Source organism: Quercus robur, chromosome 2, assembly GCF_932294415.1.
Source record: "Quercus robur chromosome 2, dhQueRobu3.1, whole genome shotgun sequence".
Taxonomy (NCBI): domain Eukaryota; kingdom Viridiplantae; phylum Streptophyta; class Magnoliopsida; order Fagales; family Fagaceae; genus Quercus; species Quercus robur.
In genome coordinates, this window is record NC_065535.1 from 91,898,521 (window position 1) to 91,961,662 (window position 63,142).

The 63,142-nt window shown below is 33.5% G+C and overlaps 3 protein-coding genes across 5 annotated transcripts; all 3 read left to right on the forward strand.

Annotated features, from left to right (window-relative positions):
• The first annotated feature begins 3,758 nt into the window (after window positions 1-3,758).
• Window positions 3,759-10,317, forward strand: LOC126715822 (replication protein A 32 kDa subunit B-like). Its single transcript, XM_050416625.1, has 10 exons — window positions 3,759-3,956; window positions 4,600-4,710; window positions 4,810-4,907; window positions 5,039-5,080; window positions 5,490-5,567; window positions 7,650-7,728; window positions 7,843-7,935; window positions 8,017-8,099; window positions 9,811-9,879; window positions 9,980-10,317. Exons 1-10 carry the CDS (start codon window positions 3,855-3,857, stop codon window positions 10,062-10,064), a joined length of 840 nt encoding a protein of 279 aa, XP_050272582.1. The 5' UTR covers window positions 3,759-3,854; the 3' UTR covers window positions 10,065-10,317.
• A 12,344-nt stretch (window positions 10,318-22,661) lies between these two features.
• Window positions 22,662-26,783, forward strand: LOC126715823 (AP2-like ethylene-responsive transcription factor AIL5). 2 transcript variants are annotated; one of them, XM_050416626.1, is made up of 9 exons: window positions 22,662-23,057; window positions 23,337-23,724; window positions 23,868-23,950; window positions 24,381-24,389; window positions 24,706-24,794; window positions 24,908-24,981; window positions 25,151-25,201; window positions 25,317-25,393; window positions 25,673-26,783. In XM_050416626.1, exons 1-9 carry the CDS (start codon window positions 22,943-22,945, stop codon window positions 26,371-26,373), a joined length of 1,587 nt encoding a protein of 528 aa, XP_050272583.1. In that variant the 5' UTR covers window positions 22,662-22,942; the 3' UTR covers window positions 26,374-26,783. The 2 variants fall into 2 exon arrangements, with proteins under 2 accessions (XP_050272583.1, XP_050272584.1); XM_050416627.1 differs by lacking the exon at window positions 24,381-24,389.
• Window positions 26,784-50,565: 23,782 nt separating this feature from the next.
• LOC126715824 (VIN3-like protein 2) lies at window positions 50,566-59,972 on the forward strand. Of its 2 annotated transcripts, XM_050416630.1 has the most exons (5): window positions 50,567-50,848; window positions 50,968-51,058; window positions 52,268-52,943; window positions 57,850-58,169; window positions 58,474-59,972. In XM_050416630.1, the coding sequence occupies exons 2-5, from the start codon at window positions 51,034-51,036 to the stop codon at window positions 59,709-59,711; spliced, it is 2,259 nt and encodes a 752-aa protein (XP_050272587.1). In that variant the 5' UTR covers window positions 50,567-50,848; window positions 50,968-51,033; the 3' UTR covers window positions 59,712-59,972. The 2 variants fall into 2 exon arrangements, with proteins under 2 accessions (XP_050272585.1, XP_050272587.1); XM_050416628.1 differs by lacking the exon at window positions 50,968-51,058 and having other exon boundaries at window positions 50,566-50,848.
• The last annotated feature ends 3,170 nt before the right edge of the window (window positions 59,973-63,142 follow it).

Consider the following 63,142-nt stretch of genomic DNA (forward strand, 5'->3'; position numbering starts at 1 on the left):
AGTGACCTTGACATTTTTTTTTCAGAAGCTTATAAGAGTGTATACAGCATATATGATTCAAGGTCTAGCACAATAGTGAAAGACAGTGAGTTGCACCCATACTCCTAAGTAGGTTATTTATTTATAATATTTATATTTATATATATATATATATATTTTACATAATAAAATTGAATGACATATAAATGGATCAAAGATTAGAGCATCCATAACAGTGGAGCTAAAAATTTAGCTTTTTAGTTCTACCAAAAGTTACTTTATCTATTTTACCCACACACATGCTACAACAGTAGATCTATTTTAGTTTTCAGTACAATAAAATAATATATTCCACTATCCAAAAAACATCTATAGCACCAACCACAACCACCTTTACCATCAACCACAGCCACAACCACAGCACAACCACCGCCACCGCCACCGCCACCGCCATTCATCAACTAGAGAAACCCAGCCACCATTCATCAACCATCAACAAACCACATTCATCAACCATCAACAAAATCAAAACCCATTCATCAAAATAAAAATAAAACCCATCATCAACCATCTAATTAGCCAAAAGCCACCATGAAACTAGAGAAACCCAGCCACCATTCATCAACCATCAACAAAATCAAAACCCATTCATCAAAATAAAAATAGAACCCATCAACATAAAACCCAATCATGGCGACAACGTTGTTTTGTCAATCATGGTGACAAAATCAAAACCCAGCACTAGTGATCATGGGTCTTGGTGTTTGAGATGGAGAAAAATTGAGAGAAAGAGTAGAGGAAAAATGAGATAGCAGAGAGATAGGGGCGGAGAATGAAGAGATCAATTAGCATTGTCGGTGCTGGGTAGGGGCTTGGGTTGGCGTTGTCGGCGTTGGGCAGAGGCTTGGGTTGGCATTGTCGGCGCTGGGCAGAGGCTTGGGTCGGCGTTGTCGGCACTGGGCAGGGGTTTGGGTCGGTGGCGAGTGGAGGAATTGAAGCTTGCAACGAGAAGAAATGAAGAGTGTGAGGACCGACTGAGGGGAGAGAGGAGCAACGGGTAGAATGGGGAAGGAGGAGAAAGAAAAAAAAAAAATTCTAATCATAGTGTGAACACAAAATAAAATAATATATATATTTTTACCTTTGAGCTACAGTGCACATCTCTCTTTAGATGCGCACTGTAGTTGAGAAGCAAAAAAAATTGGCTATAGCTCCACTGCTGTAACTTTTCTTTTGTGATCAATGGTGCTAAAAAATAGCAATATAACTATTTAGCATCACTACTGTGAGTACTCTTAAAAGTTGCATCAATTCATTTTGATAGTTGTTAATTTACTGCACTTCTTGATATCTCTCTCATTCTACCTTCACCTTGGGAGCTGGGACTATAGTCAACAGTCCATATGAATGCAATACTTAAAATTTCAACTTCCCAAAAAAAAAAAAAAAAAACGTGATTATTTTCCCTAATTAGGTTTTTTTTTTTTTTTTTTTTTTGAAGTTGATTTCCGCATCACCATATAAACTCTAGCTTTAACATTTGACAGGGTTTACTGTAAATTAAAATAGTAACTTCGTGTTTATAGATAGTTCTAATTATGCTATATATGGTATCTTAAATAGACCTACCAAATTCTATTTGGTTTAGAGCTTATAGAAGCTAATAATTGATGACTGGCTACCTCTACGTACCTTTGGTATGATAGCCACTTTCACAGATATAAGTGTTTGTGGACTGTAGGGGGGCAAGGGTCGGAGTTTAAGTTTCTAAGAAAGAATTTCACACACACACACACACACACACATATATATATATATATATATATTTAAATTAAACTAGAGTAGAATTTCTATCTTGTATATAAAAAAAAAAAAAATTTGATGACTACCCGCAACAATATCGTCTTGAATTCTTGATTTATATTGCAAATAAAGAGAAGAAAAAATATTATTTATCAAGGATGATGCAAGCAATTTTATGGGCTTAAGGTATCAAGGATGAATCCATTCACTTTTGTAGTGGAGATTGAAAATCCAACTTTAAGATAGGGATAGTGAAATGGGCTAAGAGTGAAGCATGTAATGTTTTTTTGGGTGTCATAAATTATTATTTTTGACATGACTCAACGTGTCAACATGATCTTGGATAAAAATTAGGATGTGCCATAATTAAGGAACATATTCATATTTTGGGAATGTAATGAGGACGTTGGCTTTGAGGGTTGATGTAAAAGTACACCATTAGGACAATTATATATCAAACGAGTAGTACATTGATTTGCACTTTAAACATGACCTTGTGTGAAAATACTTAGTAAAGTTTTGATTGAGTGATACATAGCCCGATCAATCTTGTGATGCATATCATATTAACAAGAATACTTAGTATATAATTATTAAAGTTTTGATTGAGTGATATGTACTATGTCGCTCCATTCAATCAAGTGATACGTATCATATTAATAAACCGTAAAATTTCTTACTTCACTTGAATCATTATCTATAAAAGATGTTTCTCAAAAAAAAATTATCTATAAAAGATGATTCTCAAAAAAAAAAAAAAAAAAAAAAAAAAACTATAAAATATTAAAAGGTCATTTATTGACCCGCCAAGCAATGGGAGTCATGTGTCATATAGTGTGAACTAAGAAACTAATCATTATCCTTTTCAATTTCTTCGTTTATGAACCCTTTTCAATTTCTTCGTTTATGAAAAGTAAAATTGTTATAGATAAAATTTAACTAATACCTCATAATTTTTTTTTTTAATGTACTACATCTAGGTAAATAACATCATTCCCCACCCCCCCCCCCCCCCACCCCACCCCCCCTCTCATATTACTATTAGTTCATTTCAAAGTGTATTTAAAAATTATTTTCCTAAAAATAGATATTATTTTAATAAAACCTTCTTTATTTTCCAAAAAACAAAACCCCTTCTTTATCTTGCATTTGAAGAACTAAAGATAGGAGCATTGTATTTTTTATTTTTATTTTTAGAAGATATGACAATTGTAGTTTTTGTGTTTAGAAGTTAGAGTTCTTGATAGTTGATATTGATTACAAATTTACAATTTTCATCTATGATAGAAAAGGGTTTCCTATAGCTTTAATTATTGTTATATTTTTTTTGGATGTTGACTTATATATGATTAGATATGTAAAGTGATTCACAATTCCACATAAAAAAGAAGAAGTAAAGTGATATTTATTACTTAAATGATTTAAATTTAAATTAAGTTTATCACTATCACCTATCAACAAAAAGTTTATCTCTATCATAATTTTTAAATTGATTAGTCTTCCCTAAAGCTTTTATATTATTTAATAAAAAAATATGAAAAAATATATATATATATATATCTGTGTGTGTCGAAAAAAATAGTATGAAATGCAAAAAGATCCATTGTGGTTTGGGTTAGTTGCAAACTGAACTCCTGTACTATTGATTTTGTATGATCTTTGAAGTTTAGGAGAATGACCATGTGTTAAACATATATTGTCTTAAAAATAACATTTTATTTATTTATTTATATATATACCATTAAAATGGTCATGTACACACTATATATTAATTTGGATCATTTATAAAGCTTAACGGTTAATAATACAAAAATTAATTGAACAAGTGTCCATTTAGAACTAACTCAAACTCTTGGGCCTTCTCCAAAAAAAAAAAACTCTTGGGTCTTTTCGCATTTTGGCCCAAAAGAGGAAAAAGATAGCAACAAAAATGAAGGAAAACAATTATGGCGGGAACTCAATTTTTCTTATCTAAATAAAATAAAATCCCCAATATAATATAATTCATCATAACCCAAAATTTCAAATCCCTCTCTCTCACAGTCACAGACACACGCAGAATCATCGGAGCAATGTATGGAAGCGAATTCGACGGTAGCGCTGCCTTCTCCGGCGGCGGATTCATGCCCTCTCAGGCCACCCAGGCTCCCGATCCTTCCTTCTCTACCTCCAAGGTACTTTCCTCCTTCGTTTTCTCTTCCAATTTTAAGCACCTGTTTGGTTCCCGAGAAAATGGATCTAACTACTATAATACTAGTAAGATAAGTTAAACCGAAGCAAATCGTTGTAAATCCCCTTTGCTCTAATTCAACATCTGTTTGTATTTCTAATTATAGCGTAACTGATATTTAGGGTTACGCTTTCTTTGTTGTTTATGATGGATTCTATCAGGATTAGTTTCTGTGATAATTGCGATTTTCTTTCATCTTTCACTGCAATCAAACGCTGCATATTCTTATTTTGAAGGAATCACTATTTTGAATTCTTACTATTTACTTTTCATATGTGTTTGTGTGTTCCGAGAAACGAAAACCTCACCTGAACTAAACAAATGGTTGTATTAGTCTTAATTTAGTTGATGTTTTCTTTTAATGGCGCCAAACAGTGTTTTAGGGTTTTGTGTTAAAATTAATGACTGAATGATTAATCCACAATTTCGTAATTGTTTAAACTTTTGTGACAATCGGTAATTGAGGATGGTATCAAAGTAATTGTTGAGTCCGTTTAGAAATCCCACGTGTTGGACCCACCATTTCCTAACAACATAAGTTTTTGGGACAATCAGTAATTTATTGTTTTGATTTCTTGCTTTTGCAGAATCGTGATTCCCAGTCGTTGCTTCCGCTGACTGTGAAGCAAATTAATGAAGCTCTTCTGACAAGTGATGATAAATCTAATTTTAGTATTGATGGTGTTGAAGTCAACAATGTGTGTTTCTTGAAACTTTCACTTTGCATTATGTGTCTATCCATCCGTTTTGTTTTTACCTTCCATGTCGGGCATTTTGTGAGTTTGAATTATGTTTAGGTTACACTTGTGGGAAGGGTATGCAACAGAACTGGGAGAGTGACTGATGTTACTTTCTTACTTGACGATGGGACTGGAAGGATTGAGTGTAACAAATGGTGAATCATCTTAATTTTTTTTTTTTAATAAAATTTCTAATTAATTTTATTTTGATTGGATTGGTTTATTTTATTTTCTTAATTTTGTGCCAATCATGATTTTTTTGTTGTTGTCTTTTTTCTATGCACAGGGTTCAAGAATTCGTAGACTCAAATGAAGTTGAAGGAATCTTGTATGTTTCAATTTTTTTTGGGTCAATTTATATTTTGGTTTGAATACCTGTGTAACATTAATTTGACCAAAGTAGTAGAGAAATTCTCTCATATTGTTTGTGTAAGTCAATAGATTGATCACCGATTCTCCTTGCCAATGTGATAAATGGTTTGTTGGTGTGACTTTTTGGTAAAAGAAATGAAAACTAGAGAAGTAATAATAGCTCAGAGTTTAAAGGGCGATGTAGGATTCCAAGTTTCTTTTTGTTTCCTTAAATCTCTCTTCAAAGAAGTGGAGCACGAGGAGTTTAAAATTTAGATTACTTGGGAATAATCGTTCAGTTTTAAATCAATAGGTGCACTTAGATTGCACTTTTCCCTTCTAAAAAAGATTTGTAATATATTATAGTGATTATCTTTTTACTTTAGGGAGGGAATGTATGTTCGCATCCATGGACACTTGAAAGGCTTCTTGGGAAAGCGGAGTTTAAATGTTTTCTCTATAAGGTGAAGATTTAATATAACTCTCCACCTCCCCCCCTTAATTTTAGCTATTATATTTACATGTTCATATTGTATTTTTGTCCATTTTTAAATAAAGTATATTATAACTTGTGTATATCTGGCTCTTAGGTGTTTTTTATTTATTATTCATCCCTGTAATACATGCCAAAATATTGGTCATAACTTGCTTAAAAAAAGAAAAGAAAGAAAAGAAAGATGTTTATGAGAGAGAGATTGGTATCCCTTGTCCCAACAGAAAGATGAAAAACTTTGTCACTGTATTTGATCATGTCACAACAAGTTTCAATTAATAATTGTTTGTTCTTTTGTGGGTAATCCATGACCTCTTGATTTTTGAATTCTATTATAGGGAAAATAGGAAATTGCTTGGGCTTGGCAAATTGGAATCAGAGAACATTGTCAAGAATTATAGCCTTATTAAGATTAGTGGCTTAGTGTTGATATTGGCTATAATCTATGTCCCATTGATGTTTAAGACCATATGGTGGAGATTCAAGAAAATTACTTTACTCACTGGAACTAGATATAGCTTCATTTTTTTTGTAAGTAAATTTTATTAGTAAAATAGATTCCTTCATGCTCATGATGGTGAACACTCCATAACCTAAAAGAATTACATAAACTATACACAAAATAAAAGTGATTTTGTGAAATCAATAAGAGTGCTACACACGAGACCAATCAAAACAGAGTTCTAATCAGAAATGTTTCCAACTGAATCTTTGATCTGTTGGAATCTTCAAAAGTGCAGTTATTCCTCTCCTTCCATGATATCCACATCAAACATAATGGAGCCACATTACAAATCTCTGAGGAGTGCCTCCAAATCCAATTCCTCCACCTAAAAAAGAGGTCTGCCACCCTCCTATGTAAGACCCATTGAGTCCCAAAAGTTCTAAAAACCAGGCTCTATAAATCATAAGCTACATCACAATAAATCAACAAATTATCTACTGTTTTGGGGTAAAATATCTTTGTTTCAGTTAGTTATTGCCAACTTTTTGGTCTAACATAGAGCTTTTAAAATATCTTGTTAAGTTTGTTTTCTGGCAATGAGAATTTTTTATTTGATAGAGGTTTCTTTTTTTTGGGGGGGGGGGGGGGGGGGGGTGGTGTTGGTTTAATAAAAAGAGCAATGTTACTTATTGGACATGACTGCTGTGTGGTTTAAGATCTTTTGGTTGGTCTGTGGGAGGTTGTGACTAAGAGCCTATCTCTCTTTGGAGGTTAGTTGTGGAGATGTCCACTTGGAACTTGAAGTTAAATCGTCAATAATGGCATGTAATTTTCTTGTACTGCCTCTATTCCATTTTGTTGGTACCAATAAAAAAATATGATTAAATACCAAATAGCCTTTCTAGATTTTAGAGTAGCATCAACAAGCAAAATGATGAAGACAAACTCAGAAAGTTATAAGTTTTAAAGCGTTAGAGGGATGCTCCATTAAAAAGTTGGAATCCCTCTAGAGAACCAACAAACTGGGATGGAGTCATAATGCTACAGTACATGAAGGCTGTCATTCCTTGTTGACATCTGAACAATAACAGCGAGAATAGTAGTATGATACATGTAGCTTCATCTCTGTGCAAAATATCTGTGCTCAGATATTTTGCTGTCACTGAGATTGATTTCTTTTACTTCTGGGTGCTCACATTTTAGGTATGTTGCCGTTCTGAGTTTGGATGACGATGACATAGACACTTCAGCATCATAAACTAGCTTTAGAAATTCTTCACGACATCATATATTCATATACAAAGTTCTGGATGCTTTTGTGGTCTTCTAGTTTGAATTTATGGTGTCGAGGAAGGATAGGTTCCACACCATGGGGGTGAGGAAGTGCCTATCCTGGATTTAGTTAATTTATGTCATTTTCAAGTTTTAACTGATTCATGTCGAAGTGTGAGCTACCTGACAAAAGTGGAAGCCCTTTTTTTGTTGTCTTGTTGACCTTTTCCCTGTTGTCATGTAATTGATCTCACAAAAACATGTCATTGGTATAACTTTGATTCTGTGAAGGTTCTTTATTGCTTTCTTAACATTGAACTTGGGTGTTGTTTTCAGGCCCATCACTGACTTTAATGAGATTGCAAGCCACTTCATTGATTGTATATATGTCCATCTCTATAATTCCAGGTTACGGGTATTAGTCCACTATTATAAATGTCATCTAAGCTTTACTTGACATATTAATTACATCTATTTATCCATTTATATATTCTTGCTTTTCTGGGGTTACTTGTATTTATGCTTACAGAAACTACAAGGTGTTGGTGTTACCACACAGCCACAGATGCCTACTTCAACTAGTACACCTATGATGGGGCACCAAGCTACCTCAGTAAATCAGGTGAAAGATCTAACTGGGGAATTCATTTTTGCTGAATTCTTGATTGATATGTTCACTATTCAGCTACATTTTTCTTTTCAGCTCTCTAGTCAATACGGTAATGTTGGTGGACAGAAGAATATTGAACAAATGGTCTTAGAATTTTTGCAGCTTCCTGCGTCCAAGTAAGTACTTCTATTCTTGAAAGGATGTGTATCTTTTTTCTTCTTCTCCCCCCCTTAGATCTCCTCAAGTGCTCGTGTGTTGGAGGGGGGGATCAGGGATGGGGAGCTTTTGGCTAGGTAGCTGCATGTGTTAACTCAAATGTTTTTGGGCTTGGGTGTTGGCTTGTAGTTCCAATGTCTAACAAAGTAAAACAAAGTAGCTAAGAGTCTTGTATTTCAGTGGTATTACCTGGTTATAAAATTGGGCTAAAAGGAAACTGGACTATCGACTGAACCTAATATTCAGTTAATTGTTATACCCAATCATTTTTACCCCCCTTTTCTTGGTTGGGATTATATGTGGGATTCATCTAAATCAATTAATTCTCTTTTCTTAATAATAATAATAATAATAATAATATTTATTTCTAAAAAGAACACGAAAAAGGAAAAAAAAAAAAATACTGGGAAGTTTTCCAAAAATATGATAAATTTTGAAGCTAGTATCTAAATTTTTTAGATATTGTTATAAATGTTTTGATGCTTGTTATTTGTTTTTTAAATTTAAAAATAACATAAATTTTTTTTTTTGATAAGTTAAAATATACATATTTATTCCTATTTGTATTAATTAATTTGTTGGCATATGTCTGTCATATGTATCTTTAATTTTAAAAAATTACTGTATCATTCAGCATGTTATTAGACCCTGACACTGTATCATAGATAAAAGCATCTCTACCTCCCTTAAAAAAACTCCTTTCCTTCCAGTCCCTCACCCTGTTTTTGCATTTCTGCAGTTGCTTGCATCATTGCGAATGCAAATGTGCATATATATATATATATATATGAGCCAATATTTTCTGAAGGAGAACCTAAAAAAAAAAAATTCTGAAGGAGAGTCCCTTGGTACTATTCAGGCCAAATTGGTACCTCTGGCTTTCATGGATTGATATTACATTTTAGCATGTGGCAATTCTGCCATATGGCTTGCGTTAAATGACTAAACTCATTGCTTAGCTTATATTTTCTCATTATAAGGAAGCTAATTAATGACATAATATGGTTCCACATGGTTGATTCAGTGGAAAATGTTTGTCATGAGCAATTTTATTATGCCATTTATTGGGTAGACCATCCATTTTGATGCATGCATATTTATTACATACAAGTGTGTCAAGAGCCTTGCAACTTAGTGGCATTGCATAGTCTTATTTATGAGGAGAACTTGGGTTCAAAATTCCCTCTCCCCCACTTTTTTAACAATTGTATTATCAAAAAATATATATTTACATACATGGGGTTTGAGGGATACCCCAGTGGCTCCAACAGCTCTTCTGGTGCTTGGCACTAGTGCTCAAACCCACAAGCCCCCCTCCTATTTACCTATCAAAGAAAAAAAAAAAATACATACATGCATGCATGTGTGTGTGTTCATATATTGTTAAGTAGATGAGCTCTTTTTGATTCAGCATGTTATTCTTTAACATGTCAGGATAGGGAGTGTGGATTAATGTGAAGTGTTAAATTTATTGGTTCCTTTTATTTCTGTTTGGTCTTGGATTTCTAATGGCGAGCCCATTGTCTTACAATTTTTTGTCTCATGTCTTCCCTATGTATTTTCCTTGCCATTACATGATCCTCTATATTTTCATTTCCATGCTTCATTCTCTGCTTATTCCTATCAGTACAGTATGCTAGTTCTGACACTTTTGATCTTCCCATGTTTCAGTGCTGATGAAAAAGGGGTACACCGTGATTTAATTGCCCAACAATTAAGAGTTTCAGTGGATAAGCTCATGTCTCTCTCTCTCTCTCTCTCTCTCTCTCTCTCTCTCACACACACACACACCGGCATTCAAACAGAAATATCTTAACTCTAAATTTCCTTATTTTGACAGGTTAGCTATTCAAAATCTTGTAGAGGAGGGCTTGATTTACTCTACAACCGATGACTTTCATTTTAAGTCAACTATCAATGGTTGACATCTCCTGTTTGCAAGTTTATGCGAGTCTGCCGGAGAGTCTTAGATTCAGTTAGGTCCTGCTGTGATTACTCTCTCATTTTGCATTTGTCATGGTGTGAAGCCCTGCCCGCATACAGGAGATATATCTATATGAGACCAGATTTAATAGTCAAGTGACATTTCTTTTAGTACTAAAAACTTCTTTTTTTTAATGAAAGTAACGCATCTTAAGTAGATTATAACTTGATATTGCTAGTGGTATTTTGTGCAAATGGACGGTTGAGATGGCGGACCTTTCTTTGATTCTGTAGCAGCTCAGTACCCATTGTAATTGGTTGTGGAGAATAATCACTGCCCTAGTGGGAGCTGAGCTCCGATGCTGTTAATATTATAATCATGTAGATTTCTTTGGGTAAGAATGACATGTAGAACTGATCTTCCAATGGTGCGAAATTTCTGAGATCATTATCAAGATTTCAAAATCAGATTCTAGATTAACAACTTGCAATTATCTAAAACCAAGCAGAAAGCCGGACTCCAAAAGTAGCAAGGCTTCACATTTGGAGCTGCCAATCACTTAAACCACTAGTTTGACCAACCTTGCATGATGGTATTTAGTATTCATCACTCTCGCAGCCATAAATTAGAGCTTGCATGAAAAATGTGCCTTCTAGTCAAGGTTAGGCAAATTCAGAATGGCGCTGAGTGCCCGAGCAATGGTTTCATTTCACGTCGACACAGGATAACACTGGCAGCCAACTCGTGTTGTGCGTGCTTAGTTAGCATGCACAAAACATGGAAGACATTGTTGCATTGCAATTTGTTTCAACTTGCTTTAAGTTCATTTGTCTTCTTTTGAATTTTTTTTTCTGATAATATATACAAGGAAGCGGTGTTTAAGCTTTTGGTTAGATTATTTTACTCCTCTGATACTTTATAGATTATCTTTTGGTAAGTGAAATTGGAGATTTCCGGATTTATGACCTGCAAATATGTTGAGCTTGAGCCCACCAGCCCGATGTTATCAAATGTATGGTGACGTTAAAAAGAAAAGAAAAGAAGATTTGGCTTAGTTTCAGTGTATTTGACTGGTTAAAATGATGATACGTGACCAAAAATAAATGTGTCAGTGTGTCACTATTCTAACAGGACTGATTCGACTGAATACTATACGTAAGCTTTAACTAAAGAGAGGGGTAAAAGAATAGGAAACATGCACGTGTAGAATACGGTGGTTGTAGCAAGTTGCGAGGTCAAAGAGTTCAGTGATCAGTCCCACTGCCCATTCCGTCCAGTGGCTCGTGACATGAGCAAGCCGTATATTGAGATGGCACATGCTCTGTCACGTGTCCACATTCAGTGTTTACCAGCTTATCTACCGCAACTTCTAGTTTTATTTTTAATAACCCACTTATTATTAAATATGAAGATGAGCAAATCTTGAATCCAAATACTCGTACCGAAAAGTGCGGACGACCAGTCGTAGATCACATCCACGTGTGTTAGTATATAATATTGTTGTGAGTACATAACACTTTACTTGAAGTAACTTAAAATTAAAGCCAAAATAATTAATTCTTTTGAAAAGTGACTGTAGAATCACTTAACACTAATTACCAACTTGTGCAATTGTTCAGTAGAAAATATTTATATATGATATTTATTTATTAATCATGACTACTCAAAAAAATTTCTTTTGCTCCTTAAAAGAAACAGCTTTAATTCACAAATTTTTTATGAGATAAACTTGGACATAAGTTTGAAGATTCGGCTAAAATATGAAATATAAATCCAGTCAAGATTAGAAAATTTTGACTTTAATTGATTTTTGTTTTGTCTTGCCAACTGAAATATAAATTCAGTTAAGATTGCAAATATTTTCCCCAGGTTGATTGAGGGTCTGTTTAGATACCGCTTATTACTAAAAATTGAAAATTGAAAACAATGTAACAAAATAATTTTTAAATATGTAAATAATGCCGTGGGACCCAGTTTTAAAGTTGTTTTTGCTAAAAAAGTATTTGCAGATCTCGTGAATAGTGCACGGAACCCACTAAAAAAATGCACGGGACAACACATGCTGTCGTTGAGGAAAAAACGCTTTACTCAAACTAACACTGAATATATAAGCAATAATTTCTTGTAAGACTTTCTTACATGGCACCTTCTTGTTATAGATCTAAAATAAAAGTGAAAAAAATAGAATGACATTTGTGTGGATGAGGATCCCTAATCTCATTTTAGTGAATTGCTAAGATGATTTCCTAGAATGCACCTCGGACCCCGGGGACAAGCACTGGATAACCGTGAGACGAGCATTTGTTGATGTTGGGGTCAAGTAGTAACTATAGGAGGCTCATAAAGTTAAAATATCACAAAAGGGAAGAAAGTAGACTTGGCACGGGTTACGAGGAGGGTGAAAGGAGAAGGGTGTTGAAGATATCCCATCCGCATTAAATATAAGACAACTACTCCTTTGGCCGCATTAATGAGGAAAAAACCATGAACAGTAGTGGCACAGCTCAGATTGCAAGGCAGAAGCTTACTAGCATGTTCTGGTTGAGATAGAAGTCCTGGGAATGCAATCTCAACCCTCCAAGTGTAGGATTAAGATAATCTATATGTAAATATAGAAGGAAAACGAAGATCCTTATGAGAGAGATGCACAGAGAGAGAGAGTGGAGGACTTTTTTAAAGAAGAAAAAAAAATACTTGTGAAAAATAAAAAGCAAGACTCATATATAAAAGATCTTCCTCGGGCTGGACCGAGGATCCCTTTTTCTTCATAATTATGTGATCCTAGTCATTTCTTTGGCATTTCTTCTCATTATGATTAACTTTAGCTCATTAAGTAGTCAATATCCTACCCATTTTCTAACAAATTTATTGTGGTGAGCTCATTGGGCCACTATTTGGTCGTTCTTGGGCTATAGGTTTGTTTGTGCCCTTACAACATTTTTTAGGACATAAAATAAAACATTTCACATGTTAAGTTTAACTAATGTGCAAAAGCAGTTCAAAAAGTTCTATTTCAAAGGTTTTTTTTTTTTTTTTTTTTTTTTGGGTTGTAAATGTTGTTTTAGATACATGGTACCTTTATTTTTCTTCTTTCCTAAATAAAAGCAAATAATTAGGGCGATCGGTTATATATGGTGATCCGTGATCATATTAACTTCTTATTCATTAAAAATCCAATGTTTGAGAGACTAGAGTCTTAAATACTAAAGAGTTTGCAATTTGCAAGTGCTCTCTCAAGTGATTGTAGTGGAAGTGAGAAACAATAATTTTGGAGTCGAACTAGCTCATATCAAATAAATTATATTTTGAGGTGAAGACTTTATTTAAAAAAAAAAAATTTAAAAATCAATGACTATGTTTAGAAATCAGATTTGCAGCAAATAATTTTAAACTTTAGCTACCACACAAGAAAAAAAAATCCTCCAATATTATAATTAGAATAAGTTGAAGAAGTTTCAAAATTATTTAATCAGCAGCAACTTTTTTGTTTTTTGGGGATATACCAAATTTGCTACAGTGGAATTTCAATTAGTAGCAGCTGGATCACTGGATCACCATAAACATATATTAATTTATTTATATAAACATAAATTCAAAAGACAACAGCGTTCTTCCGATATTATTGACTCGTCTTGTAGCCCAAAAAAATCAATCCATCGCACGAATGAGAATCATATCAACATTTTGGACCCACATGTCCACACTAAAAGACACATGTCCCAAATCATATATGAGTAAAGTTCAGACAATTAATAGACCTTTCCCAAACACAGAATGTAAAATATAATATTTAAAAAAAAAAAAATTTTGTTTAAACAATAAGAATAAAAATTCGCATCTATCTGCCGAAAAAAAAAATAAAAAATAAAAAAAAGAAGGTCATGTGAGAGGTGATCATGAAGTAATAATAAAATATTTTAGAACGTGAGGAATGATTCGTTTCACTGACCACAAAAACCCACTCCATTACTTTGAACATAGTTTGACCGTGGAAAATTTTTGGCCTTGAATTACGAAAGCCAGCCAATTTATCACTTTATTTTAAGTGTTTTTAAGCTTACATTATTACCTTTTACTGTAAAGAAAAGAATCAAAATCAAATGCAAACACACTCCCGCCGAACTCTCTGCCAATCTGCTTTCACTTCCTTTTTTTTTTTTTTGGGTTAATTTTTTCCTCAACAGTTTCACTTCACTTCCAACTTTTGTATTCTTATGTGTTTTTTGCTTTTTGGTTGCTTAGTCTAAAAGCATTTTTAACTTCTTATCCGGGTTTTGAGGTCCTGCCTGCTGTCCACTACTTGATTAATACCTAATCTACTACTAAATCCCTCATCATATTATTACTATATATTTTCATGTGCCCTTTGCTTGTCCTACAGTTTGGGTCCTGTCTGGTTATTGGTCCTGTTTCTAGTCCACCATATATTAGACACCAGCTATTAATACTTGCAACTAGGGATTCGTGGTGGTCGTAAGATACGTGTATCATTCTTCTCATAGTTTGTGATAAATATCATATTTTTGTGATTACATTTTTAACTTTTTCTGAGACCATGGCTCCAGCTTTGACCCCTTTAATTTATGATTGCTAGATGTTTCTCAGCAAGAGGAATAGATGGTCCGAATGGATGATCCGTCTACATCAAATTTACCGTGAAGCTAATGTAGTTGCAAATTGACTAGGGAATGGAGATGTATTCCTATTGTCCATCTTTTGTTCTATGTAGATATACCTAGGATCTTTTGTATACAGGTATTCCTGAAACTAGACAAGCTGCATGTGTCACATGTCCATACTTGATGTATTTGCACTATATATTTAAATAAATTCTCCCCTTTCTACCAAAAAAGAAAAATCATACAGTTGTGGAACTCATTTGTTATAAAAGAGATAATACATATCTTGGATGTGTATAAAGTAATTATAATCTGAGGGGAGGTGCTAATTGAGTCTTTCATTTTAGCTGACTCTAATCCATTTTTTGATCCTTGGGTTTGCGTTAAGTTTGATCTCATTTAACGATTGAGAAATTATTCAGCACACATCCAAAGTTGACGTAACCTAAGAATAAATAAATATATATATTTATATAACCATTGGAAAATTTAATTGTAGTGGTTGAGTAATATCCCCTGGTGGGTGCATGCATGGGATTGTGTCAGATTCGAATCTAGGGGTGCATTTGTTTTGGCTTCAAACCATTTCAGCAAATCATTTTACATCTCACCGTGTGTTTGGTTGCGTATAGAAAATAGAATTTTCTGGAAAAACATTTCATTTGACCGTAAAATAAAGGCTTTGACCTGGAAATTGTTTTACGTTTCTATTTTCACTTCAAACCATTTCTGGACTCAGACACGCAAAGAGAGAGAGAGAGAGAGAGCCTTCGACTTCGCGCAACCAAACACGCCGATGAGATCGCGCCCTAACCCTAGATGCGCCGGCGAGATCACATCGTCGACTTCGCGCTGTCGAGATTGTCCCGCCTAGATCGCACCACATGAAGCCTGCCGTCGCTTGACTTGTCTCGTCCTCCTTTGGGTCAAATCATCTCCTCCTCTGGGTTGATCTCATCGTCTGCCACTTGCCGATCTATCTCCTCCTCTAGGTCGATCTCGTCGCCGATCTGCTTTCTCTCTTTGATCTCTGATTTTTTTTTTGTTGTTCCTGTGGTGGTGTGGGTGGTGGCGTTTTGGTGGTTTCTATGTTGTGTGGTGGTGGGTTTTGTGTGGATAGTGGTGGATTTTCTGTGGGTGTTGGTGTGTGGGTACTGGTGGATTTTCTGTGGGTGCTGATGTGTGGGTGGTGGTGGATTTTGTGATATAAAATTTGTTTGGAAACTGAGAAAATGGCTGAGAAAATGTGAAAAATTTGTAAGAAAATAGCATTTTCAGAATGTTACCAAATACTGAAAATTGTTTTCTAATATAATTTTTAAAATGCAACCAAACACTAGAAAATATTTTCCTTTCTCGAAAGTATTTTCACTTGAAAATATTTTACATCCGGAAAATATTTTACACTGAAACAAACGCAGTCTAGGTTCAACTTTCAAGTGACAATTAGTGATGGAATAGTCTCAAGTCATTATCACCGTTGTTTTGTTTTTGAGCTGTTCCATCTTATGTTCTGCTCCTTTTTAATTAGAAGATATAAATTTTTAGTTATCTATAATTATTTTGACAAACTTGAGGTGATCATATATATATATATATATATATATACAAGATTTTTTTTAATAAAAAAAATGGTGGAAAATAATAAGAGCTTAGTTTATAAGGACAATGATCAACCTTTGAGATATCATAGAATTTAGAGTTGAGGGTTGTGCCAATCAAAAAAAGGGGTGGAGGAAGGGGTTTTTAATTAATTTCCCTTTATATACCGACAAAGAATATAAAGTAGGTGTTATTTCACCTAATGAACCTTAAGATTTAAAAACAAAAAGTTATAGTGTTATATTATGACTCATTTAAAGGTCTAACATGTCATTTAGTCACATTTTAATTATTCTTTTGTGCCATATGTACATCACTCAGATATGATGCATATTTATAAAACATATTCCTCCACAAATAGATTTGCATTTAAAAAAAAGAAAAAGAAAAAGGAAAAGAAAATCCCTCTTCCAAAGTGTCCAACAACCAAACAGCAGGTTCGACAATTTGGCTTTATGCATGACTAGAAGAAAAAAAAAAAAGGAAGCCTTCTGGGATTTCTTGGTTAGGAACTTGAGACCGATTATGTTTGTCATCCATAAACCACCCCCCCCCCCCCCCAAAAAAAGTGTTATTCCTTATTTATTTATATATATATATATAGGAGATTAAATTCTATAAGGACATTGTGTAAAACTCATGTTTTACTAATCCAATCCTAACATGCCACATCATCTTATCACATATTTAAGAATAAACATAATCACACTCAATCAATTCTAATACCCATATATAAATCCAACCAAATTGGTAATCTATCAAGATGTTATTAGGTGTGGTAGGATGTATTGAATTTTAAGTAAAATGTTGATGTGACAATCATTTATTGGATGGGTAAAACATGGGTTTTACACCACGTACTTATAGAATTTAATCTCTCTCTCTCTCTCTCTCTCTATATATATGTGTGTGTGTGTGTGTGTGTGTGATGTGTTCAAGTTACATATTTTTTAAACCATTGGATTTAAGTAGATCTAACGGTAAAAAAAAAAAAAAAACCCTCATTAATGCTAATATTTTGATTAGGATTTCATTAATTATCCATCATTTATTATATTTTATATCTATCTCTAAACCCAAAAAAGTGTTATATTTAACTCTCTCTACGTTTCTCTCATTGTATATCATAGCAAACCTTGAAGCCTGTCAATCCACAGATTCTTCAATACCCTGTGAAATTTCAGATAGAGATGTAGAGCTCTTGTTACTCACAGGACCACTGACATAGCTTGTAGTCACTCCAAAATCAGCACCAAAACTTCCAAAACTCAACTTGGTTCTTTCAGACTCTCCATGGATGCTAAAGTTGGTTGTTGCTGCTTGTATTCCTTGAATTGTTAAGTCAGTCTGTATGTAGTACAGGGCAGATGATTTTTATTCTTATTTGGGGCATGTGTACTTTTAAATAAGAGTTTGTTGATTTGATTATCCAATCAATTAAAAAAAAAAAAAACAAAGAGTTTGCTGATTTGTAAGCTAAGTTATGGTTGTAATAATTATCTGATGTTTTCTGAACATTGTACATGTGTTTTGCTACTTGAAAACTATAGATTTTTTCATTTTTTGTCTCTATTGCCTAGTTGATTATCTTTTGAATGAATTATTGCCATTGTAGACATGTGTTTCTGTCAATATTCTTGCTGGAGGAGTTACATCTTCCACAACGTCAGCTTGTTATTCTTCCAAACCATATCCATATCCCTGAGTCTGAAAGAACCAAGTTGAGTTTTGGAAGTTTTGGTGTTGATTTTAGAGTGACTACAAGCTATGTCAGTGGTTCTGTGAGTGACAAGAGCTCTACATCTCTATCTGAAATTTCACAAGGTATTGAAGAATCTGCGGATTAACAAGCTTCAAGTTTTGCTATGATAGATAGTGAGAGAAACGTAGAGAGAGAGAGTTTTAAGTAGCACTTTTTTTGGGTTTAAAGATAGGTATAAAATATAATAAATGAAGGATAATTAATGAGATCCTAATCAAAATATTAGCATTTACGAGTGTTTTTTTTTACCGTTAGACCTACTTAAATCCAATGGCTTAAAAAAGGTGTAACTTGAATCCATCTCTCTCTCTCTCTATATATAGGCATGTAAAAATGATATTTATTGTATTTAAATTATTTTAAATTAGTTGACTTTTTATATGTTTTGTAATTCTTAATTAACACCATCAATATTTGGTCATTGGGCAATCACTCATTCATTTAACAAAAAGCTTGGATTTGAGACATTTGAAGAACATTAATTATGATAAAAGAAATTTAAAAGTAGATTATTATTCTTAATAATTAATGTTTTAAGCTATCTATATAATTAATTTATAAAGATTATACTAGTATTTAAGTTTCAGGGTACAAGTTAATCATGGAGAAGTCATCACCTATTAATAAATATTTAAAGAAAAATCGTGCTCAAGAAGTAAAAGTTACTAGAGTCAATCATATAAAAAATGTGTTGGAACTTTATATTCAAATCTCTAGAAATTCTCAAAGATTTGAATCTAAGAAATAGATATAGCTTTCTCATAATGTGAACTTAGATTGCGACCATATATTTTTAGCCATTAAGCTTGTCTAAACAAAGCTTCGACATAAGATGAAAAATAAATTATTGTGTGATTGTTTGATTGTCTATCCAGAAAGAGAGATTGCAAATAAATTGAGTGTAAAGTCAATTACAAATTATTTTAGTGGTATAAAAGAATGTTAAACACAAACTTTATTAAGTTAGAGCTAATTAAAAAAATGTTTTAAGTCATGAAAAAATTATTTTGATGTTAATTTTATTATATATAAAACAATAACATATGTGGAATCATGTTATATATGTATATATAGTCAATAACATTTAAAAAAAAAAAATTAGCTTAGAGTTTTTGGCTATATCAAAGTTTTGGTAAAATGTGATTTGATTGAACTAGACCTTAATTTGGTATAGAATTAGGGTACAGGTTTTGGAACGATATGAGACACTAAAGCTTACTTAATTGAATGGATTAGATTCCACCCACGATATCATACTATTTTCAATCATCGGCTCCTGTATTGTGGGTCCACAATACATACAATAATAATAATATGAATAATACCTTAAACAACTATAGATGGGAAGTAAAACCTCAAGTTAGATGCCATAGAATTAGGATTCATAATGTGGTTGTGTCATGTGTGTGACTATATGATTATGTACACATATTATGACGTGATTTAAATATTAAAATAACCTCACATAAATATAATTTTTGGATTTACAATATTTAATTTGGACCATTAAATGGATAGAGATGATTCTTTTCCAATAATTAAAAACCTCCAAAGTTTCCAATTATGTAGGGCAATAGTTGGACCATCCTCTCTTTCCTTCTTCAGGTACTCCATTGCTCTCCCATGTGCAAATCCGCAATTATCTTTACATTTAGAATAACAAAGAAAAAAACAAAGATTCATACTACTATAATAGTCTCTCTTTTTGGTCATTGAGCTAGATATTAGTCTAGCATGAGTTTAAAAGCATAAATATTATTCTGCATGGATATATGGCCCATGAAGTAGTGTAAAAATATAAGTACTTTAAAAGCAAAATCTTGAAGAGCAACCATGCCCAGCTAGCTCCCTCTGGCATACTCTAGGTACCACATAAATAATACTCTTTTACTATCAGAGATTGCATGCAACATGGCATCTTCAGGTTCAGGGTCCATCTGACACGTGTGGTAGACATTTTAAAATAAAATATTAATGTTGATGCACACGTGTCATGTGCATGACATGCAGGCATGTGGATTGCCATTAGCAAATCTATCCTCTCGCAGAATGCGGAACCCTCCCTCCATGCCTCCTAATTCACTCGCGTTGGTGCTTTGGATGCTATGACTGTCACCACCCCTACTCCTCACTTCTCCACTCGCTTCTTCCTTTCACCTTTACCACGCTCTGTTTTTCACATTGAAGGGAAAAAGAAGAGGCCTTTTTCTTTTGCTACGTTGCCAATTTTCTATTCCTCAACTTATAAAATGGGCAAAGCCATGGTTAAAAATGAAGACATGTCACCGTTTTAATAGGTGCAATGTTTTAGAGTACTGGATCCAAATCAAAGTTTAAAGAAAAATAGATCATTTCTCTCTAATTCTCACCATCTAGACAAAAAAGAAAAGAATGTGAAATTAGAGAGGTAAAGATCTTCTAAAGTACAAAGAAATAGAAGCCTAACAGACAATATCATGAGTCAAAGAATTAGCTTAATCTAGTTCGAATATCTTCAATAATTAAGGTAATCGACGACAGAAGAAGAAAAGGAGAAACATGATTAATAATGTTTAAAGTATATACATCATGTACCAAAATAAAGCTGATAAGTTTCTCTTCAATGTATTTTTACAACAAAACAAAAGTATATTATACTTTGTATAACATTAAAATGATGCTTAAAATCTTCATCGGGATGGATCAATGATCCTTAAATTTTTAGCTTTTGAAAAAGAAAAGAAAAAAAAAAACGCTACTTTATTGAAACAAATCCATTCAAGGTTTAAAACATGTTTTCACTTTTTGTTCATCATGGTTAATTTGAACTAGAATTTCCATGGGATTCAGCAGGTGAAACACACGCACTTGTTGTGAAGTTGGAGTACTTGTTAATTATATATATTATTGGTTTGAATAGAATAGTACAATACCCCCCGTATGGACTGTGGGATCATCGTGGGTATTGCAGGCAAAGGTTACATACACACAAGAGGTCACCGAAATTTAGTCCTACAAATACAAACTCTACTAGAACAAAACGAGGCGAGAGAGGCGCGAGTTGTCTTTTAGTCAAAATGAGGAGGAGCTGTAGCTTTATTTTATTGGGACATAACAAAATTGACACGCGGCAATCTGTAGGGACCAATTGAAATGATTTTTTTTTTTTTTTACACAAAAATGAAAAACCCTTCTCTCTTAAGGGTCACCGTGTCCCCTTTCTTGCCCTCTTGCTTCCCCACAGTCATACACATATTCTTCAATATGACGCGTTAATAGTTTCATATACACATTAAAATAAAACCCAGGCCAAAATGGCCAAATGGTCATAAAATCCTAACTATCTAGTTAGTAGTTCTAGTTATCAAACTATATTTTTTAGTAGCATTTCGAGTCTAAAAGACTCGATTTTGGCTTATAAATCGAGCATCATAGACTCGATTTTCATGCTCTAATTACATCCGATGTGGCATATTTTTCCACGTGGACCACATGGAAAGACTCAATTTCTAACCCCTATAAATAGGACCTACTCAGAGGAAACACTAGAACATCAGAGAAAAACCTAGAGAAAAAAAAGAAAAAAAAAAAGAAAACCAAAAATAGAAAGAGAGAGAAGATCGAGATCGGAGACCCAGGCGCGCGCGGCATGACCAGAAACTGACTAGAGACCCAGGCTCGCGCGAGCCCTAGGCCGCGCGTGACTCGCGCTGGCTTGGGTCGCGCGAGCCCTAGGCCACGCGCGACCCAGGCCTGCGCAAGCCCAGGCCCGTGCGAGCCCCAGGTCGGCGTGAGCCCCAAGTCGCACTGGTGAGGTTCTCTCCCTCTGAGCTCTTTTTCTCCCTCTGATCTGATCTGAGTAGCGGTGAGGTTTCTTAAATTTGTTTTGGGTATTTCGGCATGTACATTAGACTTTTTAAAAAAAAAATTGGGGTAGACTCGATTTCCAGGTACACACCACGTGGAAAAAAATGCCACATCAGATCTGATCAATTCATGAAAATTGAGTTTCAAATACTCGATTTATAGGCCCTAAATCGAGTTTCTTAGACTCGAGATGCTAGTAAAAAATATAGTTTAGTAACTAGAACTACTAACTAGATAGTTAAGATTTTATGGTCATTTGGCCATTTTGGCCTGAAACCCACAATTCCCTCTCTCTCTCTCTCTCTCTCTCTCTCTCTCTTTCTCTCTGTGGAAATATATTTTTTTAATAAAAAATTGGGTCTTTAATGTAGGCTTATCGATTTTACATCATATGACAATAATGAATAATATCATATGTACCACATGGGTTTTATTAGAACTACCGCTCAAATTGTTCTTCTTTAAATACTTAAATACTGAGACAATGACTCTTTATCATTAAGTTATATCCCGTATTGTGAAAATTATTATTTCTTTTGGTCAATAGGGGAAGAGTAAGACAGAGAAAGATAGAAGAAAGAGCTAGAGAATCAGAGATAGAAAAAGAGAGAGAGAGAGAGAGAGAGAGAGAGGACACCGTTTTGTCATCCCATGAAAAGCTTCCACTTGCTTAGCTACATCACAATTCCCCTCTAAGTTAAAATAGTATTAAAATTACTTACATTTGTCCACTATTATATGAACCTCTATATTTTCCTTCAGTGTAATAACCTCGTTTCTTGTGCAACCCCTTAGAGAGACTCTCTCTCTTTCTCTTTCTTGTTTTTCCTTCCTCTATATCTGTGTCATCCTCACCCTCCTCCCTCCTTCATTATATCCCCATTTTACCTTCCTTCACTCTACCACTCTAGAAGAAGTTTTTAAAACAAAAAAAACTCAAATTTCCTTTTTTGCTCTATTTCCAAAGAAACAGAAAAATCAGCAAACCCCAACTCCAAGTAGAGTCCCTCCTCTCTCTCTTTCACACTCATCGACGACGACGACAACAACATGGATTCTTCTCCTCATCAGAACTGGCTCGGCTTCTCTCTTTCCAACCACTCCAACTTGCCCTCTCACACCTCTCCCCTCTCTCTCTTTCACTCCTTTACCTCTTCCTCCTCAGGTACACATCACACTTTTTCCTATACATGCATATTCTTGCTCAAACATAGATAGATAATAGGTTTAGTTAGCTCAACTGTAAATCAAGTTCTGTTTATACTAAAAATTAGTAATTAGTAGTTAGTTTAACTAGAAATATCTCTCGTTACCTGATAAAGTCTCTTATCGTGATGGGACGTAAGTTCAAATCTTTACCTAAAAGCCAATTAGTGTATTATCCTAAGCGATAAGATCAAATAATATCATCACATAAAATTTATTTTTGGGTTTACTTTTACAGGCAGTGTAGTTGATGCAGCTGCTTCAGAAAAAGATGCAACCGACTTATCAATATTCACCGGTGGCCCCAAGCTGGAGGACTTCTTGGGCGGCGGCTCCACCGCCACTGCACCGCTAGCTCAGTTTTCTAACGAGACTTCTGTGACGACTGTCAATCATGTCTCATCAACTCATCCTCATACAGAGCCTGAACATGATAACATGTATGATTCTGAGCTCAAAACCATAGCCGCTAGTTTCCTCCGCGGTTTCTCCACCGAACAACAGCAACAACAACAACAAACCCAAACCCAAACCCAGAACCTCCATGTTGCTACTACCGAACCACCGCCTAAGAAAACTGTTGACACCTTCGGCCAACGCACTTCCATCTACCGTGGCGTGACCCGGTAAATAAAAATCATCTATCTCACTCTCAATGTTCCACTTTGTATAGTCCTATATAGTTTCTTTTTGTTTTTTTGAAACACCCACATAAAATTACAATTTTTTTTTTTTAATTCGTTGAAATATGTGTATGTGAAAATATCAGACATAGGTGGACAGGCAGATATGAAGCACATCTTTGGGACAACAGTTGCAGAAGAGAAGGGCAAAGTAGGAAAGGAAGACAAGGTAAAAATTTGTTTTTTTATTTTTTCTATTTTAAGGTTTTTAGGGTTTCGGGATTGTTTATGTATATGTTTAAGTTTCTAACGTGCGCCTAGGGTGCGTACCATTGAGTCCTGGGTCCACGAGATCTGGGTCTGAGACTGTGGACTCGGAGAGAATTGTCCTGGTCACTGAATGTGAACCGGAATTAATGGGAGTAAAAGAATGTATATAACTGTGTGCGTGTGTGAATGTGAAATGTGAATCCCAAGAATTTATTTTACATGCTAATAATAATAACAATGAAGGGTTCAGATTTTATTGTGGTATAGTATAAGTACACGCATTGATGAAGATTCTGATGTGGCTTTTATTGTTTTTGTTTGTTTGTTTTGATTGGCAATGGCATGGATGCTCTCTCGTATTATCATCATCATCATTATTTGCTGATCAGTTTATTTGGGTGAGTTTTCTATGTCTCTCTTCTCTCTTGTCCCTTCCATGAGTAAATAATTGTTGTACTACTCTTACTTCCTAGTACAGAATCAATGGTCATCATTTTATTTTTTTACTTTCCATTACTATGTGACATTATGTTGTTCTCTATTCTTCTTTCATGATAAAAAATGTGTCACCTAGTCCGATCGAAGTGACATTAGATTTCGTTTTTTACTGTAACGAAGATTCGCTTTTGCATGAATGTGTAAATCCAATTTATAGATTCCCCTATGGATTCTCATTTTGACATGATTTCGTTTTTATTTTAATGTATTTTTTAGGTGGTTATGATAAAGAAGAGAAAGCAGCAAGAGCTTATGATCTGGCTGCTCTTAAGTACTGGGGGCCGACCACCACTACAAACTTTCCGGTAAGTCTCTACTAAATTTGTAGAAGAAGAAAATTTTTATTGTTATTATTATGTTTTTCTATATTGAAGTTTGGATCTGACCCTATGAATTGTTTATTTTTGGGTTTCTAAAGGTTTGTAACTATGAGAAAGAACTGGAAGAGATGAAAAACATGACTAGGCAGGAGTTTGTTGCTTCACTTCGAAGGTAGTAATAATCATTAATTGGATATTTGATTTGCTTTTAGCCACAGTTTTCCATTTTTGTTGTTGTTCCTCCATCTTTTGGAAAATCCTTTAATGTATGAATGTAGTGGATTTAAAAAAGGTGTGGCTGATACTTTTTTTTTTCTCCTTTGTTAATTATATATGTTTAGGAAAAGTAGTGGGTTTTCGAGAGGAGCATCTATCTACAGAGGCGTTACGAGGTATACATCTTCATTTGCATATATTTAGTACATGAGATAATCATTATTTTAAGTGATATAAAATATACTTGGTCTGTACTAATAATATTATAAATAATGTGCACTATTTATTCAGGCACCACCAACATGGTAGATGGCAAGCAAGAATTGGAAGAGTTGCTGGCAACAAAGATCTCTACCTTGGCACCTTCAGTGAGCTTCCTTTCCTGATTGTTCTCACAACAATTTACTAGAATACATTGTTAGATAAAAATGCGGGGTCTTGTTTGTAACACCTTTGTCGATTGGCCTTTTAATTTATTTATTTATGTACAACTTTTTAAAGCGTAGCTTTTTTATAAATAACTATATTTTAAGTAACTTTCAGCAATAAGTAGGCGCACTTTAGAAAAAAAGCTACATCAAATTATCCAAACACACTGCACATTGTTTACTTGAATGATTAAGTTCGAATAATTTTTTTTCAAACAGGCACCCAAGAAGAAGCTGCTGAGGCCTATGACATTGCTGCCATCAAGTTCAGAGGCCTAAATGCTGTAACCAACTTTGACATGAGCCGCTATGACGTAAAGAGCATTGCCAACAGCAACCTTCCCATCGGAGGAATGTCTAGCAAATCAAAGAATTCATCTGATTCTGCAGCTTCTGATAGCAAGAGCATTGACGGGGGAAGCCGATCAGACGAGCGTGATCTTTCCTCAGCATCCTCCATTACCTTTGCATCACAGCCATCGAGCTCTTCCTTAAGCTTTGCAATACCCATCAAACAAGACCCATCAGATTACTGGTCCATCCTTGGATACCAAAACAGTGCTACTTCTTTTGGCAATGCCAAGAACCCTAGCGTTGAACCACACTTAATTCCATCTACCACAAATGTGTCTGCCTATCATAACACCACAACTTTACCCTTTAACATGGACTATTGTGCAAGTTCTAACTCTGCCTGTGAAAGCAACAATGGGTATTTCAATGCAGGCTATAATGTTCATCAACAGAATAATGGTACGTCACATATCCCATTTGCCACACCCATTGCCTTAAGTGGTAACAATAGTTATAATGAGGGTTCCTCTGGTTATGGAAGCAGCTGGATTGGCCCAGCTCTACACACATTCCAAACTCATGCAAAGCCCAATCTTTTTCAGACACCAATTTTTGGAATGGAATGAGCTCACACACTAGGGGAATGAGAATCTGTGCAAAATTATGAAAAAGTGAGGTGGGTATTGTTGTTGTTGTTGGTGTTAACAAAAGCACAAGGGGGGGGGGGGGGGGGGGGCGGTCAACTTTAGTTGAATAGAGATGATGAGTTGGGACTGACATATCATAATTCACAGGTGCAGCAGAGCTGACATGTGTACTAACTGAAGTTCTTTGTTAAGGTCTTGGGTTCTCCTTTTTTTGGCTTTTTCCATTTTTCTTTTGCTTTTCTCTTTTTCTTTTACTGACATGATTTACGTGGGTATAATGGGAGAGAATCCTTCTGTAATGCTTCCATCTTGTTAGTATTTTTCTTTTTGTTTTTGCTGAACATCTTGTTAGTACTTATTAAACTATCAATGTGAAAAATTTCCATACACACATTTTGTCTAAAGCTTCTCTCCCTTGCATCTAATATAATCATAATGGCACTCTAGCCAAGACCACCACAAGAGTCCTGTAGTTCAATTGATATCTTCATGAATGAAAACAATTGATATCTTCATGAATGAAAACGTTAAACGTTAAGATTCAAATCATTAATTTATCAAAAGAAGAATAGTAGCACTCTTATTTAATAATTGTATTCTTAATACAGCTAACTAAAGCTATCTCCAATTAATTAAAGATCCTTAATGATAGTGTGACGTTGCATATGAACAAAGTTTAAATAATTCCATGGTGTTGATCATATAATGACAATGGCAGTGGGAGTAGCACGAGATAAATGCATGTAAGTTAAAAGAGTGGGATACACATATAAATGAGATGTGTTTTTAGAACAATAAAGAATATTTTGACGTGACCACATTAATGTTTTGCTTTAATTAAAAATTTGTCACGTTTGTGCCACTTTAAAAAGGTTCTGAATTTTTTTTTTTTTTTTTTGTCTCAAAAAAAAAAAAAAAAAATTTTGTGAGATTTTGAATCCCCAGCAGCATTGCTCTTTACGAAATGATTGCGTTTTGACTAGAAATCCAACTCGCATACTAAATTGTGGTCATAGAATTATTCATGTTAATGACGATATGTTGATATGATGCTCTCATACAATCATAGACTACTGTTCATGTTAATGGCGAAGAGTTGATATGATGCTCTAATCAATCTTCAAAGAGAGAGATGTTAGTACATTCTAGTGCATTTTTCATAGACAAGGCCTGTTCTCTTTTTAATTGGCTGAGAATGTTCAAGTCTATCTTGATAGGAATGAATCATCCTAATTGCATTCGCATTTATCAATGTTCTACGTAAAAAAAAGTTTCTTATATATCATCTATATTAAAAAGAATATCTTATGTATCATCTATATGTAATATATCTATTACATTATAAAGGATTCAACAACATATAGAACCTATATAATGTGAGATAGATATTATATGTAATTGATACATGAGATCTGCAATATTAATCCATATTTTCATCTGTTTTGATACTTAATTTTCTATTAACTGTGGAAGAGTTTATTTTTATCAGTTTATTCAACTTAAAAACTAAGTTAGATCAAAGTAAACTTCTAAAAAATTGTACTTGAATAAGTATTACGAGCTTAAAAAATTGTTGCAACAAACAAGCACTAAAATTTGTTCCATAATATCAAACTCAGCAATATTTCCTTCAAAATGTCTCACATAATTTTGCATGGGCAAATCATAGTTGGGACCAAAGAATTTATGTCAGGCATCCTAGGCAAAGAAAAGAAAATCAGAATGGAACCTTTTAAGTCCCAAAAACACACTAGCAAGTACAAAGGAATGGGACTTTAAATAAAGATTTAAAAAAACTCACTGTATTTAGCTTTACCAAACAAAAATGAAGTAGTCTTAAATTCTCAATTGTCCCACACAGAAAGGCATTTTTATTACTAGACACTTAATTAAGAGGGCCACAACAAGTCACAACCTTGACCCAAAAAAAAAGTGAGGTTAAGCATACAAAAAAGTTGAGATAACAGACAGACTTTAACTAGAGTTGATAGATAACAATAACAATAATAATAATAATAATAATAATAATTTAGAATAGGGCAGAAACAAAAAACCCATATTGCTGTGTTCTTGTTTGTGAACTTTTTTTCATTAAGAGGGAGTCCCTTTCCCTTTCAGACCTGAAAGAGTTTCAATTCAAAAAAAAAAAAACCCTGTCCTTTCTTGTCTCTTACTAATACTATTAGATCATGGCTGTCCTTTGTACCTTTCGGCGCTTGATATCTTCACCCCACCACTGCTGCCCTCTTCTTTGACCGCTGTTTTGACCGTTTTTATCTAAATAGCAAACCTAAACTACAGGGCTATACCACCCCTATGTCATCAGGACCAAGCTTCCTTATTTAATTAGCCCCACTCTCACAGCCTTTGATCCTAGCTAGTAGTATTTTTAGGGATTCGTGTTCTAAATGAAAATGGAATATTTCAATGCTCTAAAGTCTAGAGACAACTTCTATCAATTTAGAAGAAACCTAATTCTCATGGAAAATGTTAGATTACAATTTTTGTTATTACATTTTGCTCATATAGTTGTAGGTAGGTTCACGTGAGTTCACAACTCAACTACTTACTATGACTTGTCACGTGTATAAATTGTGATAAAAGTTAAAATAAAAGTGGTTGTCCTAGCATTATTCAATTTTGATCTAATTGATTTTGTGTGATGGAAAAAAAAAAAAAAAATAATTCTGGATTGTGTGAAAATGATTGTCCTCCCACTGTTGTAGGATGTGGCTTGGAGGTGGAAATTTTCGTATCTCTTTATAAGATACTTGATAGAAATTTAGTGATTCGAATAATGGTATTTTAATGAATATATTGTCAAAACTCCGATTTTCGTGTGTAATACTGATAAACATAATTATCTCCCACTCACCGTTTATTATTTCAATAAACTGTGGCAAATAGTATAATACAAGAACCGTATAAAGGGAGATTTTATGGTTGGGCTAATTTCTTGCTATTTTTAATTTAATCAGCTAACTCAGATTACGAGGTCCGCTTTTTCAACTATCATGTTCGGATCTATCCAAAACAAAAATCCAAAAACTATCATGTTATTTTAAGCGAATACACATTGGCTCATGTGAGTAGAGTATTGATCACGTACTTTTGTGCAAAGTAAAGAGCACTCTTTTTTATAGGGTGGATTTGGGCGTTTAGTCAAATGGGCTTTATATATTTTTATCATTTCGATTATTATTTACCAAAGAAAAGGAGAGAAAGAGGAAGGGAATATAATCATATATGTATAATAATGTGTTAGTGTTACGTATAGTTCAAGAGGGGAATATTGTAAAGGTTTTTTTAATCGATGGTAATTTATTTAAGTTTTCTTGATGTGGAAGAAACGTTTGTTCATTATAAATAAAACATTTATTATATTTTTTGTCCATAAAGTAATATTAGTGTATAACCCGCGTATATATACAGTACAATTAAAAACAATCATAATTACACACATACATATATGAATTCAAATTATGGCTAGTGTAAGATTACATAGTTTTTAAGCTATAGATATATACAAGAGTTTTACTCATTTTTTTGTTTTTTTTTTTGTTTTTTTATATACACATGAGTTTCTCTCTCTCTCTCTCTCTCTCTCTCTCCTGTTTATTGGTTTTTTGATGGTTTATTTATATTAGACACTTCATCTTTTGCACAACATTAACTCACTTTAAACAAAAATTTAAAAAACATAGATAAAACACATGGTGCAAATTAGACACAATTGGAATCTAATTAAATTTTCTCTCAGTTTTGACTTTAATTATATATGTGTGTATTAAAAACTGACGTATGGATAGCAATGCAAAGGCTCTATGGTGTAGTTTTGGTGTGGTGTGAGTTAGAATACAAAACTTTTTTCTTATTAAAGAGTCAAAGACTAATCCTTTGGATGTATGAGGGATTTAGGTTAATTTGTTAATGTGATAATAACTTTGGGTGTATTGGGGTTTTAGATTAATTTAAATTTGTTAGATTTATGAGAGTTTGTAAGTATGATTGTAGTTGTAAGGACACGATTTATAACGACCCGTAACAGTGTTGGGTTCGTTCGTAAAAAGGCCCAAACAATATCATTTGTAGAGCGTGAGTTTGAAAGGCAGGACCTTGGTCGTTAGACGGCGGTTTAGTCATGATTTTCATGGAAGTTCATACGAAGGTAGGTTTGTATAGAATAGTTAGGCTTTACATCGGTGTAACTCGGTGGATTTGAGTCCTCGAACTTAGTCCGAGAAGCATCACCTTCTCTCCATTCTTCCTTTTTGTAGGATCTTTTTCTCTTTCTCCTTTCTTTTCTTCCGTGGCTCCCTTCCCCTTTTATATCAATGTTTACTTCTCGTTTTCGTCTATGTGTCAGTTTTTCCTTTTTTGGGTAATGACTCGTCCTATCAATCCATACGTCAGAGTGGTTGGAGGTGGTTGGGAAAAGTTAAATAGCATGGTCTGGAGTATGGGCTTGTTAGACGCAGGGCTCCACATTACGGTGTTGGCAGCTTTCCCCCTTGTACTGCTCTTGTACTGAGTTTGTCCTTTTCTTCAAGCGTTTTGTGAGGTGTTGAGCGTGAGATCGTCCTCGGCCACATCCGTGGGCCTTAAAGGGGCTTTCATCGCGCGTCCTCGGCAATAGGGCTCCTCGACCTGGGTTTTGGGCTCTTAACACAGAGTGGGCTGGGACCTCAGATTTTGGGCCCCTCAGTAGTCATTATTATTGATAGTAAATTGTTTTGTTATTGTTGAACATAAAAATAGGTGTAAAATTTATCAAACCACGTTAAATTCCTTGTTTTGTGTTGGTTAACTGTTTCTTTTTTTGGCATGTTTGTGTGTGTGCGTTTTTTTGTTTTTGGTATAAGAGCTTCCATTATCATAACAATATGGGTCGGTGACTTGTACTGCTTTGGAAGTATATGTTCATATATAGCTTGTCTAAGGGCCCTTATATACAAATTATGTAATCGTCAGACCTAGCAATGGATTGGGTTTAGGTTTGAGACTTTGAGTTTGACCCTATCAAGTAGGTTCAAAGTTATCTGAATTTAAGCAAGACGTTACTTTTAGACCCGTATGTAATGGGTTGGCATGGGTTCAGATCAACCCACAACCACAAGTTCTCTCTCTTGATGATTGATTAATATCATTAAAAATAATAAGACATCACATAACTCAATTAGTATGTAGCCTATCATAATACTTGGTAAACAAAAATAGCCTATCATCAGATTAATTCAATTTTGGAAAATTTAAATCAAACAGCTTAAACAAAATAAGAGAAATTTTTAAATATTCACAAAAAAAAATTCCAATTAATAGATGGTCAACCATAATATATATATATATATATATATATATATCAATGCAACTAAAACGACAAGATATATGGTTCTAAATGTACATGAGAGAGAGAGAGAGAGAGAGAGAGAGAGAGAGAGAGCTTTTGCATAGTAGAAATTCATACATGTCTACATACAACCAAGAAAGCAGCATCATCAACAAATTAAAAACAACAATACAAAATGTAGGACTGATTTCATTGGAGAAATGGGTCAAAAGCAACAATATAAAATGAGGTGGAAGACTAGTGTACTCAAGAGTTTAGGACAATAGCTTTTTATCTAGAATAATAATGGTTATAAGTTACCCCTTTTATTCAAGATGTAGGATAATCTTATCAAAAGAAAAAGGTCATCTTCATTTACTTTATAAATCAGATAATCTTCAGTGGGAGGGGTTAAAATTAATCAAACCCGCTACAGAGAAAACATGTGGAAGAAGATATCAATGCTCATGCTTTTGGTGGAATGTGTTATATTGTATGATGAGCATCGCAACACTAAACTTCCCTTAAAAATATATATGTTTCAGTGCATTATTGGACCTGCGGTTGTGCTCCGGGAGTAGTAAATCCAGTTCCATGTGATGCACAATTGATGTAGTTTGAGATTGGTGCATTATAAAAATGATATCAGTAATAGATTTATATTAAAATGATTTTATTTTAATCATAACTTGTCATTTTAACAGATTATAAAAGGATTATGAAAAATGGAGTGATTTTAAGAGCATTTGTATTAGCTTGGGCAAATTTTTTTGTCTATTTTAGAATAAGAATTTACTTTTTCTATTTTACTTACTCACTTTTTAAGAAACCCTATATTAGATTATCTATTTTACATTTCATTTTATTAAAATATCAAACATTTTTAAAATTTTTAAAATTGTTTTTCTTTTTTCACGCACAACAACCATCATCTACTCTCTTTCTCTACCCTTGGGACACATAAAGAAAGAATAAAAAAACTAAATGCAAAACAAAAAATGACAGTATAAATTTACATAATTACTATAACAATAATGTATTTTTATACAATTTTGCATGAATTGACGTGGGTGAATTTTGCACTTAATTAACTAAAATGGAGCTAAAATTGTTCTTTACCTAGTTGTTCCAAGGGATATTCATGTCTAGTCAAAGCCTGTTGGTTCAAGTAAAGGGAGGGTGAAGAATAAATACAGATCAATTATAAGCTACTACTAGGATTCTTCCCTATCTTGTTCTTTCTCTTTTGCGCTTTTCAGGCTTAGGTTGCATGCCAAAGTTGTTTCCTTTTTAAGGCCTCAGTTAATATGATAAAGAAAAGGTAAATAAAAAGCTGAAAGAAGAAACAATGAATGTATTATGTATAAAGAAAAATGTTTTAAAAATTACAAATTTTACAACAAAAAGTTGATAAATTGATGTGACAATAAATTTAATGGTGACATATGAATAAGATAAAATATGGTTATTTTAATTCCTTCCTATAATATATTTGATATATCAATTTGTAAGACCTATGTTGTAAAATTTTTAATATTCTAAACATCAACTTAGTTTGTATGAACCATAAAAAAGAAACATAATTTGAGTTTTTTTATTTTTTTGTTTTTTTTTTAAATCTAATTGTTATAGTATAATATGATCAATAAGTCATGGTACGCACACTTAATTTTATACTTAATAAATGTGTCAAGTTGTTATTGGTGCATAATAAAAATAGTATCAATAATGAACCTAGATGAGAGTGATGTTCAAAAGGGAGTGAAATTGAATATAATATATCCATAGCATTGTTATAATATGATACTTAACTGTAAGGTTTATAATTACTTCTAAAAAAAGGAGATAAAACATCTATGTATAAAGAATAAACTAATAAAAAGAGGACAACTTTACTGTTATCATCCACTTAGATATATGATATATCCACTTCATAATTTTATTAACTTTTTAAATTTGGATTTGGTTTATGGACTATCATAGGCACTCGCATCTCGTGGATCTTACATACCAACTAGTCTTTGGAGTTCATAGGAGTCATGTATTCGTTACTAAAATTTGTGGAAAGATGTTGTGGTTTTTGTCAAAACTAAGTTCTCATTTCTATTCGTGTATTGAATTCCTTCTCTTTTCTTCAGCAAGCGACGTATAGTTTACTAGGTTGGAATTTGAGCATTATGGACCTGGAGTGAGTGGTTCTAGGTTTATTAAAACTAAGGGGAACAAAACCAAAATCCTTTGTAATTCAGACCTAATTAAAAAAATTCCTTCAAAATAATGTCATCAGGTCATGTGATATCCGGAAAAGGCTACGTTTTAGAATGAATTTAGTACTACTTTAATATACTCCTACTAAAAGTGAAGATTCTTTCAGTATTACTCAAATGTAATATACTATAAAAGTATAAATCGATTTGCTCGTACTTCACTTATTATAGTGCCAGAAATTTGAGTGAATAGTGGAGGCCCTAGAGGGACATATGTACGTTGAAATCATAGTTCTTTAAGTAGTGAGATTAGAATGAAACTGACCCATATTTGTTTTACTAATAATAATACATTTTTTCATGCAATCACCCGTAAATCAAGTGCGTAATATAGACAATGTAAGAGAGAGAGCTATATAAGCATTTGAAATATTTGATCTCCTTAAGCAATTATTCTATACATGCAAGTTGATCCCACTAAAAAATTATTATTAATAATGATAACTTGTCATTAAACTAATGGAAGAGTACCAAACACTGATAATTTATTGTACTATCTAATTAATGTCTGTATGTAATAGTAAAATTGTTCTTCAAAACAAGGTCACCAAGCAAGCACATGGCAAATCCTGAAAAGGCTACGTTTAAAATGAAACTGTAGGTATAGTCAAATGTAATACTGCAAAAGACCAACCCTTTTTCCTTTTCTTTATTCCCTTTAAACCTTATAGGGGACCCTTTCTTTATCTTTTGAGTTTAGTCTCAATCCATGTTTCCCTTTGTTTTGCCTACAAACAAGTAATGTCGGCCACATTTTCTCTTAGCTTTTCTTTCTTTCTTTGTTTTATTTTTGGGTTCTTGATGTGTGTTGTTGGCTTTGACTGAAGGGCCTATAAAAATCAGTATCTTAGCGACCAAAGCACTGTTTGTTTTTCTTATTTAATGATGGATGGATTTGGCTTTTGCCTAGTTGAATGAGAACAAGAAATCGTGGATCATAAGGACACATTAATACTTATCTTCTACTTATTGGCTTTTTTTGCTATTTATGCCCTGAGTTGTAATTATTATAATCATTGGTACACATAGTTGCAATTACAATAATCATGCAGTAATGAGGCCACACGTGCTGGCTGACCATGGATGCTCAGCGAAGCATGCGGTTGAATGTTGGATTTGGAATCCTTTGGAGCTTCCTTTGATTTGATATGACTGGTATGGTGTGAACTAGAATTAGCTTCATTCAAAGTAAAAGCATATTGAAGCTAACCTAATGTGAACAAAGACAAAAAAACAAAAAACAAAAAAGTGTATCGAGCGGAAAAGAGTAGCTTTACAACTTGGGCCTTGGCAAGTATAGCAGGCCAGCCCATCAATAGAGTATTGGGGCTTTTTAGATGACATCTTCCACACTAGACACATAAACCATTTTTTCTTAGTTCAACCATGGTCAAAAATAGTGTTCTCTCTGGCTAATTGACTACTTAATCCATGTGGGATATGATCAACAACCCACAGCTCATTTGATCCCATACTCAATAAGTTATATCAAATGTTACAAATCCATGAGTAGAACTCACCCTTAAAAACCAACTTATAAGAAAAAGGTGTCCAAGAGTTTATAAACACATGGTTAAGCTTATACTTAATCCATGTAGGATGCTAGAATCATAACAATATCATATCTAGAAGGAAAAATATTAAAGGTTGTGTTATTAATTATCATCCATTTCACCTTATGTCTTCTTTTTGCTTTTCCAAGTTATTCTCTTTTTGTTTTTTACTTCCAAGTTATTCTTTCACGTTATTGAATAGGAAAGTTATTCTTTTAAGATAAATTACTTTTAAATCGATCCTATATCCTAGGATTGTTTCAAATTAAACCCCATAGTTCTAAAAGTTTCAAACTAAAGCTAAATGCTAAAGACTAGAATAAATTAACCCTTATAGTTTCACTAGTTTTAAATCGAACCTTAGATTTTTAAAACCACACCAATTTAAACACTGGACTTTTTGGGTTTGATTTGGAATTTTTTCTTTGCTTTCATTGGAGCTTTGAATTGATATGATTTTAAAAGCTTTGGGTTTTGTTGAAACCTAACGAAACTACATGGATTAATTTGAAATTTCGAAGTTAAACGGTGTAACAGAGTTTAAAATGTAATATATATTTTTTTAAATGGAAGGAAAAAAAAAAAAAAAAAAATCTTTCTCAAATGGAAGATCTCTTCTCAAGACTCTTGCAACACTTGGTACTACAAATACCTAAGAAAACTGCAAAATAAGCAAAACCCAGATAATTTAAGCCAACTAGTTTTGGGCCCAAAAACAAAATAAACCATTTCATATGTAGTTTCTTCCTTGTTCCAAGCCCATAGCTTAGGGTCAATGATTCCAAAATTGAGAAAATAGGTTGGGCCCGTTAATGAATTGAGGGCATGTGTTTAGCGAAGGCATTTATAATGTGAATGGGCTTTGCACTTTGAAGTGATTTTTTTTCCCTGACTAAACATCTTTATTTCACAAAAGAAAGCCACGTAGGGTACATCACAGAACTTTTGGCTAAGATCAAGTGTAGTATCTGTTCTTATCAATTTAAGTGATAAATGATACCCGAAAATTTTGATGATTTATAAACTATTAGATCTCGTTGACTCATTGATTGATATCACATTAAACAACTAATTAATGTTGAAAATTTGGAATGATTGAGCACATCATTTGGTAAGAAATGGTCAGCTAATCATAGTGTGAGAGAATAATAGTTCACCAAATTGATTAGAAAAGGGTATGGAATTCGGTGTCGGAGGATTTATGCCTAACTCGGCATGACTTTTTTTTGGGTTTGAAACTTTGAATTTGGTTGAACTTTGAACAAAGAATATAAATCCATCTTTAGAGTGCAAGAAGGGTTAGGAAAACAGAGTAAGTTCTTATTAGAAGTTTGATTCCAATTTCATGAGAAACGTGTTTTACTCTTTCTGGGCATTGAAGCACGCTTCATTCCTTTGGACTATAGTGCATTTGTCCCGGTCAATGTGAATGTGTTACCCACGCGTTTGATAATTAGAATCTAATTATCAATACTAGTTTTCCATAGATAAATTTGAATCACCTTCTAGAAATTGTTTTTCTTTCTTCCAAGCCATAATTAGCCTACATAATTTGAAACGCAAAATCCGCATTATTTGACAAGTTCTTATGGGCTTGGGAACAACTTTTTTTAAAAAAAAATGTTTATTAGAAATTGATATAACTTTTGTTTTCGTACTAAAGTAGTGACACATGTCAGACATTGAGCTGTGCCACTTTACCTCAAAATCAATTAGTGATAAGAAAGACACACTCAAATCTTTAATAGCATTTGACATTGCACTTGTTGGGCATGTTTTTAAATTGGTTTTAGAGAGTTGAATTATGATCCCCCACAACATGATATAAATGATATTAAAACATATCATAACAACTTTTTAAGGAGATGAGAAATGGATGAAATAGTAGAGAATGAAATAAATAGGAGGGAATACTCGGTCAATTAATTTTTCTCTTAAGAAACGAGGCTAACCCTCATACTTTTAAATGAAATTGAGGTAAACCAACGAGTTAATCCATATTTTGAGAATAGACAAATAAAAGGTGAAGTATTTAATAGTAAAATTATATATTTATCTTTCATTTCCATTCTTTTTTTTTATTTATTTTACACACTATAGAAAATAGAGATTGAGCCTCCTATCTCATCCTAGATCAATCATCGAGTACATTATTTGGAGTGGGAAAAGGATAAGAGAAAATGTGACAAGTATCTATAGAAAGCAAAAGTTAGATTTGTGAATTCCAAAGAATGAAAGGAAAAGGCAGATGAGGCATGAGGTTGACTCGATTATGAAATAATGAAATTGACAGATTAAGTAACCAAAACCCTATCCAAGGCTCCAAAATTCGTGATATCGCAGTTGGAAGTTGGAAATTAAAAGAACACTTTCTACTTTCTAATTAGTGCCATGGTGTTGTTGACAACTTGACAATGAACTTGTCTAGCACTTGGGCTTGGTTAGGTTAGGTCATCGCCAATGGTTTTCATGGAAGGATATATATAGCCTACTATTATCACTAACGTAGGCCCTTTGTAGTGGACTCTCTGAATAATTGTAACCATTGAATCAAGAAATTAGATATATATATATATATATATATTGGGTAATAAAGTATGCTTATATATATGAGTTTGAACAGTCTCTCAAGGACATACCAAGAGAGTCATAATGCAAAATCTTGCTGCTGTAGAGTTCCTTTCTTCGTGAATTTATCTGCACATTGATTAGCTTCCCGGAAACAATGGCTAATCTTCACCCTAAGTTTTTGCCCTAGTAGATTATTGTAGTCCGAAATAAGAACAGAGTGAGCAATATTGGTGAGAGACTGGATATAGGGCATTAGAGACTTGGCTTTTGGGTGCATTTTATAAAGGGGTCTTGCAATCACTATCCCATGCCATTTAATATAGGTTCAGCACGATAAGATAGCATTTTAGTGTTATACAGAAAGTAGGAATGCATCATTCCCACAAACTAAACTGATATATGTTGTTTGCTTGCTTATTTTCATTTGTTCAGTTTGTTTTAATAGAAAAATCTATAATCCATAAGAGAAAATTTTTTATTCTACAATGAATATAAAATCAAAGTATTTGACTTTTAGATGACATTTTCTAATATTGTGCCATATAAGTTTTTATAACTTAACAATTTTTCACATCGTTATATTTTTTTAATTGATTTTAAATTATAGCCTATATTTATTAAAATCTCAACTATTCACATTTTCTTTAAATAGTATAACAAATGGTTTAATATACATATACAATCAATAATAATTATTCCCAATGTAATCAATAATAATTAGGATAAATTGCAAATTACATCCCTAAAATTTGGAGGTGTTTAGATTTTACCCCCTGAAATTTGCAGGTGTTTAGACTTTACACTCTAATATTTCAGAATTTGGGTTATACCCTCTAAATTTTAAGGGTGTTTGGATTTGAAACTTTAGGGTGTAAAATCCAATTACTCTTAAATTTTACGAGATAAAATCCAAATTCTGAAACGGTAAGATGTAAAATCCAAACACCACAATTTTCAGGAGGTAAATTCCAAATTCTAAAACTTTAGGATGTAAAGTTTAAACACTCTTATACGTTAAGGATGTAATTTACAATTTACCCTAATAATTATTATTTCCAGTGTAATGTACATTTTGGCAAATATCAGTCATTAATTACAAATAGTTAATGTAATAATTTTGGCCAGTTTCTTCTCGTTTGACGAATTACAGTTTACAAATCTCTCTCTCTCTCTCTTTCTCTGTGTGTACTGTGTATGTCTGTATGTCTTTTCCTTTTATTTTTTGATGGGGTGTGTTTGTCTTTAGGGTCAAATGACAAGTAATTTCTTGTAAAAAAAAGACAGGTAATTTGTGTACTCAGTAATCAACGTAAAGAAAGCAAAAAAAAAAAAAAAAAAAAAAAAAACAGTTGCCTTCATATTAGGATGACATGAAGTCAAAAGAGAGAATCTTCCAACAAATTCGAGAGACCATGGTGGCCAACCTATACTCCGAATTCATAGCCAATGACTTCGTTATATAGTGAATCATAATTATCGCCATTGGTAAAAAAGAAAGAATATTTCAATTGAGGGATCCAACTAACCAAATTATAAGCCTCATATACTTTTATAAACAAAAAAAAAAAAAAAAAAAATCAATATTCCATGAATAATGCTTATTCACATAAATTATAAAATCTACCATAGATGTACTATTATGTGGGAAGGGGAAGGATTGCACCCAAGGTACTGAATCAGTACTTGTTGTAAAACCCATTTAACTATTAGGTTTTATATATATATATATATATATATATATTAATAGCCAAAGTTTAGAGAAAATCCAATTTAGTTTTAATTAGATTCTCAATTTTGCACCACGTGTCTAATTTAATTTTTAATTTTGTGCTAAGTGAATTATTGAGTGTAAAAATCAAAGAGTCTAAATTCAATTAAATGAGTCTAATTTTCCGCCACGTGTCCATCTAAGTTTTTATATGATTGTGTTTTTTTAAAATTGTACCTATGCAAATACACGAAACTGCACACTAGTTTATATAACTTCTAAATATTATTTACTAGAAAAGTCAAAGAATCTTCTAATCAATTAACAATAGTGCTCAATTAATTGATGTTTTAATCTAATAATAAAAAATAATCATTATTCATCATAGAATGGACGTTGTATGTTCTAATAATCCTAATCTATTTATCAAGTAAAAAAAGAAGGTGAGGTGTCTTGACTCTTGTGGTCTTACTATTTGCCATAATTTGAATTTAATTTGCCATTCTACTAAGAAATTACGCTTTAATTCGAAGAAAGTACACCCGCTCCACCAATCATTTGTTCTATCACATTCCCCTTTTCTTCGGCTACTTTTTAGTTAAGAACATTAGCTTGTTCAAACTCAAATGCATAAAAATCAACCACAATTGAAATTTCCACGGCCATCTGTCTTTGAACATGCCCAATGTCTTTTTTTTTTTTTGTAAGTTTGCCTACTTTTGGTCTCTGTTGGTTCTTTGAGGGTACTAAGTACTAATTACAACATAAATTTTCTTCTCAAACTAATTAAAAGCGAGCAAAAGTACTAACTACTAAGACCCCAAAACACTACACGCTATGCACTACGCAGATCACTTCCAAATAGAGTTATATCATATATTTATCTTAAGTAGAGAGAAGGATTCAAAATCTGGATATCCTTGTTTAAAAAATCATAGAGTACCAATTAATCTGACGACAAATGGACCCTAAACTCTTTGCTTATTATTATTATTTCCACAAAATTGCTCATTTGCTTTTAAAAATCTTAGGTCCTGACTCTCAACCCAAAAAAAAAAAAAAAAAAAAAACCCTTAGGTACCTTTACTGCTTTCACCCGTAAAGATAAAAAGTACAACTTTGATAAGTTACTTCAATTATTATTGTTGTTTTTTTTGCATATGGAAATGAATGATTTTAATCAGCACCTTCCTAAAGAAGCTTACAAAACTTCAAAGCTCACACATTTATAAACTTTATATTCTTTTGGAAAAAGCTGCCGTGTCTTGCACTCATAAAATTGTTTGCTTGCTACGAGCTATAGCTCTCTCATGGTGCACTTTTTGCCAAAAATCAAATTTCATCCATTCGTTGTGCTTCTTTACACACTCTAGCAGATTAATATATGATTTTATTAGTTTTTTTTTTTTTATGAGCTTATATAGTATTATCTCAATTTACCCATTTAAAATGAGAAGCTTCCTGAAGCGGCCACTACGTGATTGCCATTCATCACTTTCTTTCCTCATTGTGGATTTGTCATTTGTGGCATATCCCAATAATGAGATCTGCATGCTTCTTTTTCTTTTTTTTCACCTTTTAATTTTAGAAATATCCTCATCCTCTTTATGTCACAGAAATTATAAAATATTCTAAATTTGACATGCGTAAAATCTTAAACCTCTTCTTTGGTAAAATATGAGTACAAAGTGTTAGGCTCAAATGTTGGAAAACTTTATCCAAAAGTAACTTAAGAGTGGGTTTTTGCGTTGTTATCCACGTCTGCGTTTCCTTGGGTGGGTCTCGTGCACTGTTCACAGGATCCACAAGTATCTCTTTCAACAAATATAACTTCTAACCTAGGTCCCACAACACTATTTACATATTTAAAAATTATTTTGCTACAATATTTTTAGTTTTCAACAATAAGCGATATCCAAACAGACTTTAAGTTTGAAAGTTTAGAGTTGTGAATTGTAATTAAATATCAAGTAGAACACTACAAAAGACTATTCAAGAATGGATCAAGAACTGTATTGAATCTACAAGACCCAACTGCAAATCGATAATTGATCAAGATTCACTTAATCTAAATATCAACTTTGATACCACTCTACGATCGATCGAGACACTCTAGAACAATAAATTCTAATTACCTAGCTTGACCAAAGGCCTTGGGATTTATGCGCTACTTACTCATAAAGTATATAAGGCATACTTAGTTCATTGTGAACATATATAAGAGAGGTGAGTATTTGCTGCCTTGGTGTGTGCTCTAGGTTTTGTGCTAAGCAAGAACTTTAACACCAACGATTGAAGATCCAAGATTGGTGTTGTTGTGGAAGCTAATGCATACCATTAACTTCTTGTTGTGGTGAAAACCTTCAAGTCGATACTTGAAGTTATGGATAGGAGATAGGGTATTCATGTTGAAAAGATCAATGTTGAAAGAGTTCAACCAGGTTGAAGCTTTGTGTGCATAACTTCAAGTATCAACTTGAAGGTTTTCATAACATACCGTCACGCTTCATAGCCGACATCTATGGTTAAGCTTATAAACACCATTAACCATGTGTTTATAAGCTCTTGAGCACTCTCCCCTTACAAGCTAGTTTTCAAGGATGAGTTCTATCCATGAGTTTGCAACATTTGGTATCAGAGTCAACCACCATCCTGAGTAATCGAGTGTAACTCATTGAGTATGAGATCAAATGAGTTGCAGCTTTATGTTTGGATCCCGGAGGAGGTGACCTAGAGAATAGATTAAAATAATTGATAGGTGAGTGAAGACACAAAACAACTGATCCAATGGTAGCCCTTTCTCACATATCACTCATCTTGCCGAGGACGAGTGGCGAAAGGGCTACCATTGGATCATGTCGCTAGAGTGAGTCGTTATGGACGTCAGCTACGGAGCATGGCGGTATGTTATGATCCTAGTGTTCCATATAGATTAAGTATAAACTTAACCATGTGTTTATATGCTCTTGGGCACCATTCTCTTACAAGCTGGTTTTCAAGGGTGAGTTCTACCCATGAGTTTGTAACAAATTCTAGTGATAAAATTATTTTTTTCGTTTTGACTCTCTTTATATACTTAGATATAAAATAATTTTGAAGATAAGAGGGTAGGTAGTGGTTAGGGACACTACCAATTGGTAATTTTAATGGTAATTAATTTGAGGAAAATATTGTTGGAACAATGTCTTTTGGTACTCTCGCTTGACTAAAGAGAGATTAGAGAAAATAGCTCATGCATTCCCAGCTGAAAGTTAGTTGGACAGGCTGAACATCTATATAAAACCCCTCTCTCTCTCAGCTTTTGCAAATTACCAACTATTAAACATGGCTTTTTGGACAAACTTGCCCTAGCATTTGAAAGGTCTGGAGGAATCCAAGCATGTAATGATCTTAACGTCATGATTGACAACAAGGAGGACCACAAAGATGATAATATTTTTATCTTTCGGTTGGGCAACCACTAGTAAACCTTTTTTTTTTTTCTTTTTTTGTTGGGTTATTTGATAGGAACCACTAGTAAACTTAAATAATATAATTGTATACGATCATAGATGTGTCCACATCCATAAATATTGCCATGCCTCAGTATTGTCCTCTCTACACATGTTGAAGTGGGCTCTTACTTCTCAATTATATATCTACTTCTGCAGCCAATTTATTTGCTTTTACCTGCTTTTGTTGCACGGTTGCTGCAAAAGACCGATAATATAGCTCAAGAAGTAAGTAATTTTGCATAATTCGTCTGAAACGTAAAACTTTCACAACTGGAGACCCTATAGCTAGCGTGATGAATTTAACTTTGAAGGTGGTTGTGAGGAAGAGCTTTGAAAGTTGTAACCTACCTCGATCTCCTAGCTAAGTTCTAGGTTTGCATCTTTGAAATGTACTGAAACTGCAGCTTGAAGTATTTTGACAATGGCATGCTCTCACAGAAAAAGTTCTCTCCATTTGAAATGAATACATTTCAATGATTTTATGGTTCTTATTATATATGTACACAATTGAATTTTCAAAATAAAATCAAAACTGTAAAATAAACTATTCATTTTAATTTAAAACTCAAATGGTCAAAAGTTTAACTGGCACCTTCTGCCTCTTAATAATTTTAACAAAAGATGTTTCAAATTTTCTCTTTTCTAACTATTGAATTATAAAAAATAATAATAATGATTTCAAACTCAAATATAGTATAAAAAATTAAGTGAGAGTGAGACAATTAGGTCCCGTTTGATACGCGAGTACAAACACATATTTTCAGTTTTTAAACAACATTATATGTATTTTCACATATTTTTTTACCAGCATATATTTCAAAAAAAATTAAAAATAATTATTTAAACACACAGAGCAAATGGACCCTGAACGTGCCATATTTATGTGTCAAGTTGACCTACCTATTTACTATAAACATGTTAAAGCCTATGAAGCCACAGTAACTTTTATTATGACATGCTGAAGCCAGCTATATATGATGGATTAGGTTTGAGTGGGGGCTCCAAAACCCAAGCATTTAATGATAATTAGTCCAATTAAATCAAGATCTTAAAAATATTTTATTACTAATAAATAAATAAAGGCATTGCCAGTTGCTTTCCTTATCCTATACTACAACTTAATTACCGTTGACCTTTACTGCCGCACATGCATTGCTGAGTACAGATTCGAGTTGAACCATTTTGGACCAACCTGAACATTATTTGCTGTTAACATATTTTCATTTCAACTTTTTTTTTTTTCTTTCTAAAATCTTTAGTTTTTTATTTTTTTTATTTTATTAAAATTTAGGGGAGGTGGATATATTGGAACTTGGAAGTATGTGCCGCCCACATCGAATATGATCATAGCAATTATTGAGTTCCACTTTAAGAACTAGGCAGTACTCGATTCAAGCTTTCAACAAAAAATTTTATTTACTATAAATGAACTGTGATGCACCGTTACAAAGAATACATGTTCTTTATCATATAACATAGGTATGTATCATAACCAAACATCAACATCGCGAAACAACAATAAATGAACAAAATATTTAACAAAAAACTTATTAAAAAAATCTAATAATTTAGATTTGTAACTCGTTTAACTCATTCTATAAAAATAATCCATAATTTTATTTTTATTAAAAAAAAAAGGTACCAAGAGAGATATTATGGGTGTAAGTTTTTCTTGGCAGTGTTGTCAGCTTTGCTCTCCTCAAGTTTGTAGATGCAACAACTCAGCTCTCCTTTGTGGCTTGGCTTTTAATTGTATCATGTATCATCTGTTGTGCTCTCTCTCTCTCTCATCAATTCAAACTGTTTCTCACATTATTACTCATATCTCATTATTCTCAGTTCTCGCTTTATCTTTCATTAGTTCAAGTCCTCCTAGCTATCAAATCATCCAAAAAAAAAAGAAAAAGAAGAAAAAGACCTAAACATTAATTCCTCTTGGGCATGATGGTAGATGGGAAAATCATAACCTTCAATATCAGTATCTTATACATGAAAAGACATCAAATAGGTTTAAATCCATGCACGCGGACCACAACTATGCCAAACTGTCCGATCATATATACACCATAGAAGCTAGCAGAGATCGAATTATGCATATATTGTTAGTAAGGCAGGTAGCAAAAGACTGAAAACAGTATTGTGTCACTCATTCGTATCACCCACAAGAGAACAACATGCTTGATGCTTCTGCTTCTTCTCCTATCCGTTCATTCATCATGTGACAAATTTCGCACAAATTTTTATTTTGTCGGCGCCAAATTATAGTACTACCTCCTTATCTCTAGCTCTAGCTGATCACTTTTTGGCCTGCTAGGCATGCATATGTCACTTTCTCTCTATCATATATATATTTTGGTTCAACAAGAAACCATTCACACTAATTTTTCTAACACTCCAATTAACCTTCTCCACGTAGGTTTTTTGAATCAAATTAAACTTTGCAGTGAGGCCGTATATGTCATCTTAGATAAGCTATGTGACTACGAAAGCTTTAGGAGTTTTTTATTTTTTTAAATTCTTTTACATTTTCTATATATATACTTTTGTTTATGTAGAATGATTACTGAATAGCTTCTTAAAAAGTTTAATGATCACAGGCCATATCTCTTTTTTTTAATTCTTCGGGTCATAAAGTAAGTAATTTGATTTGGATTACTGAATTTTTTTGGCCATATTTAAACAGATTAAGTGATTAACATCCTTGCAAGACGTGACAAGGAGACCTTAATTAATTAATTAGTTTTTAAGTGATTTTTCAAGAAGATTTATTATATTATTAGAAATTTTATAGTATTACATGCACGAAACGTAGTTTGATACTGAGTCTAAGTCTTTGATTAAATAATGATAAAATATTAATAATAATGTCATAAAATCGGTGCTAACTAGTGTGGGAAAGGAAGCAAAGTGACCTTTTCAATGCCGACTAATGTGGTTGAACTATGACCCACTTGGTCTTAATTTATGGTTTAGAAAATATATACGTACAATAGTTGTAAAGATTGAAAGTTCTTTTTATCTTTTTTAGGATCAGCAACATCATGCAGCTTCAAAGTTGGATACGGATTTTGATAAAGTTGGCAAACTTCAAGAAAATTTGACCTTCTTTTCAGCAAGTCTCATCCATTTAAAACTATTTGGCATGTAAAGTAACCCCACCGATCCAATAGAGAAAATCTAATCCGAATGGTATAGGTTGGAGTAAGGTGGGGGTGGAGGTTTTTCACTATTGCTAATGAGATGGTTTTGACATTAATAGTAGGGAAAAGGAAAAGGAGGGACGAAGAGAGTACTTAGAAACAAAGAAATTAGTGTTTTAAAAAACTGAAATAATATATATAATTATATATACACACTCAAGATGAGTCCAAATGGGGTATACTTTGTCATATTTTCGAGATTAAAAAAACCACATACACACTTGAGATGAGATGAAATGGGACACACTTAAGGTGAGGTGAAATAGGGCACGCTTTGTCCCATTTTTGAGATTAGAAAAACCACATACACACTCAAGATGAGGTGAAATGGGACATATACTTGAAGTGAGGCGAGATATGACATACTTTGTCCCATTTTCGAAATTAGAAAAACCACACACACACTCAAGATGAGGTGAAGTGAAACACATACTCGAGGTAAATTGAAATATGAAACATTTTATCCCCTTTTCTAGATTAGAAAAACCCCACACATACTCAAGATAAGGTAAAATGGAACATACTCACTTGAGGTGAGGCGAAATATAGCACACTTCGTCCCCCTTTACAAGACTAGAGAAGAATTATATGCATTTGAGATGAGATGAAATGGGACACACACTCTCAAGGTAAGGCGAAATGAAGCACGCTTTGTCTCCTGTTCGAAACCCAAAAAAACCCATACAGGATGGAATAACTCAAAATGGGTCTACATTACCATCCCCCATTGATTGACTAGTAGGATGGTGATGTTAAATCCGAAGGTAGAAATCATGGATGAGTAGATTGAAAATCGTGATCCTAGAGGAGAATTTTGCAAAATAGAATCACTTAATTCTATCTTAATATTGTTTGGGAACTGTTTAATTCTTCGAATTGGTCAGCCCTAATTTTATAGGAGTGGCTAATTAACCACTAATATGTTGTTAATATTGTGGGCGGGGAATCACTGAAACATAGAAAAAGTCATAGCATTAGCGTCGTTATTCGCAAAAGTAGAAGGTAAACGTGTTAAGCATGTATTTGCCAGAAGAAAACGACGAGTCAATCTTTTCCATAGGCATAGATATATAGCAGTTGAAACGCATTCAAAAAAAAATATAAATATAGGAAACAGTAGACGTTGTAATTAAACTGTAGCATGTAATTGCATGTAGTCTGTCTATTTAGCTAGTAAAAATTTACTGCGCGAAAATCCCGTGTCATGCACATTGCACATTCATCTATTCATTGTCTTCTTATAAGCTAATTGCGCACATGAGAGATCTATGGCACCGAAAACCTTGTCAACTACATATAGGCTTGTAAAAACAAAATATATGTTTTTATTAAATTTTTTTTTTGAGTAAATCTACTCTAATAAAAATTTTCATAATTTTTATTACAACTTATCTACGTGACGAGTTATAAGTAGTGAAATAAAATAGTGGGTCCATAATTCCACCATTCACAAGTTGTCACGTGATAAAGTTGTGAAATTAATTGTACTACTAGATTTATTTATTTATATCTTTTTTTGCCTTTTCCGATCTTGTCACAATTTCGCTTTTTAGATCCGGAAATTGTGACAAGATCCATGACTTCAATAGTTATTTCTTGATTTTTTTAACAAGATATTCAGGATAATTATTGAATAAAAAAAATGCAATTGTTAAAATTATTTTTTTTATTAAAAAAAGTAAACAAAGGAAGTTTTTATTTTATCTTACACTTTGCTCAACCAATTTTTCTCCGTTTTCTTTTTCAGAATGTTTTTTTTTCCCTGACTTTTTCAGAATGTTGAATTAACGAATTATGATGTTTTGCATTAATGATATACCTATAATTAATCAAGATTGCCAATAGAGTCGGGATATTATCTAGAGTTTTCAGTTTTAGGAACACTATGTTGAACTTATCTTAACAATTCTAGAAGATCTTAATTTGAATTAATTAACTATAAATTAAGTTTGGTCAACTAACGAGAAAAGAAGAAATTTAAACTTGCACACATTTAGGTTACTCTAAAGAAGGAAACCATTTTAATTGGCAATCAATAATAACCTTAAATCTTAAAAAAAAAAAAAAAAAAAAACCTTTGGAGAACATTTTTTTTTAAGATAGAATAAAATTTCAACCATGAACTTTCTTAAAAACTGATTTTTTTGGTGTGAGAGATGTCTGAGCTCGAGATTTTTTATTTGTCAATAATAGACTTTATCGATTGAGTTAACTGAAATCCATTATAAGAGAACACTTGATTACGGAGACCCACCGCTAACTAACTCTGGCCGACAACTTCTCGAATACCCTTCTATCTTTCCTTTTTTTGTAGGTGTTTGTGACTTAAAACCAGCCCGTTCAATAATTTTGTATCAACACTATCATATCGATTAAAATAAGATCTTTTTGGAAATGGAAAGAAGAAAAAGCAATCAAAAAATATTATTATATTTCAGTAACAAGGCAAGCGAACCACCAACCGCAGCAAGCAAAGCAATAAATAATTATAAGGTACAGTAAGATAACACACTTCTAAGGCAATGGTTGGCATGGGGAGCACTATCATTGTACAAATAAGAAGTGAACAGAGACCTTCAAAAAAATCATGCATATCAACGATACCTTCTTGCCCTTTGACAGTTATTTGTGGGCGCTACGTGTGGATTGACCATTTTACCCCCTCCCTTCTACTTTTTGTTCTCATTGGTGCAACCAACAAAATAACCCTGAATAATTTGCAAGTGCTACATGTGAATAGACATTCATATCCCTTTGCTCCCATTGGTGCAAAGAAAAATAAAATAAAATAAATATATATTCCCTTTGAATTATGAAAAGTTTTCCCATCTAACACCGTAAAGTGCCCATCTAATAATATAAAAATAGGAAAAGAACTTTGCTTTTTGCTTGGCCCATTTTATTAGCATTATCTTCTTCAAACTTATATTAGAAATATATGATAGGGAGAGGAATGTAATAGGAGTTATTCTTTCAATTATTATGGATTTTATTCACCACCCCACCTTATTATTAACATTATTAAGGTAAGGGGTTACTATTTTTTCATGTGATGACATTAACAGTTGACATGATAATATGAAAGCTTCTATAAAGTTATTACAAGACATTTTTAACATTCATTATGGATCTAACGTTAAAAGTTAAACAAGTATGGAATCGTAAAAGTGTGATAAGAAACGTGCATTACACTCATAAAATAGAATAGAACCAAGAAACAATTGGATGTTAAAAAGAGAATACTTCTTAAAAAAAGTACATGTACACATTGGAGGACCAATTAACCCATTCACGATTTACAAATTCTCACTAACTTCTTCATGAAAAATGAAGTCCATGAGGGTTGCTTAGTCATTTGACATGTGGGACCCTCACTTCATAATGAATATAGGTGAAATTATATTTTTAAAAAAAAGGCTAATGGTAAAAACCGATCTTAACTATAGGATACTTCTTCTCAAAAGAAAAAAAAAAAAAACTAATATTTTGTATCATAAACTATCAAAACTTGGAATCATCAGTCATCACCCGAAGTATACCAAAATTTTGTAAATTACATGTATACCCAATAGACTGTTAAAAGATTATTAATTACTTGCAAAACATGTGACCATAAAAAAATTTAATACATTATTTAATTGCAAGAGCAAAATGAAAATTTTGATTTTGATGGTCAAATGACTCGCATGTGATTATTAATTTTGATAATCATATTATAGGATGCAATTTTCAAGTATGTTTTTTTTTTTTTTTTAAATATAAGAAAGTAATATCCCAATCATTATTTTACACTTATAATCCATAAAACATATTGAAAACCTCATGAACGAGATAGTTAACAAATTTAACTTAAAAAGTATAACTACGGGACGAATGAGTACAAAAGTATAACTACCCTGTAAGTTAAGGTGGTTTAAAAAAGAGAAAAAAAGAAAAAAGAAAAAGACATGCAGGCACTTTGGGCTTGTGTAGTTAATAGTTATAGATTAGATTTCATATATAGATAGGGGTAGTAAGTTGTTGCAGTAGCATATTTATGTTGTTGGCAACTCTCTCTCTCTCTCTCTCTCTCTTTTTTCTCTCTCTAAAATTCTCTATTTTTATTTTTATTTTATTTTTAATTTTATCTCGTAAATTAAGAAGAAGTTGTCCTCCTCGAATCTCTGCCTTTCACTACTGCTTCGGGTCCTGAAAAAACAAAACAAAAGCTTTAACCAAAGCCCACGAAGAGGAAGAGGAAGAGGACCCAGAAGAGAGAGAGTTGTTTTATGTTGTTGTTGTAATAAGAAGTCATGGATTCGATTGTTGTGGCGGAATTCCAGGCGGCCTTTCTTGGTATTTGTTATTCCATTCCCTTTCAATCTCTTTCTTACTTTTTCTGGGTCAAATTTCAATATACATATATTTTTTTACCATTTTTGGTTCTTGTATGGATTTCCATCTCTCTTTTTCAGGTTCACAAAAGTTGGGTTTTTGGTGGTAATGTGTTTGGCTGATTGGTTTTTTCATTCTCAACACCTATGGCCATGGATTCTTCTTTTGAGGGTACCCATCTTTTCTCTTATATTTCTCTGTTTTATATTTGTATTTTTTTTTTTTTTTTTTGGTTTTGTTTCAATAAATTCTGGGTTCTGATTCTTAAAAAGTTTGGAATTTTGGAAGTTTTAAACATCTGAATTTCTGGGTTATTTTAATTTTTTTTTAATGGTTATGAAGGTGGTAAAATTTTTATATTTTGCAGGATTTGAAACCTGCATGGTTGTCAGATTTCAGGAACATTGTTGCTTTCTGTGATTTTTGATGTTCTGGTTTGATTAGTGTTTCTGGGTTTTCAATAAATTTGGTCATGGTTCTATTTGTGTGTGAATTTGATGTATGTATGTAGATCACTTTTCTCTATGATGTTATCTAGCATTTTGATATTTCTTTGGAAACTGTTTTGTTGGTGGATGAATTTTTGCTATTTTCTACTAATATAATGCCAGTGGTGTCTTTTCTCTGCGTGTTATTTGGTCTCTGCAATATGTGGGAGGCATGTATTTATATCAAAGAGTCTAGCTTTTATATTATATGGTTGTTATAATACTAGCATGCTATCACATCGAATAATTCATGTGGCAGCGCTTAGGTAAGTCTAGAGCCAGATGCATTCCAAAGTCAAATGAAATTTTTCTTAATCACATCACTGGTGTGATGCCGCTTTGATGGGCTCAAACCCAATTATACGGCGGTGACCCTTGAAATTCCTAGTCCATGTGGTGGTGTAGTTGGGTTGTCTCTGTTAATTGTTAACGTGAGTCAACCATTTGTTTGTTTATTATTGTGATACAACCTGCAGCTTGATTTTTTAAAATATAATTTAGTTAAGAGTTTTCTGGAGAACAAAAAGGATAATTTACACTTACTTCTCAAATCAGACCTGTAATAATCTGGTAATAAATTTTAGTAGACTTCAATTCAGGTGCATGTGAGATAGTTGATTATGTATTTTGGTACACCTGTTTGGTTTCCTCTTGTGACACGTGAAGTTGTTGGGTCAAATAGAAAAGGCGTGGTGGGAAGGCCGTTACTTCCAGATCAGTAACAGGTGTAATGCTTCCCCACCCCCCCCCCCCCCCCCTCCCTCTCCCCGATTTAGATGTGTGTATGTTTTTAATTAGGGACTTGTTTAAATTATTGTCTTTCTTGATTTGTTTGACTCTTCTGTTCAAGTTTCTATGTACTGATATTTGTTTTACTATTACTTGATGTAAGGAGTTACGCTTGATCCAACAAAATGCAGCAAGTTGAGTATGGAGGAAAAGAGAGAACTAGTCTATGAAATATCAAAGTGGTCACACGGTGCCTCTGAAATGCTGCAGTCATGGAGCCGACAGGAGATTTTACAAGTCTTGTGTGCAGAGATGGGAAAAGAAAGGAAATATACTGGCCTGACGAAGTTAAAAATTATAGAGAACCTTCTGAAAATCGTATCTGAAAAGAAATCTGGAGGGCATGAGACTGTAATTGACCTTGAACAACCGTCTTCCCCTCTTGGCCAAAGAACTACCAAAAGGCAGAGGAAAACTGACTACCCATCTCGACTAACTTCTCCAGCAAACAATCTTTCAAACAATAATGGCGGCAGTGATTCGGCTAATACAAGATACTGTGAGAACTCAGCTTGCAGAGCTACCTTAGGCCGAGGAGATACATTCTGCAAGAGATGTTCCTGTTGCATCTGTTATAAGTATGATGACAACAAGGATCCGAGCCTATGGTTGATTTGCAGTTCGGAGCCTCCATTTCAAGGTAATTCATGTGGCATGTCCTGCCATCTGGAGTGTGCTCTAAAACACGAAAGATCTGGCATTGCAAAAGATGGACGACGTGCTGGACTTGATGGGAGCTTTAATTGTGTATCATGTGGGAAAGTGAATGATTTGCTTGGGTAAATAATTCCACTTGCTGTTTCTATTTTTATATTCATGTTTTTGAATTTAATAAAGTTGTGCTTTGGTTTAAAAAAATTCCATTTTCATTTGTTAAAGTTTTCCTATACATCTTTAACAATATTGACCATGGATATAACACTATTTTTTAAAAGCATTTGTTATTTCACACGTGATATATTTAAAATTAAAAATTTTATTTTGAGTAAATGGTTGTTGTCTGAGCTGTTGTGATCTTATGAGCATTAGGGGGCTGTAAATGTACAAGTACATTTTGTTTTTATGAAATCAATTTGTTATGATCTCTCTTGTTTAAGGTAGAAGCATTGTTTTTTGTTATAATTTGCACTTGGAGTATGAGTTGTGCATAACATTGTGGTTTAGTCCTCTTTTGCTCTTTTTATTCTCCATTGCAAAAGAATGATCTTTTAGTAACCTTTTTGGCTATGACATTGACTTTGATCTGTTATTAATTAGACGATTTCATGTGCTCTGTCCAAATTATTTTGAATTATGTAATGGATTCTAGGTTTAAATATCATTTAGTTAAGTAGGATGATACCAAGAGCTTTGTAACTCAGTGACATTGTTAAGTTTGGAACTTTTAATCAGGTGTTGAGGGATAAATGGTGAGGTTTTCAGATGAGAGATACAGTCTTTGGAGAGTGAATTATGGGGAGAGATTACTAAGTAGTGTTACTTTTTGAGTGGGACTGTGGAAAGTTATTAGAGATGGTTGTGGGTAGTCTCAGGATGCTGAGCGAAAGAAACTCTTCTGGAGGGATTTTGTGTAGCAAGGTGCCTCTGCAGAATTTCTTTCCGGATCTATTTTCCATTTCTGTGAATAAGAGAACTACTGTGGCAGATTTTATGGATGATCAGGGGGAAGTTGCATTGGAGTCAAAGATTTAGAAGGTTAGTTAATGTTATAAATCAGAGTTATTAAATACTTAGTTCCAAATACTTTATGCAAATCAAGGTGTAGAGTGGGTGATGGTAAATTGTGTTGGATTTCTTGTAGGTTAAGTACTACCATGATTGGTTTTTCTAAGCCATTATATTGGATTTACATCTCCTTTTGCTTGCTTGTCTTCCTTTATGGACTTATTTGATTATATATATATATATATTTATTTATTTATTTATCCTTTCTCTTGGAAGAGTATTTGGTGTGTAAAGTCACCTAAAAGGGTGTTCTTTTTATGGACAACAACAAGGGGTAAGATTCTTACCATTGATAATCTTGTTAAGAAAGGTTTGCCCCTAGTTAATTGGTGTTGCTTGTGTCGTTGAGATGGGGAATCTGTGGATTACCTTTTGCTCCATTGTAAGTTTGCTCATGCTTTGTGGGGTGAAGTTTTTTTGATGTTTGGGATCTAGTGCGTGATGCCAAAGAGGATTGCTTCTCTTCTTTTTGCACAGAGGAATTGGTTGTGGAAACATCTTTCAAATATTTGGAATATGGTACCTGCTTGTCTAATGTGGTTAGTTTGGCAGGAACACTACACCCGTACTTTTGAAGATACTGAGAGACCATTAGATCTTCTGAAGTCTGCTAGTTGGGACTTTGTTTGAGTGGTCTCGTATTTGGGGTTTTAAGCAATGTTTTTCCATTTCTGATTTTATCTGCTAGTTTTACTTCTTGATTCTTTTGTGTTTTTCTGAAGTACAGAGTGTTCATCATCCTGAACACAATGTATTTTTTTTTTTTCCCAATAAAACTTTTATTACCTATCCAATATAGAGTTGGTTCTTTTATTTTTCATGTCCTCTCTTGTGATCTTCCTATGTCCTTGGGTGACACTCCATTTGGGGCATCTCGTTTGTGAACTTCTTTTCCCTATGTTTGGATAGAAGGAGGTAGAGGGAGAGGAGGAGAGAGAGGTGTCTGAAATATACTCCATCGAGTGCCATATGCGGAGCTACAATTATAAAAGAACAATTGCTAGAATTTCAATGCAGTTCTAGGAATGCATGTAGAGTAAAAAATTAATTTAATTATTTTTAATATATAGTTTTTATTAGGAGGATCTTGATTGTTAATTTTCAAGGTGATGAGTTCCTTCATGCTTGCTATAGGTCATTGGGTTTTTCTTATGACCAGTTTGTGATCATGGTTTCATATGTGTGATGCTTTGGAATCTTCTTATGCTTTAATAATTTTAAACAAATATATATTAATACAATGTATCCACATGGCTCAAATTTGGTTTTGAAGGGGTTTATGGTTCTCTTCTCAAGGCGGTGGATGAGCCTCAATGCTGAGTTCTCCTCAAGGCCCTCTCCTAATCCACTAAGCATTTTTGTTGTTGTTGTGTATTGTCCTTTCTTGGCTGAGATTTGGTCCTACTTCATCTGAAGTTTCGAAATTTTAAATGATGGGAAGCCACATTGTTTAGGTTCTCTCTTTGCATATAATATTCCATTTGAAAAGATAGGAATAGAAGTAGTTTGAGGCTTTTGGAAGTAGAGAGTGATATGGGCACTGTTAATTTTCAATCTAGTGGCTCCGGCATTCATGCATAGATAGGTCATTTTAGACTTTGATGAACTATGGCCTTTTGTTCTTTTGTAGGCATGAGTACTTTTTATGCATATGTGATCTTGTTTTGTTTACCCTTTTTTTTATTTTAATTTTTTTATAAGTAATAAGAAATATATTAACATGAAGAAAAGAGGCGTTGCCTGAGTATACAAGAAGTATACATCAGGGACAAAATAAAATCAGTTTTGTTTACCCTGATTCAACAAATCAACATGTACCTACTCCTTTTTCCCTTAAAATTTAACTTAGTTTGGAAGGCAGGACCTTCTTACTTGTTCTGTCTCTCCTTTGGGTTGGAGCCTAGGAGGATCAAGGCTAATTTCTCCAAAAGAATTATGGTTGGAGATTTTAGATGGAAATGTTTGATATCATTAGCTAAATGTGAATGGTGCATCCTTAACATAGAATAGGAATTTCTTTGAATGGTCAATCAGACCAGCTCTAGACTATGGATTTCTTTTTGGAGGAATAAATACGTGCATGTAAAAGTGGAAGTTCTAAGGAAATGGATAATTGCACGGTTGACAAGTCATCTTGGACTTCTTGAATGCCTGCTTAAATAATTAAGAGATCAGAAATGTCTGAGGAGTGGGAACCTGATTTTTGGCATCTCCTTACTTTTGATTTTATTCGCTGAGTCAGGATGCACTAGATATACTTACAAGGGATAGTGATATCTATCTTTTGGGTTGGAGATTGAGGTTCATTTCTCCAATAGGATTATGAATTGTGACATGAGATTTTAGGTGATGATGTTTGATGTCATTATCTGACTATGAATGGTGCATCCCTAACATAAAATATGAATCTTCTTGAATTGTTAATAAAACCAGCTCTACTGTATGGATTACTTTTTTGAGGTAAAAATAAATATTAACAAGTGCATGTAAAAGCAGAAGTAGTACTAAGGAAATGGATAATTGCATGGTAGACAAATCATATGCCTACTTAGATAATAAGAGACTAGAAATGTCTGAGGAGTGGGGAACCTTATTTAGTGGGTCCTCTTCCCTTGGATTTTAAATTTCTGAGTCAGGACATACTTGATGAATTGTTGCTCATTTATCTTTCAATAAATGAGGTTGAATTTATTTGAATATCTCCTTGCTTTTCACAAGTGTTGTAGAATATTTCTGAGTATCTACAGGTTATGGCCGACAATCTTGTATGCAACTTTCTGTTCTTAAGTGACTTTTTACCTATGTAATATCTTCAGGCAGAATGTTAAGCCATTGAACTGTCCATTATGTGTACATCTGACTAATTGATTTCAGTATTTTGTTGAGCTCTTTGGCTGGGTTTATATGCTCAAGGTCACGACACACAGATGTAGTCATCTCATTTTTCTTCTTAACAACATCTTATATCTTGCATGTGATTGAGTGGCATTTGCATGCTAGTTTTTGAAGGTTCTAGACAGAAAATTATATTGATAAATACATTGTGACTCCAAATTGGGTGGTGGTCTTCACTTTAATGTAATTTTTCTCTTAGGAAGTAATGCTTCTGTAAAATACCCTCGTAAGGATGAAATTCAGATGGTTATATACTTAATAAAGTAAATTTGGAAACAACATTGTTCAGTGTATGCTTAATGTGGCATTCTATGTTGATTGCACAAAGCACAATTTATTTAGCTCTCTATTTAATAATAAAAATAATGTGTAATAACAATTCAATTGAGCATTATATAGTGATGAGTAGTTAAGGCAATTACACACACCCATCACAATCACCACATTCTTTGTTGAATTACCAATGGTGTGATGTTGACGATTGGAAGATAATCTTTTTTTGGTTTTATATTTTGGGACTTTCTTACCCTCTTGGGAAGTATCAATGTGCTTCCATCCCTTATCTACATTATGCCAATTTGTAATATCTGTTATTTGAGTTCATGCAGAACATGAATTGAGCCATTCAATGTTTTCTGAACTGTATTTACTTTCTAATGTCATACTCCCTCCATCCCAAATTCTTGGCCCTGTATTCCATTTTAGGATGTCCTGAAATTTTGTCCTGTTTCTAAAATTCAAAACTATTAATTTACCAAGCTTCCTATTATGCCCCTACCTAACAAAAGCACTTTAAACAGTAATTTTTTTGAGAACTTTGTTTAGGGGTAATTTTGGAAACTTCTATCTTTTTAATTAAGAGACAAAACAATAAATAATGTTCCCTTTAAAAGTTGGGTTTTTAAAATGCAGTGCTCACCATGTGTCTAGATTAAACAAATGACGGCATGCACATTATTTGAAACTACACTATTGTAATACTGATTGCCTTAACTGATACTTTTATTCATAATTATAGGACTTAAATTATGATCTGATTAGGATTGACTGTGTAAATATATTTAGATGCTGGAGAAAACAACTGATGACAGCAAAGGATACCAGACGAGTAGACATACTTTGCTATCGTGTGTCCTTAAGCCAAAAGCTTTTAAAGGGGACCGAAAAGTATCGAAAGCTCTATGAATTTGTGCATGAAGCTATTGAGAAGCTTGAAGATGAAGTGGGTCCTTTAACTGGTTTACCTGTAAAAATGGGTAGGGGTATAGTCAACAGGCTTTCTACAGGACCAGAGGTTCAGAAACTGTGTGCTTTGGCTGTGGAGTCACTGGACTCAATGCTTTCCAATACATTTTTGCATCCATTGCCCATTCCTGTGATTAAAGGTAATCTTTTGCTATGTGAGCTGTATCACCAAAATTGATGCAAATTGGTTTTTATAATTTAGTAATGTGGTTGTGATCCTGTGTAACAAGCAGATAATTACATACTCCCAGTAACATTGGAGTTTTATCTACTTTCTTTAATTATTTAAAAATATAAGTTAAGGTTATTTTTCTTTGTTAATACTGATTTTGACTTAACTGCAGGAAATATTATGTTTCATGATATTGTTTTGGTGCCTTGAATTGTTGAGAATTGAGTAAAGTAGTAACGATTCTTCTGTTTTATGCCCTTCAAAATTTACAGATTCAATTTTGATTGCTCCGAATATTGTCAGAGTTGTAGATGTCCATGCAACATCTCTCACCGTGATTTTGGGGTCAGAAGATCCTTCACCAGAAGATATTGTTGGTTATTACTTATGGCATCGTAAGGCTCATGATGTGGATTATCCAGGAGAACCTACTTGTAAACTACTTGCTCCAAAAACAAGGTTTGTTGTCACAGGACTAAGTCCAGCTACGGAGTATAGTTTCAAAGTTGTTTCACATAATGGTTCAAGTGAGTTGGGTATGTGTGAAGTTCATTTCTCAACAGGCAGTGCTGATGATGATGTCCTAAACAGCTTTGTAAAAGAAAGAAGTCAAAGCCCAGCTACCAACTGTAGTAGCCTTTCCAATCCTTCCTCTGTGGAAGATGAAACTAATAACATTACTCCATACAGCGACCAGGCTGATAATCGAGCAGACAATTATCTTGCTTATCGCAAGGAATCCGATAAATTTATTTCTGCAAAATTATGTGATGATGCTATGAACTGCAATGGTACGGGTAAAGAAGGAAACCCAGCAGATGTGGTATCATTGTTGGATGAGGAATGTGTCATGGGAACAGTTGGCTCTGCTCCCAAGTCTGACGTCTTGAAGCATGAGAACAAGAACTCTCAGGATGGCCAAATTATTGAGGACATTAGCAATGATGATGTGTCAACTTCCCCTGCTCGGACAGGGATGGAATGTGTGCCGTATGTCAGCAATTCAGAAGCTAGCTTGCCCATAACTCCATGCAAGTTGGAAGTACTTAAGGATGGATCAGGAAGGAATGCGAGATCCAAATCTTGCAGCATGGATCTGGATAATGTGAATGTGAGATCGAAATCCTGCAGTAAGGATCTGGAAAATGGGATTGGGAAAGGAGAGGATCCCCAAGATGGCAGCACATCAAAACAGAGAACTACAGAAAGGCAGGATGAGGAATGTGCAGCAAATGGTACTTCAGATAGGGATTTTGAGTATTATGTGAAAATAATCAGATATTTAGAATGTGAGGGACATATAGAGAAGAATTTCAGGCAGAAATTCCTTACATGGTATAGCTTGAGGGCAAATTCACAAGAACTAAGGATTGTGAAGGTTTTTGTGGATACTTTTTTAGAAGATCCTGCATCTCTTGCAGAGCAGCTTGTAGACACCTTTTCAGAAAGCATTTCAAGCAAGAGATCAACTGTAGTGCCTGCTGGATTTTGCATGAAGCTTTGGCATTGACCATCTTGTAATGGGTCCTGCCTGCTATTAAGACGCAACACCTTTTGAATACAAGCCCTCTCAGGGTTTGTGTAGCAGTAATTCTTTATACCCTCTAACATTCATAATTTAGACCTTCATTATTTATATTTATCATCTCACCATCATGCCATTCTTATGATGATGTAAGAATCTTAGAGCTCATTTCATTTTTCGATACAGATTCTGTCTCATACATTGATATATTCCATTTAGTTATTTAATTTCCTAATTGCTTTTGAATGTGGTGTTCTTTGTACTTATTGATTGAATAACTTGAACAACAATGAGGAGTGCCAGAATGAATAAAGTCTGGATTGGATTGGCAAGGAGAGGATTTAATTTCTTTTTGATGACTTGGCATAGTCAAACCGCAGAATCAGACCCTGATAATAGTGGAACACAAGTATTCCAGCAATCTGGTTTTCTTCAGTTGGATGTGTTGAGTAAACTAAAAACTATGACAGTTGAAAATCTCGACAGTCTGATGGCTGCTTGCATAAAATCTTAACGTGGGAAATCCTATTAAGAGAAGAATAATCGTGGACTGATATATGTGTGAAAATTGATAAATTGGTCTATTGTCTTTTACTCCCACTGTTTTATGGTAACAAAGATACTGCTAGTGTTCCATTTTTGGGGCTCAATGAGCAATGCCAGAAAAGGACCCACAAAAGTAAAGACATAACAACTTGGTGTGCTATTGGCCTATGAACTTGGGGTTTGGCTAATCATGGCAACTGACAAGGATAAAATGGACCTGAACTCTTTGCAAATATGAAAAGAAATGGAGTAGAATTCTATATTTTTTTGGTTAGATTTAATCACAATATCTCTTGAATGAATCAAAATGGTTATTGGTTATTTGCGTGTATAAGCAAAGTTTATGGCATTTCTCTAGTAATTTGAGCACCATGAGTGAATTGGTAATCTCCTGGGCCGATCTGGACTGTTTAATCTGTCCTAGGAAAATTGTGGCATGGGAGTACGTAATGACTTCAAGAAAAATTTTGAAACAGAGGATATGGCTACAAGTTTTGTTTGGATCTTGATTATTGATGGAATTTTCCATAAGTTGTGGGTTGACAATACTTCTCAGTGTCTCAAACTCTTTCAATATATATATATACATACACTACATTTTGTATGTAGTAAGAGAACATGAGTGAAACAAGGATTTACCTAGTTCGGTTTGATGACATACATCTATAATGAAAAGTCTTTAGTAACTATATTTTTACTATTCTCAATTGTATTTTACAGTGAAACATGATTTGGGTATATATATAAATTTAAGTTGACTTAAGAGAATCCTTCGATTGGACTAAAATCAAGGACAATTATTTGATTTTAGTCAATTAAAAATATCAATATGTGCTAAATGTGATATGGATGATACACTAACGTTCCCCTTCAAACTCAAGATACAAGCTTGATGATGCCTTGAGTTTGGAATGAAAGCCCGTGATGATGTCTTGAAGACGGCAATGAGTGACCAAATTAGATGTAGAATCGACCAAGCACAATGGAATCTTGCAAAATGCTAGCAATGGCAACGAACAACAACGATAGACGAATAACTGCAGAATAGTGACAAAAGAGTGGCTACTTTGGTAGGAGGATAGCTACACTAGTGGCCAGAACAATATTGGCAAAGAATAAGGGCGTAATGAAACATTTGAGTGAGTTAACAAATTTCGCATGGATTGAGCCCAAGAAGAATGAGTTACGGGCAAAGTTGTGTGACTTAAAGACCACCGAATAGGAAAAAAATATATCTGAAAATGGCTTGACAATGGTAATCGAGAGATATAAGAAGGCAATCTACATCTGAGTTGAGCATTAGTTGGTAGTGGGCTGCTTGAAATTGAGTGAAGTCGGCTCTAATACAATGTTAAATAAAATGAAGAAGAAAAAAAATGTAGAGAGTGAAAGTAAGAGTTCATTTAGTTTGACTTAATAGCTTTTTTTTTAAAGAGAGTTTTATCTTATGGTGTCACCAATAAGTTTTTAGTGTAGGTGGAAATTGAACCCTAAATTTCTTATTCAGTCATTAGATACTTTATCAGTTGAGCTAAATGAAACCTACTTGATGACTTTATGTTTACAATGAAAAGAATGTTGTAGCTACACTTTTACCATTATTAATTACTATTTTACAGTTAATCTTAAATAGGGTATATAAAGGAACTAAATTTGACTTAGAAGAATCTCTTGATTAGACTAAAATCATGAACAAATAATATTTCTTAATTTTAGTCAATCGAGAGTAGTAACAGGTGCTAAATGTGACATGCATAGTTCTAACAGAATAAATTTCCCTTTGTAAAATATCATTGTTTTAATTAATAGAATATGACTTTTTATTTGGCGATTTAAGGCTTGAAATGCAAGACGATAAAGCTATGCTTATTTGTTTGTAAAACATAAGCACCCACATCAATTGTTGTAGAGATGAGCCTGCTGCTAGCTTTTGAGCTTTTATTATTGTTTTTCGCCTACAAAAACTACGTTTATGGGCCGTCTCTAAGTTTGGGCCTGCCAAAGAGTTTGTTATTTTATGTGCTTCAATGAGGTTTGCTTGCTGATTATCATCACTACGTCTGTATCTGTATACTGTATGTTGAATTACTCCACTTGGCTTTTGAATATTAAAGAAGACACGCATGTTCAAGTTGGTCTGTGAAAGGCACGCATGTCCACATCCCACCCATATTAAAATTTCAAGCACCACAAAAAGCCAAATTAGTAGAAAAATGAATTTTCTCTAATCTCTACTATTTAATTGAAGGGGTAATGCTTACGTCAACAACTTGGTGTACAGAATTGTATGGTATCATGCATTGGAGAAATATATCTCATGTATAAAATATATGTATAATTATTCTTATAATTTGTGAATTTTACGCAATTATGAGACTTATATATTATTAGAGGAAGAATGCATATATTCAATACATGAGATTAGAGTTGTCTAACCTGGTTCGGTACCCGGAAGAAAAGAAAAAAAAAAAAAAAGAGTTATTTGATTGGGCCCAATCCTAGATTCCGTGGATCCACTTAACACACGGTCAATAATAGATCTCTTCCTACAAAATCCGACCAGATTGTTGATCTTTGCCGTTCTTCATGTGTGTCACCCATAAATTGAAAATTTAATGAGATCTCAACCAAATTTGGCAAGATCCATCAAAACGATACCAGAAATAATAACTCTATTTAGCCCAAGTGTTTCGACTAAATTGACTAGTAGACCCATTAAGACATGGTGGGTCAAAGATTCGAAGACTCATGGGTGGTGCAATTCTAGATTTGAGTTGATCGAGTTGAGTGGCTGTTTTACGCTAAACCTAATCCGTATCGGCTCTTGGACACTCTTACATGAGATAATTATTGCATGATTTGGGTTCCTA

Excerpts from the sequence above, each read along its gene's own strand:
- LOC126715824 (XM_050416628.1), top strand. The coding sequence starts at position 50,806 with ATGGATTCGATTGTTGTGGCGGAATTCCAGGCGGCCTTTCTTG. Across the intron at positions 50,849-52,267 it reads ATTCCAGGCGGCCTTTCTTG|GAGTTACGCTTGATCCAACA; the intron begins GTATTTGTTATT and ends ACTTGATGTAAG. Across the intron at positions 52,944-57,849 it reads AAAGTGAATGATTTGCTTGG|ATGCTGGAGAAAACAACTGA; the intron begins GTAAATAATTCC and ends AAATATATTTAG.
- LOC126715822 (XM_050416625.1), top strand. The coding sequence starts at position 3,855 with ATGTATGGAAGCGAATTCGACGGTAGCGCTGCCTTCTCCGGCGGCGGA. Across the intron at positions 4,711-4,809 it reads ATGGTGTTGAAGTCAACAAT|GTTACACTTGTGGGAAGGGT; the intron begins GTGTGTTTCTTG and ends AATTATGTTTAG. Across the intron at positions 5,081-5,489 it reads AATGAAGTTGAAGGAATCTT|GGAGGGAATGTATGTTCGCA; the intron begins GTATGTTTCAAT and ends TTTTTACTTTAG.
- LOC126715823 (XM_050416626.1), top strand. The coding sequence starts at position 22,943 with ATGGATTCTTCTCCTCATCAGAACTGGCTCGGCTTCTCTCTTTCCAAC. Across the intron at positions 24,982-25,150 it reads TTTGTTGCTTCACTTCGAAG|GAAAAGTAGTGGGTTTTCGA; the intron begins GTAGTAATAATC and ends ATATATGTTTAG. Across the intron at positions 25,394-25,672 it reads TCTCTACCTTGGCACCTTCA|GCACCCAAGAAGAAGCTGCT; the intron begins GTGAGCTTCCTT and ends TTTTTCAAACAG.